The sequence below is a fragment of the Ceratotherium simum genome, chromosome 35 (genome assembly GCF_057802395.1).
Source record: "Ceratotherium simum simum isolate JZ-2026a chromosome 35, ASM5780239v1, whole genome shotgun sequence".
Lineage (NCBI taxonomy): Eukaryota > Metazoa > Chordata > Mammalia > Perissodactyla > Rhinocerotidae > Ceratotherium > Ceratotherium simum.
In genome coordinates this window covers 20,221,828-20,293,027 of record NC_141934.1, presented here as the reverse complement: position 1 = coordinate 20,293,027, position 71,200 = coordinate 20,221,828, and the positions used below count along the sequence as shown (strand labels likewise).

At 48.4% G+C, this 71,200-nt stretch overlaps 1 protein-coding gene across 3 annotated transcripts; it reads right to left on the bottom strand.

The window, feature by feature from the left end:
• Window positions 1-23,897: 23,897 nt before the first annotated feature.
• Window positions 23,898-68,007, bottom strand: TBX5 (T-box transcription factor 5). 3 transcript variants are annotated; one of them, XM_087423627.1, is made up of 9 exons: window positions 67,865-68,007; window positions 63,638-63,817; window positions 61,909-62,003; window positions 59,617-59,736; window positions 58,677-58,824; window positions 54,878-55,030; window positions 47,146-47,237; window positions 33,452-33,678; window positions 23,898-24,475 (listed from the first exon to the last, which is right to left on the bottom strand). In XM_087423627.1, exons 2-9 carry the CDS (start codon window positions 63,782-63,784, stop codon window positions 23,898-23,900), a joined length of 1,560 nt encoding a protein of 519 aa, XP_087279753.1. In that variant the 5' UTR covers window positions 63,785-63,817; window positions 67,865-68,007. The 3 variants fall into 3 exon arrangements, with proteins under 3 accessions (XP_087279753.1, XP_014642568.1, XP_087279751.1); XM_014787082.2 differs by lacking the exon at window positions 67,865-68,007 and adding an exon at window positions 66,352-66,361 and having other exon boundaries at window positions 63,638-63,822; XM_087423625.1 differs by lacking the exon at window positions 67,865-68,007 and having other exon boundaries at window positions 23,898-24,472; window positions 63,638-63,784.
• Between the last annotated feature and the right edge of the window lie 3,193 nt (window positions 68,008-71,200).

Here is a 71,200-nt window from a genome sequence, read left to right as displayed (position 1 = left end):
ATCCAAAAAGCCAGAGCAAGTGGATGTCCTCAGAACTTGGTATCTCTCTCTCGTTTGCTCAGCTCTGTTCTCTTCCCTAGCTTTATTGTCGGTCCACCCTTCTTCCCATGGTGGCCTCCTGGAACTCCAAGCCTACATCCACCCAACTTCAAGACCTGGGGAAAGACAGAGTCTCTTTCCCAACAGCATCAGCAAAAGTACCAAGGCTGGATCTCATTGGCCTGGTTTAAAGTCACATGACCATCCATAAACCAATCGCTGGGATGAGGGAATGGAACTGTCTGCCCGGCCAGGCTTGAGCCATGTCTACACTCTGGGAGCTAGAGAGCCTGGTCAAGTCCACCTAAACAACAGTGGGAGGAGAATAGGTGGTTACCCAAAGGAAAAATGGGGCAATTCTGCCAGAAAAAGAGGAAATGAAGGTGAGATAGCAAAAGCCACAAGAGGACCACTACAGAGAGTTTGTGCAAAACAAATCCAGCTCACCACTTCAGTTACTCAACCTTCTTTCCATCACCCACGCCTCCCAGCCCTTAGGTCTTTCTGGAAACCCTTCAGTCTTCTCTGAAGGTAGAAATGATGCTGTCAGCCAAGAAATTTTATATGCGTTCTATCCATCAACTGACAGAAAAGTTTCAATAAGCAGGAACCTAAAAAAGTGCCTGCCAAGCTCCTATTATCCTTGCAAACCCAACTCTAGTGCCACAACCTCCTGGAACTCTTTCCTGGATAATTCCAGAAAATGATTCTCTGATTACTGTCTTCAAGGTTTCCTCTGTCCCCCAGTGTACTGACTCATGAGGTGCCTTGATCAGACTATATTTCCATCCATTTGTTTGTTTAAATGTTTTCTCCACCGACCTATGAAGATATACACAATGGAGCTTTCCAAAGGAATATTCTCCAGACAATAGAAACTAAATATGAACTTATTCAGGCCCAGTTCTCCAACTGGTTAATAGGAGTTTGGCCGAGATGCGTGAAACCTGCTAAAGGAAGCCTTACAAACATTTGTGGGGTTCTAGAAGTTCTCTCTTTGACAGAGCTGGGCATGATCCCTGGGCATATAATCAATGGCGGGATAATTGCTTATGTTTGTAAACAATTTCTGGTGCATCCCCTTTCTCCACCATTAATATTTATATTATCAGTAGTCATTATTTTATGTCTCATTTGTTGAATTCATACTGTGTACCAGCCCCTGAGGTACGCACCTTACCTATATCATCATATTAATTCCTTATGACATTAAGAGGTAGCTATCATTTATTTAATAGGTGATTAAGCTGACACCTTCTCAGAGAGGTTAGGTAACTTGCTAGCCACACAGCTAGCAGGGAGTGGAGCCAGCACTCCATGCCATGTCTGTTTGGCTCTACACCCCTTGATCTTAAGCATTAAACTAGTATTATGATTGCATTCTTACAAGTGAGGCAAGCAAAGAAAACCTACTTCTTCCCACTTTACAAATGGGAATCTGAGGTATAGACAGTTAATGGGAAATTAACAAGAAGTCAGCAATCTGTCCAAAAGGGCATAAAGATCAGCCAAACTCCTGGAAGAGAGTGTCTTATTAATTCAGAAAAAGAGAGCGAGGTTCGGGGAGCAGCAAAGCCAAAGAAAACTCATTCTCCTAGAGATGTCTCGTTTCAGACACGTGTGTGAATTAAGCTCTTAGCACCAAGTAGACAGTGGATGGACATGAGCTGAAGCAGAAGCGATGGAGGCCTGCAAGTGCGGAGGGCTCCTGACACATGTGATCTCTCACGCGGGACCATTCATCCACATGATGGATGTGAGGCAGCGCGGCTGAGCCCTGGGTCCCACGGAAACCAGCATCCCTGGGAGAAGTGCTCCACATCCCACAGCCCCCTCCCCACCTGGATTCGGAGCCAGCGCTCCCAACACCGTCTGTCTGGCCCTTCCCCCTCCTCCCTCGGCAAGGAGCTCCGCTGTGGAAACTTATCAAGTGTTTCCTGACCCTGCAGTAAGTACCTAACATCGCTTGCTGCACTCAGCCTACCCCCTCCCCACCCCGCGCACCCTGGCTACAATATCTCCTCCTCATAAATCACACAGCCATATTAACTGTCTCTCAATCAATCTCTTCCAGGTGTTGGCTCAGACATGCTCTCAAGGCGAGTGTCTCTCCCCTCGAGGCTTAGGCGCTAAGAGCCCCATCGTCTGGGAACAGTTTAAAGCCAGATAGCTTCTCTCCCTTCTCAGGGTCTCTTGGTTCAGACTCAAGACCCCCAGGATCCACAGACTGCAGAGAGCTGTGAAAAACAAGGGAGAGGGTCAAATGGACTCAAGAGGCTTGAGACAATGGTCTTTATCAACGCGCGAAGGCTTGCTTGGTAAATACGATCCATTTGATTTTTCCACCAGCAAATATTCCACATGAGGGATGCAAACCCCAAAGCTGGGGCTTGAAGCTGAAAGTGTTGGGTCTTCCAAACCCAACTGTAGATATTAGTTAGTTTTAGAGAGCTGTCATTCCACATTGGCTGCCCTCATTTTGGACACATTGGTGGGTGTGGCAGAGATAATGCTACATGTTCACAAAATTCTATTTCAATCTCTTCTTTCCCAGGATCCCTTGTAAGGCTGAAGACATGTGATTAGGTCCTGTCCAATGGGAGGTGGATAGAAGTACATCCACTGGTTCCAGGTTCAGCCATGACACGCCCTGCACAGCATCTATCATCTTCTTCTGCTCTTTCCTCGATGACCTAGCAGGCTATTTGTTTCAGATGGAAGGATCCTGGATCCCTGAATCACCACCTGGAGGAGAACAGCCAAAGATGGCTGCCCAACTCATTTAAGACTGTGATGTAAGTAAGAGTGTTAACCAACTGAGTTTTGGGGATTCGTTACTGCAGCGTTGCCTACCCCCTCGACTAATACAATTAGATTCGGAAAAGTCTCGCAGCTTGCAAGACATGACCGCAACCCACTTATGTACCACCTTCTATAACCCGTCTTTACTTATAAATGCCACAGTGGCTGTGATTAGCAGTAATCTGGTAGCAAGGAGCATCGAAAATTGTTGGGATTATACTGGCTTGTTGCAAATCAGGCTATCAATGTGCCTCACAATTAGACTTTAAATTCCACCCAGGAATCATAAAGTAGTGGATAAGTATGTGGGTTCTGGAGTCAGGCAGACTTGGGTTAGAATTACCTACTAATGGTTTAATTACCTACTAATGTGTGGACTTGCACAAGGCTTAACTTTCGCTTCGTCATCTGTAAATAGGGATGACATTTGCAGCAGATCCTGTTGGCTGTGCACTGTTGTAGTCACTGTGGCTCCTAAATCCCCTTTCAGGACAGAAGGATTGACTCCATGCTGGAAAGCCCTCAGCTGTCAGAAATCACCTCACCAGCAAAAAACCACCTCATCCAAGGTCACAAGGCTTTCCTGGGACAGCCCACATCCAATGATGAGTCAGGGAGGCATAAAGACCTGACCCCCTTGACCCAACTCAGGACAACCCTGAAGGGCTATCCCAGCTTCAGAGTTTGTGGTGGACAGACTCTAAGATGACCCCCAATTATCCCTGCCTCTTGGTCCTCACATCTTATATAATCCCTCCCCATGAGTGTGGGGAGAACCTGTGATTTGCTTCTAAACTAGAACACGGCAAAGGTGACAGAATGTCACTTCTGTGATTACGTCACATGAGACTGTAATGTCTGTCTTGCCAGTGGAATCTCTTCCTTGTTGGCTTTGATGAAGCGAGTGGCCATGTTGGGGAGGCCCACATGGCAATGAACCAAAGGTGGCCTCCTGCCAACAGCCAATTAGAAACTTAGGCCATCAGTCCTACGACCTGCAAGAAAATGAATTCTGCTAACAGCCACGTGAGCTTAGAAATAGATCCTTCCCCAGTTGAGCCTTGAGATGAGACCCCAACCGTGTCCAGCACCTGATTGCAGCCGTGTGAGAGACCCTGAATCAGAGGACGAGTGAGGCTGTGCCTGGACTCCTGACCCACAGAAACTGTGAGATACTAAGTGTGCTACTGTAAGCTGCTAAGTTTGTGATTAATACAATGCTCTCCGTGGGGTCGGCTAAAACCCTCCTTAAGACTGCATCACAGCCCAGCTCCTCCCTCTGCCCATCCTGTTCCTCCCCTTCCCTCCCTAGTTGTTGATCCCAAGGTCACTCTGTAATAAACCTCTTGCACACTAAACTCCATCTCAGGTCTGCTTCTCAGAGAACCCAGCCTGTGACACCTATCCAATACCTGCTTGTTCCCTTTTCCACTTTGTTGACAAAATCCTGATTCTGTTGACTTGATCCTCTTCAATGTGACCCAATTCTTCCAGGGAGGCAGGCCCCAGCCCCTGGACTTCATCATGGTTAGAATAAGCCTATCGTGAAAATCTCATTTTTCTTGCCTGTGATCCTTTTAGGAAGAGGCCCCTGAGCCAATTCTGACCAATGAGATTTGAGAAGGTGTGTGTCAGGGGCTCCTTGGAAATAGACACAGGAGAGGTAGCCCCTCCTCTGCCCCTAGACATTGTTAGATCTTATTGTAGGAACTGGAACTGCTCAAGTCAGCTGACTTCCAGGCAAAGAGCTAATCAGAAGGCTCAGGAGAGCAGAGCAAGAAGACGGAAGGAGGCTGGGTCCTTGATTGGGTTGGCATCATGGATTTAATCAGCCCTGCCTTGAGACTGCTCTGGGACACAATATGTTTTCTTCAGGACAACCCTATGCATTCTAACTGAATGAATTTAAGTTGCTACTTCACTGGTTTGTAAACTGAATGAAATGATGCTGTGGAAGCCATGAAAATGTACCTGGCACTCCCCCAACTACAGGGGGGAAATTGCCCCGGCTGCTGCACCTTAAAATCCATCACCAGGTGTGCACCACATCCACACTTCCCTTGGGCTGCTTCCAGCCAAAGACTGGGCACAGCAGGGATACTAAGGCAGGTGTGTGCCTGGGAGACACGGGATCCCTCTGATGGATGACTGTGGCTCAAGAACTTCTCATTGGCCTTGCTGAAACTTCCTTAGAATTGCACTGTAGTCTGAGACTGCTCCTTCCAAACTTTCTTCCTTCCTTCCCCCTGTCCTTCCCAGGGGACAGACCTGCATCAGATTTGACAGCTCTCCAGCATCTTCTATCTCCCCCATGTTTGCCCTCCTGTGTGGTGTCCTCAGTAAACCTCCTGACGGTTCTGTCTCATTTTAGTGCCTGCTTCTCAAAGGATCAAAACCAACACAGTTGAGCTTATTGCAGAATCAGCACTCAGTAAATGGTGATCATAGCAGGGTAGTGTCTCACTCATCATTTACCTCTAGAGTCTAGTACAGTGCTGGACACAGAGTGACACTTGGTAAATATTTTTTGAATGAATGATTGGATGGATGGATGGATGGATGGGTGGGTGGGTGGATGGATGAGTGGGTGGATGGGTGGATGGATGGATGGATGGGTGGACGGATGGATGGATGGAAGGGGAGGGGAATGACAACACTTCCTTCTTTGTTGCCTGATGTCTTTACACTCAGGTCTGATGTTTCTCAAACCCTGGCCCATAGGCCTAGGCTAATATGCATGATTGTCTTAAGGACTTTTTATTTCCCCTATATCAATGGCAACAAGAAACTCAAGACCTCTTTGGCTTCTTCCCCAATGTACCTGATGTCTCTGTAAATGGGAAATGGAGTGAGAATGTACTTTTCCTGAATGTTTCTGTCATCCACTGAGACCTTTCCATGGAATCACAAATGAGAGTGCCAGGCTAGGATATCCTAGGTTCCATTAGACCAGTGAGGCAGAAGTTCCTGCCCTCCGCTCTATCAGTGATTTGCTGTGTGACCTTGAACCAGCCCCTTCCCCCCTCTGAGCCTTAGCTTTCTCCTCTGTCCAAGAGGGGAATTGAAGGAGATGGTCTCTGAGCCTCCCATTCACCCTGATATGCTCTGTCATCAGAATATGTTCAGCTGCAAGTAACAAACAAATAAACCATAACAATATTAAAATATACGTATATTAAAATATCACTTAACAAGAAATTTGAAGGTAAAAATTTCCAGAGCTGCTATAGCTACTCAACAATTTTATCAAAGGTGCAGACTTTTTCAATCCTTTCTTTTTACCATATTTAACACGGCTTGCAATCTCATCCTTGTTGTCTCATGGTCACAGGATAGCTGCCAGAGCACCAAATAGCACACTTCACTCCAGTATCCAAATCAGGGAGGAAAGGGCCAACAGGAAGGTGTTGCCTTTTAAAAAGAAAGAAAACTTTTCCTAGAAGCCCCCCAACAGGATCCTCCATTCTTCTTTGGCCAGAACTGAATCCCGTGGCCACTTCTTGCTGCAAGGGAAGCTGGGAAAGCAATTCCTTCACTAAAAACAAAGAACGGGATTGCCCTGGGTATATTGCTGCCTTGATCAGGGTAAGGGAAAAAGAGAAGCAACTGACAGCGTCTGCCTGAGAAACCTCAAAGGTGGGTATCCAGTCATCCATACCCCAATCTAGTCAGAGAGACATGGCAGCCACGCATGAAACAATGTGAGGCCGCATGTGGGCACGTATCAGAAAACAGAACACCTGAGTGCCGAGCGGATGTGGATACTCGGGCTGTGGTTGGGGGGTGTAGCAGGGAGGGATCAGGGGTGTCGATGGAAAGGGAAGGAGTATGAGGAGAAAGGAGATCCTGACCTGCTCTCCCTGGCTGGGTTAAGAGTCTCCTCCTTCTGTCCCCACCTTTGCATTTACTGTACCAAAATCCCCCACGTCCCCCCTCACTGTGGCCACAGTGAGCTTGTCACAATGCTCCCTTGCTGAAAACCCTGCCAGGTTTCTCCATGTTCTGTGGAGGAAAGACCAAATTCCTTACCCCCGTCTCCAAGGCCCCCTGTGACCTGGTCTCTGCCAATCCTCTGACCTTCTCCACCACCCCATCTCCAGGTCCCCTGTGCTCCAGCCACACTGACTTTTTCTTCCTGTTCCAAGAATTGATTAAACACAGTCCCACCTCAGGACCTTTGCACATGCTGTTCTCTCTGCCCAGAGAGCCACTGCCCCCTTACTTTTGCTAGTTAACTCCTACTTATCTTCCAGATTGCAGCTTAAAGAATTCTTCCTCGGAGCAGCCTTCACTGCTTCCCCACACCATGACATAAATCAACTGTATTTACAGGGAGTTAATCTGAGTCTGTCCCTACTCCCCTCACTTCCCAACACACGTGCACTTGCCTTTCAGCTCCAAGAGTGCAGGGATGGTGTCCACGTTCCTTACCAAGAACATAACGGCGTGATTAAAAGCAGAAGCTTTAGAGCAAACTGCATGGGTTTAAACGTCAGCTATGCCACCAGCTGGCTGTGTGACCTTGAGCAAGTTCCTTAGCCTCTCTGTGCCTCAATTTCTTCCTGCATATCAGGAAAAGAATAAAATCTGCTTCATAAGATTTTTTAAAGATTAAATGAGCTAATGTATGTTGAAAGCTTAGCACAGTGCCTGACCTAGTATGCGTTATATAAGTGTTTAATATACCAATAATAACAATAGTAATATATATTGTTATTATTGGTACCTCCACATTCCCAGAAGTACCTAGTAAATGTTGGCACATAGTAGGTGCACAACAAATACTTGTGGAATAGAGAAATGAATGTCTATCTGTCTTGCTGAGGGCAGAGATAATCAATGCCTTTTCACTTCTTTATCATCATCATCTGCACGGGACCTGGCACGCGGAGGTGTGCAATAAATGGGGATGACTGAATGCACGAAGGTGGGGATGACTCCACGGAGAATCCCCGGCCCCGGCCACCTCGACTCCCCGCCTCGCTGCCTGCCTCAAGACTTTCCGCTCTCCCTCCCCAGATCCAGGTGGGACTCCTCAGCGCCTGGCAGTGGGACCGCCTCCCCTGCTCCTCTGCTCCCCTCCGCCCTGCCCAGAGACGCAGGGCAGCTTTGATCACCGACAGGGGCCTTCCTGGAAGAAAGAGAGCGAGAGGGAGAAATCTGGCAGTTTAAGCTCCCTGGACGTGACACTTATTAATAAAAAGAGCGGCTGGCAGCCTCGGCTCCACTCAGCTGTCCATCGCTCGGGGCAGCCGCGGAGGCCTGGGGCAGCCGCAAAGCTGGGGGCTGGGAGGGGAGCGAGCGAGAAGTCACTGCCTCCAGATATCAAACACACAAATAAACCCAGCCTCAGCCGAGAAAGGCCTGGTGCCCCCCGCAATGTCGGACCTCACTGGATTTTAGCTGCGTGGACCCTGCTCCCATCTTGGTCCCTTCAACATCTCCCAGGAAGCAACCACTGACAGCATTTTGGAGTGCATGTATCTTTCCAGAATCTATTTTATGCTTGACATTCCCCGTACCTCCTCCTATAGGTAGTCTTGTTTTGTGTGTGTATATATTGTTATGAAGACTTTTCTGGTGGGACGGGTTGATTTGTTTTTGTTTGTTTGTTTCTGAATGGCACCACCTTGAGCATCTGACTCTGCACTTGGTCTCCTTCCTCAGTGAAGTGTCTGGGAATCTTGCCATATATGTGCTTACAGATCAGCCTCATTCTTTTTCACCGCTGCATAGCATTCCCGCTGGTAGAGAGAGCCTAGTTTATTCAACTCCAGCTGCATATTAAAACAGTAAAAGGTGTGTGTGTGGGGAGGAGTCCTTTATAAAATATGGATGCCTGGACCCCACCCCAAACAAACTGCGTGAGAATTCTAAGGGCAGGGCCTAGGTCTCAGGGTGTTATGATTCCTGGTGATTTTAATTTGCAGCCAGGGTCAAGACTTTTTCATTTAACCAGTCCCTTACTAGTGCGTATTTAAGCTGTTTCCAAATCTTTGCTATTAAAAGAAAAGAAGCCTGCGGGGCACCACTTTGTACATTCTTCCTTGTGCGTCTGTGCTGGTATTTCTCTAGGGTAGGATTTCTCCACCTCGGCACTGCTCACATTTGGGGCTGGATCATTCTTTGTTTGGGGGGCTGTCCTGTGCACTGTGGGAGCAGCATCCCTGGCCTCTATCCAGGAGAACCACACACACATCAAAAATGTCTCCAGGGGCTGGCCCGGTGGCATAGTGGGTGGGTTTCCGTGCTTCACTTTGGCGCCCGGGGTTCGCAGGTTCAGATCCCGGGCACAGATCTACACACCGCTCATCAAGCCACGTTGTGGTGGAGTCCCACATACAAAGTAGAGGACCATGGGCACAGATGTTAGCTCAGGGCCAATCTTCCTTAACAAAAAAAAAAAAAACAAAACAATGTCTCCAGACATTGCTAAATATCCCCTGAGGAGCAAATCACCCCTGGCAGAGAACGCTGCTCTGGAGCAGGAGCCCAGAAGGGAAGTGGCTTTTTTCTTGGAGTCAGTAGTGCCCCAAAGTGTTTGCACTAAATCATGATCTCTAATTTTCTAGAAATATCCTGCTGGCAAGCCTTCCATCCCTTTGTCCCTGTGAGTCTGGATTTAGGACTTGGGCTAGAATCCTCAGCCCGTCCACTTTCATGCTGCCTCCTGCAGCCCCAAAGCCCAGGAGTGTTTTCATGCTTTGGAAGACAATTCTAGATGCTAGATTATGAGCCCAGAGGTCTGGAGTAGAAGGGACCATCAAATAAAGGTGAGGAGGACCCAATTTCTTTCTTTTTTTCTTTATTTCTTTGTCTTTTTTTCTGCTGAGAGGAGGGGATCCTGCCCCCACCTCAAATTTCCAGAAGCTACTCTCAGTCTCTTTCAGGCCACAGTCTGTGTCCTGGCTGCTCTCTGGGTTTTATAAGTGATGAGAAGAGTAGACAAGAGGGAGGAAGACAAGGTAAGCTGTCTTGAGAAACAGAAAGAAGGTTCCTAAGGTCTGTGTGCATGAGTGTGTGCGTGTCTGAAAGAAAATTAAGCTCACAGGCTGGGAAGGCAGAGCAGGGGGAGAAGCCACAGGCCCAGCCGGCCGTGTCTCTTTAAGCAAGATAAGGGGCCTGTTCCATCCATCTCTTTGACACTATCGGCCTGTTGTCTAAAGTACTTACAGTCCCCTCCTTGAGAGGAGAAGGCCTGACATGGGATGCTGGGGGAGGGGAGGGAGCGAGGCATTCAGGACGGGCACCCTGGCTGGCCCGCCTCCCCACAGAGCAGGGACACAGCATGCAGAGTGAGGAGGTCACCCCCACCCCCGACCCCCGGCCTGGCCTGTTTTTAGCTCAGCCCTGAGTGCTGGGGAGATGGTCCCGCCCTGGCTCCCTACCTGGGGTCCCGTTCCCAGGGGAACCACTTGAAACCAAAGCTTGTCTTTCTCAAGTGGCTGGGGGGAGAGTGTGAAGCCCGGGAAAGAGAGAGTGAAAAAAAGAGAAAGGCCTCCTGTCGCTGCTCAACCTGACCTCAGCTCAGCCCTGGGATCTTTAAAAAGTCACCGTTGTTCGTACTGTGCATGAAATGGGTGCTAGTATTCTCTGTCTCAGCCATAAGGAAACCAGACCCAGAGAAGTTAAGTAACTCACCGAGGGTCACATAGCTCATCAGAGGTCTCGGTGGAATTTGAATCTGGATTTCTCTCAATTCCAAAGCTCGCTTCTTACCTCTTTAAACAGAGTATTTCTTGCCACTCCTCGGTTGTGGGAAACCACGTCGATGAAGGATTGTCTGAATTGATGTACAGCCTCTCATTCTTTATTCATTCATCAAATACTTTTGGAGCATCCCCTCAGTGCCAGGCTCTGCTCTGCACACTGGCGATAAAGACCTGGGCCCAATGGCTTACTGATTTCTACCTGCAGAGACCTTGGTAACCAGATTTTATCATTTTGGCCTCTGGACCACTTGATTTTGCCAAATTGTAGTTTGGGGTTTGCAGCACGTCAAGAGAACCCAGGAGAGATGGTCCTGTAATATCCGCCATTGAGCTTAACACGATGCTATCCTCAAGAACATCACCAAAAACTTATACAGCACTACATCATCTTTACAAGAACCCCAGGGAAAACTCCCTCCTGGTTTTTAGCAAACATGTCGATGTGTTTGTCTTTTACGAACTCTTCGGGCTCGTGTAACTAACTATAATTCTCCCCTTGTTTTGGCAGCTAGGGAGCTCAGAGCCAAATATATTTCTATGAGCTACACAGGATGTTCCAGTTCCGAAGGCCGAGAAGCAGAATATCCTAAAACCTAGCGGTGTCAAACAACCCTGTCCATGCTCCTGGATTCCATGCGTCAGTGATTCAGATGGCAAGGCAGGGGCAGCCAGTCTCTGTACCACGGTGTCGAGAGGAGGGGGCGGGATGATCGGAAGGCTCTTCACTCACATGTCTGGGGTGGATGCTGGCTTTAGGCTGGGGCATCAGCTCCTCTCCTCGTGGGATCCCCCCGTGGGCTCCCCCCGTGGGCTCATTTGAGCTTCCTCATGACATGGCGGCTGGGTTTCAAGAGTGAGTGTCCCAATGCAGGGGCAAGTTTGGAGGAAGTTGTATCACCTTTTATGATCTAGCCTTGGGAGGTTTGCAGACTGAGGAGGTCACCACGTGTCCCCACCCTGGGCCTGGCCTGTTTTTAGCTCAGCCCTTAGTGCTGGGGAGCATTACCCTCCACCACACCCTATTTGCCAGAACTAAGCCACTAGGTCCAGCACATAATCAAGGAGAGAATCAGACTCCACTTCTTGATGGGGGAAGCATCCTGGTTCTGGAAGACGATGTGCAACAAAAAAATTGCTGTGGCCACTTTTGGAAAATGCCGTCTGCCACACGAGACCTAATGGAATTCATTAATGGGTGCTCATCACTCTTGGCTTTATTGCTTTACTAACTGCCATCTGTGGATGGCATGCATTTCTGCAGCCAAAGATTCTTTAAAGAAACAGGCAGGAGACAGACAATGTCTGTAATCAATGTAGTTTTCTGAGTGTTTGTTATCTGCTTGGTGCCGTGCAAATAGATTCTTCCTTAAGCCTTCACCAGTTTAATTCACAAACAGTCCTCTTATCAACATTTTACAAGTAGAGAAACCGAAGGCCAGGAAGTTGAAGAATTTCACCAGACTCAGCATCGCGGAGAAGTGGCAGAGGTGGGGTTCCATTCTGGGCATCCCGATTCTGCTCTGCCGCAGGTAGAGCATTCAGCTCCCCCCCAACGCCCCTTTCTCGTCCTCTGAGCCTCACTCCACGGTGAGATTCCAACTGGATATGGTAACACAAAGGCTATACAAGACTTAGCCCTCTCCTCCCCCAGGTATCTCCTCTGACCACCGAGTGTTCTTACGTGCAACTTTCTCTGAGCAATACGGGTGTCTTCGTTGACCTGTACATATGTATCAAGACGAACATTCTCTCCAACTTAGGTCAGCCAGCCTGTTGGGAATTTGGGAATTTGGCAGAAAGCCCCTGAGCACCCTCTTCCTGCCAGGCCCGGAGCTAACTGTCAGGAAGCCAGACACAAGACATTTCATGTCACACTGGACTGAGAGCTATTTCAGGGTGGGGACCGTGTCACTGCGCTCTGTAGATGGTCACACTGCAAGGGCCCAGCGTCGTGAATGGAGAAAGGGAGAGTGTTTGTCTATTCCAGCAATGAGACCTTGCGCCAGTGACAGTTCCTCTAAGCCTCCATTTTCTCACCTGTAAAATGGGCATAAGAATAGTCCTGCACACCTCCCAGGGCTAGACTGGGAATCTTGCAACTGAGTCGGTCCCTTTTTTGGCTTTGACTTCTAAAAGGCTCAAAGGCAAGTTTGGGGCCTCTCCCTGACAATCACATAAAACGTTAGCATATAATCAGCCCTCAACAAACAGGGCTAGGAAGGCACTCTGGAGCTTCAGCTGAAGTTTGAACTTGTCTTCTCCCCTTCTCACCTCTGGAAGTGGCGGCCTGGATGCAATACGATGCAAGTTGGGGAGCCTGGTGTTTCAAGAACAAATGGAAATCTCCTAAAAACTTTTCTTGGAAACCCTTGATCCTCCAAGCCAAGGTTTTTGGCCAAATTCTCTGCTAGTGGATCTAACCACACACAGTCAACGACCCTCGGATATTCAACTTCATAGGTGTGTGCCTGCTTGAGGGGCGTCAGGGTGAGCCTGTTTGAGGGTACAAGAAATTAGCTCAAGCAACCAGCTGTTGCTTTCTCTCTGTTGGCCCGATTAGCACCGATATCTATTTTTATTTTCGATGTAGGATGTGGCTGGTGAGTCAGGAAGAAAAGAGAGCTGCATTATTTGCTCTTTGCTAGCTCTTGGAAATATCAAGAATACTTGGCCCTTAGGACAAACCCCAGCTCTGGGCCCAAAAGCTAAGTCCAGATATGTTATATATTTATTCAAGGCAGCAATTGGCCAGGAAACGACTATAAAACACACATTTTGAATAAAAGAGGGAGATTTATGGTGCATTTGCGAATCTGAGTCATATCTCTCTGCGTCCCCCAGGCCAGGATCCCTTAATCACTAACATACCCCCAGCTTGTATACTCGGTGGGCACAGAATTGCTTCCTTCTGGTCCCGTCCCAGTGAAAGACGTGATGGGGATCGTGCTACTTTATCTGACAGTCAGTAAATGAATTGCCAATTCATTCTGAGCTTAGATGGGGCTGGTTTTTTCCTTGGGAAGAAAAAAAAGTGGGGTCCTTTCATATGTATCTTTGATCAGTCAGGACTTGACAAATTATTTTCCCAGGAATTTCTCTATCCTTAATGCCACAGGGAAAAAACGGATTTACTAGAAAAGAAAAGCTTTTATGTTTCAGAAATTAAGCAACGTGAAAGCTTTCCTCGAGTTCCTTTATCTCTCTCTCTCCCTCTCTTTCTCTCTCTCTCCTCTTCTTTTCCTTTAACTGTGTTTTTCTCCAGGGAAAGGAGGTAGGTAGCAAATAGAGTTGAGAAAGGCCACTGGCAATGGCTGGGCTTCTGGCTGGTTAACTTATTTCAACTGGATAACGGTAACAGAAAAATGAGGCTCGCATCCTGTATATGCTTGGTATTGAGAAACCAAATTCAAATCTTTGCCCCAAGTTTCCCTTGTGATAGCTAGTTTTTCCTCCTCTGGACTTTTGTTTTAGGGACAAACTTGAACCTGAAGAATACCTGAATTGTGTTTCAGCAGGATTCAACTATGCTGCAACTTTCTCATGCCCGTGGTTTAGACATTCACTTACCTGAATGCAGAGGGCTGGAACAGCGGATCTCTAAGTTATTTCCATATCAAGCATTTTTATCAGCGAGGGGACAACCTTAAAGAAAAGAATGTTTTGAGAGTATCAATGGTACAAGGCTGCCATGAACAGTTGGGCAGGCTGTGTACTGCACAACTCCAAGAGGCACCATTCAGAGAGACTATCAATGTGAATGATATACTCTGAGTGTTGCGCCATGCTCAACCTTTATACGTGTGGGTGGCAGCTTGGAAAGGGAACTCACAGAGGTGAAAGGAAGACTGGAGAACCATCATAATAAAGGGACAATCTTGGGGCCGGTCTGGTGGCATAGTGATTAAGTGTGCGCACTCCGCTGCTGGCGGCCCAGGTTTGGATCCCGGGCGTGCACAGACGCACATCTTGTCAGGCCATGCTGTGGCAGCATCCCACATAAAGTGGAGGAAGATGGGCACGGATGTTAGCCCAGGGCCAGTCTTCCTCAGCAAAAAGAGGAGGATTGGCACGGATGTTAGCTCAGGGCTGATCCTTCTCACAAAAGAAATAAATAAATAAAGGGACAGTCTTAGGGATCTAGGTGGAAGGAACTAAAAAAGAGTTTATTAGGGACTAGACTGAATGAGTACTAGAAGTTTCAGTCTGTTTATTTCTCCACTCAATGTTCTCTCTCTAGGAGGAGAGAGAGACAGAGACAGAGAAAGAGTCAACAAGCATTTCTTGGGTCAAGCGCTCCCACCGTCTTGTCTAAGGAGAGGGAAGGCTCTTGGATGAACAGCTTTACTCTCTTAGTTTAGGTCCTAAAACAAGGATTTGGATGCAGCGTCTTATTTGGGTGAGGCAGCGGGAGGTGATTTGAGGAAGGGAGGGAAGCAGCGAGGGGTGTGGTGGTGAGACTGCTCCTGGGGACCCCGCAAGAGACTGTGTAGACCAGGAGGGGACAGGAAGCCGGGGTCTTTACAACCAACTCCAGACCCTCATGACTTAATTCCTTGGACAAGCACGTGCCTGAGGCCAGAGAAAGACCTCAAGCAGAGAGACACAGATGCTGGCAGCAGGAAGTCATCGGTGTCTGTGGGGACCATCCACCGAGCTGCAGGTGACCTGCAGGAGGGTCCAGGAGATAGGGCTGGGCACTGACAGTGTCTGCTGTGCCCACCGGGACCACACATTGAGGGAGAGATAACTCCCCCAAAATTGGGGTGCCATCTCCAAAAGAAGGAGGAACGGAATCAGGAAGGTCACAAGATACTGAGTACCCAACACACAAGGAATCCAGAACAAAGGCAGTTTTGTCCAGGTGTTTGCCCCATCTCTGTCACTAATTTAGCCCCTTGGCCTTGAGCAAGCCTCTGCCTCCACTTTATATTCACCCAGGCCTCAGTTTCCTCTTCTCGAAAGTCTGTAGAGTATTAATACCCATCATTTCCAGGGGCCTAGACCTCAGGGATACAAGTAGGGCTCCTCTCATAGTGGCCTGGGGCTGTAAACAAAGCACAAGATCAGCGAGCTGATCTTTGGTATGCCGCGTCCACGGAGTGTCTGATAAACCTTGTCAGAGGGAGGCTCCGAGTCCAGATCACAGTGGAGCTGAGAATTCACCTGCAAAGGAGCTGAGATGTGAGAGCTCATGGGCCATCAGGAGACACAGGTGTGCAAGGAATTAGTAGCTGGTACCATGATTGTCTATTCAACAAGCACTGTCCTCCCCTTCCCCATCCTCACTCTGCAAACAGAACTTGGATGGCATTGAGGGAGCAGGCACAGACGGTAGTCCCCACCCCACCCCTGCAGATGACCCTTGACTGGTCTAAGCGAGTCAAGCTTCTCCAGATCACCTTTGCCAGGTACCTCACTCACCCAGCCTCCCTTGCAGCTGGGACAGCCTTGTGATGCCATTGGGAACAGTGAGATGCGATGTCAGGGGAACCCAGCTGGCTGGCCTCATGGGAAAGGAGAGAGCCACCGTGAGAATCTGTTTGCTGCGTGGCTAGGCTACACCTCCAGTTATTCAATCAGGAACTAATCTAGGTGTTGCTTTGATGTGTTTTGTAGACATGATTAAAGTTTATAAACAGTTGACTTTAAGTAAGGGATATTATCCTAGATAATCTGGGTGGGCCTGGTTCAATCAGTTGAAAGGCCTTAAAAGCAGAGCTTCCTGAAAAGAAAGAAGAAATTCCACCTGTAGACAGCACTTTCAGCCATGCCTGAGAGTTCCAGCCTGCCTCCTAGGGCCTGAATTGTGCCCGTGACTCCCAAATTCTACGTTGAAGCCCTAACCCCCAACGCAACTATATTGAGGGAACAGAGCCTTTAAGGAGGTAACTAAGGTTACATGAGGTCATAAGGGTGGGGCCCTAATCCAATAGGACTGGTGTCCTGATAAGAAGAGGGACACCAATCAGAGCTCTCTCTCTCTCTTTCCCTCCCTTCCTCCCTCCCTCCCCCGTCCCTCCATGCACTCAGAGGAAAGGCCATGTGAGGACACAGTGAGAAGGTGGCCATCTACCAGCCAGGAAGAGAGGCCTCACCAGAAACCAACCCTGACAGATTGATCTTGGACTTCCAGCCTCCAGAACTGTGAGAAAACACATTTCTGTTGTTTAAGGCCCCCAGTCTGGGGTATTTTGTTATGGCAGCCCGAGCTGACTAATACACTGTCCTTCCTAATGGCCTGCCCTATGGGTTTCAGACTTACCCACCAGTCCTCACAATCATATAAGCCAATTCCTTGCAATAAATCTCTTCATATATATCTAGATGTCTCTCACTGGTTCTGCTTCTCTGGTGGAACCCTGACTGATAGAGCTCCTTCAGGGAAGGCTTGTATATGACGCATATACACACCATACGCGTCCTGGCTTTGAAGGTACATGTCATGTATGGGCCCATGGAGGATGAGAAGTCACATGAGGCAGAACCAAGTCATCGCATCCAAGGGCATCCTAGACCAACCTGCCCCCAGCTGACCCATCAGCTGATCACAAGCACATGAGCCCGGCCAAGACCAGCTGAACTCGGCCCCGATCAACAGAACTCCTCGGTTGATTCAATGAAACCACTTGGTTGAGGTGAAGGCTCAAGGGCAAAAAAAATGTTTATTGACATATGCTCTGAGGTTTTGTGGTTGATTGTTATGCAGCCCTTATGGTGGCTACAGATCGTGAGTGGATGCTTGAGGTGGCCTGTTGTCAGTCTGCACTGAGTAGTCCCCCTTAACTACGTCTGAAATTTGAGGTGGCCAAAGAGGGTGCGAGACCGGGCACCAGAGTCATCTTCTACTGAGGCTATGACTTGCTCGCAGAGTCCTGTCCTCCAATGGGCATGTCTGTTGAGTCATTTATTAATTCACTCAGGGCATCATCAGTGAACACCTTCTAAATGAAAATACAAGCAGACAAGACTGGAACATTCCTGCCCTCACAGAGGTCTCCTGACCCCAGGAGAGGAGACCTGCAGTTCACAAAGCAAGAAGAGTAAACTGTGATGGATGTTAAGAAGAAGGTTCTCCTAGCTTGTCTTAGGGGCAGCAAAGCCTCCTGAGGGAGGGTCATGGTGGAGGTGAGATATGTTTTTGAGCCTCTGTTTATTAAATGTGCAGAGGAGGCCAGGTGCCCTGTTGGGCACGTTCCATAAACTCTCTCATTTGATCTCTGCCCCTGGCCCGCGAGGCAGATCTCATTACCCTCATGTTGCAGAAGTGGACACTGAGGCTTGGAGACGTGAATAACTTGCCCACACACTAGAGAGTTAGCAGGGCATCTGAGACCATGCAGCCACAAGGCCTTGTCCCTCTGAGGCAGTCAGTCCTCAGCCACAAAGTCATGAAACCTCCTGCACTTCTCTGGAGGTGGAAGGCTCCAAGGATACCGCCCCCCAAAGGCACAGAACGCTGCTCGGGCGCATCCCAGCCCCCCAGCTCCCCCTGTTCCTCCTCCTTCTCCTGGGCCATGGGAAGGGCAGAGGTGGCATGGATTTGTCCATCACATACGGGAGTCCGGCAGCATGCAATGTTGGCCACGCCACTCATAAGCAGAGTGACCTTGGACATGTCACCTAAACTCTCTGCTTAAGTGCTTCTTTATATAAATAGGGATCAGATGGGTCCCTACCTCCCAGTAATGGGACCATATAGGTATGATGCTTGGTATAGGGACCAGCACATAGTGTGGTCAATAAATAAAAGCTATTCTTACTATTTCTGCTACTAACATCTATAGAAGGGGGGACAGCAGTCAAATATTAAAACTCACCCAGGAATAACTCTCAACCTGCACTCCAGGCTGTCCCACCTCCAACACTCACTGTTCTAGGAACAGGGACCAAGTATCTTTAAATTAGTATATTCAGTAGGATTAACATGCACAACTGCTTTTTAAAGAGGTATAAGAATGCATTCTGAGGTCAGAAAAGAAAAGGTGCTGCACTGTCAGCCTTTGGGGATGGAGAAACTTCTGTCCACTCTCTGTGGCCATAGAGGATCCGGGGTTGATAGTCACTTACAAAGCTGGCTATTTAAATCGTCTTTGGGATGGTGCCTGTGCGCAGAAGCTGGGTTTAATTATCATTGAAGGTGATGATGGTGGTGGTGATGTTTTCCTAACCCCTTCAGTCTATTATGAAAATAATAGAAGATCATGGGGCGAATTTTCCAACAAGAGGAGAAGGATGAAATGAAGAAATAATGATAATAATAATAATAGATGCTAATCAATCTTTTTATTAGCTGCCAGTACTGAGGATCTCCTCTGTTCCAGGCCCCATGCTCAGCACTGTACACTCATCGTCTCACAAATCCTCCCTAGAGCAGCTCTCTGGGTAAGTGCCTTTCTGATCCTTGTTAATGATTAATGATTAAACGGAAGGTGATCGAGGTGACGTGACTTGCCCAAGGTCACAGAAGCAGTGAGTGGCGAAGTGAATTTTATAAGCCAGGTCAGTTAGAGAACAAAGGCTACAACTTACAACTGCCTGATTCAACGTGTGTGTGTGTTTGTATATGTGTATATTGTATGTATGTGTGTGTATGTGCATGTGTATGTATGTGTGTTTCTATATGTGTGTACTGTATGTATGCGTGTTTGTATATGTGTGTGTGCCTATGTATGTGTATGTCTGTGTCTGTGTGTGTTTGTATATGTGTATATTGTACGTATGTGTGTATATGTGTGTTGGTACATGTGTGTGTGTGTGTGTGTGTGTGTATGTGTTGTGTTTGATAATGAGAGAATAAGAGTTCCCCTCAGGACAACAGCCTAACCCACCAAGAGGAGCAGGCCAGCACAGCGACCCCAGACAGTGGAGACAGAGAAGCATCAGGCGTCCTCGTTTCTGCAGTGGAACATTCCGTGATTAGCAGTCCCCTGACTGGTACTGGTACCCAGCTCTGTCACTGAGAAGGCCAATGCCACTCCTCATCGGATCTCCACCCTTTCATCCTCAAAGGAGACACAGATGCCCCACCTTCCTCACAAACTCGACTTGATCAACAACCAAAAAATAAACTAGATTTTATTTTACTAATTCTATTCCTAATTACAAAGATAATTCATCTCCATCACAAAAAACATGAGAAATATCCCAAAATGCAAGGAAAATTGAAACTCTCACAATCCCGCCACTGTTACTGTGTTGTTCATCCTAACTGGCTTTTTCCTCTAAGCGTGAATGAATGCAGGTGTATTTAATAAGATAGAGACGCTGTTGTGCATGTTGCTTGTAACTGGCTCCTTTCACTTACAGTGTATCTTACACATCTTCTTCAAATCCGCTTCACAATTGTGTTTTTAATGGCCACATGGTATTCCACTTTATGGGCGTACACTAATTCATTTAACCAACCCCATGCTAGTGGATAATAAGGCTGTCTCCAGTTTTGTATGATTAAAAAAATCATGATCAACTTCCCGGAAAATAAATATTTATACACAGCACTGATTATTACCTTAGGACAAATTCCTCAAAGCAGAATTACCAGATTAAATGATTAACACATTTTGAAGGCTTCTGATATATTTTGCCAAACTCTCCTCCCAAAAGGTTTACCTATTTTTATTCCAGCCAGCAGTTTACGAGATTTCCTCTTCTCTCATCAGCAACAGGTATCACTATTTTTTTAATATATATTTGCTAAGTCAATGAATGAAAATTATATTGAACTTGCATTTCATGGATAAAATCTTTCTTTTCAAACATTTATTGAGTATCTACTGTGTTAGGTGCTTTAGTGGATGCTGCCACAGAGATTATCTCACTTAAACCTCACCACAGTCCTTTGAAGCAGGTAGAATATCTCCTTTTAGTGAACAAGGAAGCTAAGGCTGGGACAAATGTGGTTTCTATGCTGAGCTCAGCCACACACCAGCTGTGTGATGTTGGGGGTGTTCCCAACCTCTCTGAGCTCAATAATACTAATGAACAGAGTTTCTGAAAGTTCTGCTTGTCCTTCTGCCTATAACTTTGAGTCCCACACTCCAGCGCTCAGTGTCGGACCAAGAAGCCAGGAGGATGCTGTAACACTCCTCTCCCGAGTACAAAGAAGCCTACCAACTCACAAATCCAGTGTGTCCTCTGCAGCTGTGGGAACCGACTGGAAAAGATCCTAACACAATTAGTAGGCCTTCAGCAAGTAAGGGTGTCACCCACACAGAGTGGGACCTTAACACATGCTTGTTGAATAAATGAATAAATGTAGACTTGGTGATTACTACCCACTGATGAATCTACATCTCATTCCTCCATCACAATTTCTGCCTCAGGACCCTTGCACAAGCTGTTCCCTCTGCCTGAAATGCTTTTCCTCCCAACTTTTCACCTGGCTAATTCCTACTTATGATTCAAGGCTCAGCTCAAAAGTCACCTCCTCCAGACTAGGTTAGGACTCCTTGTCTTATCCCTTTATGGCACTATGCATGCTGCCTTCGTAGTTCTTCCTGCCTTTGCCTTTGCAATCCACTGATTATGGAGACGATTACCTAAGGGCTGTTTCTCTCATTAAATCATAAGCTCCAGGAGGGCACAACCTCCATCGCCTTGTTCGCCACTGTGTCCTCAATACTTATCACATTTCCGGTCCGGAGCAAGCAGCCACTAAATATATTAGAGGAATATAGTAATTTGTGTTGACATGTCAACAATGATAAAACTACAAGAACATTCGGATATTCCTCCCTTAAACCTACCAATTCAATGAAAAGATCCTTTATAACCATTGTTTGGAACCCAAAGAGGTTAACCTACATCTGTTATGGAACGAGAGTGTCCCTCTTCCGATTTATGAAATTTGCTGTGAACAAGTTTTTAATGATTTTCCAATAGTGGCAACTGTTTGAGTGCTGAGGGTGGGGGGCGTTAATTCGGTATTTTTGTGAAAGAATAAGACTGACTGACTATCTTGTATAGTTGGTAAATTAGTTTGGAAGGTAATTTTTTCAAAGGCAACTTTTTCTTTTTTGAACCCAGCAGAATAAATATCTATTTAGAGTCAGAACTTATTCAGGGAAACTACTAATTCATTCTCTGTGGGTCCAGGAAGGCCATTGACCCAGTTTCTCCATTATACTTGAAAGAAGCTGAATTGTCATTTCTTTATAATTAATTCACACTTCTGGGAAGTTCTTTGCTTAGGAAAGGTTCCAGCGGAACTGATCAAATGAATGATTTGAAATCAACAAGCCAGTTGTTCCTGTCTCAAGATGTGACATATTTGATGGCTCTTGATAATTGGAAAGGTGTGGGCATTGAAATGATAAAAATAGAAAAAAAAATTGCAGCACTAACTTACCAATTTGCTGCTCTATTCTGCCCCATATGAGTTACATAGGACAAACTCACAGATCCTAAATGTGGGTTTTTAGTAAATATCCACTGATGGTCCATAAAGTTGCTTGCCAAGGACCTCCAAAATACTTGATTCCAACAATCAATTCAAAGAAAGAGATCCTTCAGAAAACCAAGTATGAGATGTTCCATAGAGTATAACCAATATCATTCTTTGATCAGTTGGGACTCCTGATTTTTCTTTTCCAATGCTGACACAAATTCAATGAAAACAAATGACTCCGTTCCAGGGATATAAGCCAGTGGATAAATATATTCAGCTCTATCACACTCAAATACAACGGATTCAAAATATCCATAACACCAGCGGCAGAAAGCAGAAGGTGTGAAAAATCCACATGCAAGACGATTCTTTCCTGTTTCCTCTGCCTGATTTCCCCTCTACTCAGTCAGTAGAAAGAACAGGAAAAAAATGGTGTTCAAGGCCCTCATGCTTTTTTAAGCAGATGGTATTTATTAGGCATTAATTGGCACACAATATACGGAGCGAGTACTTAATTCTTACCCTCCCCCCAGCAACATAAAAAGACATAATCGCATAAGGACGCACATAACCATACTCACACACTCGCACATACTGGGACATACTCAGCGTCACATATTACCCTGTTCTCTTTATTAGGGTCAGTTAAAAAAAAATTTTTTTAATCAAGAAAGCAAAGCAGATTCAAAAGAAAAAGAGAAAACGCAAACTTGGTTTTGAGTATCAATAAAATTAAAAAGCTCTTGGCCAGCCTCCATGCTGGATTTCATTTCATGTTATTACTTAATTAGAACTCCTATTTATAAATAAATAGTACCAGTAAAATATTACATCTGAAGAACCCTGCAATAACGTTTTACTTACACACTTTTTTCTAATACTGTTTTCTGCTTTCAATAACCACAGTTTTGTGTCGGCATTTGGTGTCGGCGTGGTTTCTTTGGAGAGACCTAATCGGTGAGCATGTCTTGCCTCTTCTTTAGGAATTGTGCATGTTTCTTTGCATCCAGATTGGGTCGTCAGCGATGGAGGTTTGGAAGCTGGGGGCTGGCGTTGTTTTTTATCGGGACCGATATTTATTTTGGCTTTGTCGCAACTCTTGTCAGCACAGAGCTTGCTCCTTGCTTATCACAGTTCTGCCCGCATGTAAACCAGGGCTTTTTAAGTTTTTCAAAGCAAGCTTTCCTGTCGGGAAGCTATAGGCCACGTTTTAGCGACAGACGGCTGGAAAGACAGGAGGGCTAAGATACGACGCCACATGGAGTCCAATGTTATCCTGACCCCACTGGGAAAGAGAGGGCAGAACTGGGCTCCATGATGATGGAGAAGGTGAGATAAAGCGGAGAAAAGCTGGGACGTAGGCAACCTGTTCAGAAGCATCACACGGCAGAGGTAGGTACTTTCTTAGTCAAGGGGAGGGTGGCGAATTTAGGTTTTAGGGGTGGTACATTCGAGGGGAACCCCACAAGTACATATTTTGAAACATACTTGCCTCAGACCTCCCCCAAAATAAGGGACTGGGTCCCATTAAGAAAATTGAAAGAAAAAATATATTAGTATTTATTATATAACAATGTCAACATTAACACCAAGACAGGAAAAGACTCCAACTACGCATCAGGATGGAACACTCGATGAGGCAAGACTTTCTGGAGACCAAAAGGAGGAAAATGGAGGACTTCTGGAGGTGGTGTGAACATGGCCCGTTGATGAGTGTGGCGGTCGTGTGGGTGGGACTCATCTTTTTTTTGTTTGTTAAGTTTTGAGACAAAACGACAGTTACATTTTTTGAACTGTGGTTTCAAGCTACTGATTAGATCAGCATCCAGGGGTCTCGAGAGCAGACGTGAACATGGGGTGAAAGGAAAGATCTTGTCCGTGGGGTTCTCTCTGCTACGGTCTCTCTCCCTCTCTCTCCTCTCTCTTGAGCAAATGTCTGTTACAAAGCTGGCCTCACTTTAGCTACTGTCACTCCACTCTGGCACCATGCCAACTCCGTGCACAGAGTGGTACTGATGGGGAGACAGAGTCCTTGGCACGCCATGAGAGTAAAGGAACTCAGAGGGTTGGAGGCCACCAGGGGACTGGAGGCCAGTCTGAGGTCCACACTGCCTGACCACAGGCTGGTGGGCCACAGAGGTCTGGTGCTGGAACATTCCCTCTCCGAGCTGTGGGGAGCCGTGGTTGGCCATGCCGGCCAGCCGGGGGACCAGGGGCCCCGAGGTGAAGTGAGCAGAGAAGTGCTGGTAGGGTAGCCTGTCCATGGGCTGCACAGTGGTGACCGTGCAGCTGCTGTAGGAGGGCATGCTGGGCCACGTGTTGCAGCTGATGTCTTCCAGGCTAGGCACTGGCTCGCTGGGCGGCGCGGAGCTGGCGTACATGCAGGCCTGCCGCTGGGCTGACTCTGTCCTGTAGGAGGCACTCAGGCCCTGCTGCTGGGGGTAGCTGGAGCGGTAGAAGGGGTCCTCTTCACTGGGTGACGTCTCCATGTAGGGCTTCTTATAGGGATGGTCTGTGGTGGAACATTCTTCATCTGCTAAGACAGGAGGAGAGAGACCCATGAGGCCAGGACCAGCCACCCCACAGCTAGAGGCAGGGACAGCCATCTGGCCAAAGGCCTGAAGAATCAAGTCTGGGAGACTGTTAGCTCCACTGCCACTCTGATAGAAAGGGGGTGGACCGTAAGGGTCAGACCTTGGGCTGTGGTGCTCTAGGCAAACAGGTTGACCTTTCTGAGCTCAGTTTCTTTGTCTATAGAATGGAAAGGCTAATAACAGCACTTTCTACAAAGGGAGGAGTTGAGAATGAGATGGGAAAATATAGATTAAGCACTTTGTCTAGAGCTTGGTACAAGGAAACACTCAATGAATCACAGTTATTATTATCTTCCTTCTTCCCTGGCACGTAAATTCCATGAAGGTCAAACATTGCATGACCCGTCATTACATTCCCAGAACCTGGTACGTGCCTAGTAACAAAAATAATAACAAGAGCATCAACACTAACCGTAAAAACAACTCATATAGTGTTTACTCTGCCTGGCACTGTTCGAAGAACTCTCCATAAAGTAACCCATCTCATCTTCACAACAACGCTAGGAGGTGGGTTCTATTATTATCTCATTTTATGGATGAGACAAAGGAGACACAGAGAGGTGAAGAAACTTGCCCAAGGTCTTACATGGCTGATAAACAGTGGAGCGAGGATTAGAATCCAAGAAACATAATTTCAAAGTCTGTTCTTCCATACTACGCTACGTGGAGAAGACGTACAAAAATATTTGTGCGGTGGATGGAAGGACGGATAGACAAATGGACAAATGGATGGGAGCTTAAATGAATCACCAGATCCTTTACTGATGCCTTGTGTAAGCAAGCCCCCAGTTAACATCTGTTGAGTCGGGACAAATTAACGTGTTGTTGTTTTCTTGCTGAGCAAGTCACTTCCCTTCTCCAGGCACTACTATTCCCTAGCGTAGGGCAGTGGAGATAGATCTGTCTCTGAAAGAGGGTCTTCCTGAACTGCCTTGTGGTCACTGACCCCTTTGGAAACTAACAAAAGTGCTGGGCTCTTTCCTAGAAAAATACACCAACACACAAAATTTTGAGAACTGCATGTGCATTCAAAGTTTTGCACACAACTTCAAGGGGCTCGAGGACTCCCTAAAATCCAGACCCCAGGTTAAGAAGCCTAGACATGTCTGGGTTTGAATCTGGCTCTTCTACTTAATATTTTGTGACCACAGCATCTGCCCTCTCAGAGACGCATTTTCATCATCTCTGAATCAGAGTTATAATACTTACCCCCCTGGGCAGCTAAGAATTAAATAAAATTGAGCATGCAAATCTCCTGATACCCATCATCAAAGGCAGCACAGGTTGAAGGGTAACACCACCAGTCAGTCTCACGGCAGACCGAATCTACAATAACACATCTACAGGTGTTTCCTCCAGGGGCAGCAATACTTGGGAATTTCTACCAAAGTGTAAACCTCAGAGCAGATTCATTCCTAAGCTGCAATTTTACCTCCCAAAGTAAAGACTTTCTTTGCTCATCTTCCAATCTCTTTTTAATCGATGAATGTTAAGAAATATATCTATCTTTGGGAAGAGTGAAGAAAAATGGAACACTGGACACTGGACATTGCTGCAACTCACTGTGACGGTCGATGGCCTGAGGGCAGGACATGGTACTAAATAAAGGGAACAAAGAATAGCTATTATTTATTGAGCACCTACTAAGTGACCTTCCTCTAATTTCTTAGTAATTCCTCAAGGTGGCTGCTCTCACTCCTGTCTCACAGAGGCAGAAACTGAGGCTCAGAGAAGTGACCTGCCCAAGGTCACACAGCTGGGAAGGAGCAGAGGCTGGAATCAAAGCCGGGTCTGACTTACGTTGCCTACCACACCTTGCCTCCAGCTCTCTAGATTTCCACTACCCAATGCCACTCACCCAGTCATCCAACATATATTGACTGAGCCCCTACCAGGTGCCAGGTTCTGCAGATGCTGGAGATGGACTGGTTAACGGGCAGTCATGGTCCTGCTCGGTGCACTTCCTCAGCCCCTCTCCATCCTACCCTGACAAGTGAGGGAGGGAGGCTGACACTCTGTGATTAGGAGGTGGTCCTCGATATAAAGTGCCAAGCGTCATTCGCCCCACAGTAAGTCCTTCAGCTTTGCACTGGATTATAAAACAGCTCCCCAACCCCGCTAGGGTAGCTTGGGTTTTGGTTCCACCAAACACTTCCATTTTCATCATTCTCTGAGTGACACTCACACGTAAGTCAAAAATCTCCCCAAACAAAACATATCTATGCTAGGGCTGTACCCACCTAATAGCTAGCAAATTTATTTTTAACTAGACTCTGGGACACATCTGGGACCCAGAAGATGCCCAAACATCTGTCCCAAAAAAAGTGAAAAATGCAGCCACTATTCCAGGTGTTCTATCTACATCATTCCAATCATCCAGATGTTTGAAAACATCCAGAGGAGTGAGTGGCCGCATTTTTCACCTTTTAACTGGCGTTTTTCGGTGTCTTGAAGACATTGCTGCACAACTTTTTTTGTCCTCGCCACCTCCTCCCTTGATTCCTTCCCTCCATGCTCCTTCCACCCCTTGGATCCATAAATTTGAATGTTTCCATTGTTGCTAGAATCATAACCTTTGGGTTTTCCATTTAACCAGGGCGTTCCCTTTTTCAATAATAGAAAGTACAGCTGCAGGGTACCCTTGGCAAGAGAAAAAAAAAAACAAGGCAAAGTAACCATTCCCAAGTTTCTGATCCCCTTCCAGATTTGTTACAAGTAAAAAAGGAAGAATAATATGAAAAAGGCTGGGGCACATTTTGGAAAATTGTAAAATTACACATTCCAGTCTTTAATACCCCAAAGATCTGATGCAGAAAGTCCTAAGAAAAGCCCACTGCTGGCTTATTCATGAAAGCAGGTCTTAAGCATTCTCAAATTCTTCTCAGACCTCATCACATTATAAAGAAATTCCAAAGCATGGATCCAAATTTCAGTTCAGTCATGATAAATGCTGGGGATGTAATCTCTGTGTTTATTTTGGTTACAGTTTGGTTTCTTTCTTTTATGGGGGAGCTCAATAACTGATCAACAGCAAAGACCTCTTTTCCAGCCAAGTCATGTTTACCTTCCACAGTTGGGGAAGGGTCTATGGTCAAGTGCCAAGTGTTTGATGAGCCCACAGCTCGGTTTCAGAAAGTTGTGCATTAACAGTGGTCAACTATATTCCAACTGTTCTGAACCCAACTGAGTTTCTTGGATAACAATAAAGCTCTTTCTGATTCTGACCACTGATCACCACATAACACTGTGAGAAACCCTGGTCCCTTGCATTTTTCTAGTTGCTTTTTATTCTGGATGAAGTGGCTTTAATGATGAATCCAGATTTTAGGACACAGAGTTATGTCTCTGACTCTCCCTGGCTATGTGACCTTGGGCAAAACACTGGGCCATTCCAATCTCGGTTCTTGACTGTATATGGGGATAATACCGAAACTTCTTGTAGGAATTGAGATAATAATAAGTGCAGTCTAGTTTCTATCTTCCTTGCACATAAAGTAAGTATTCAAATCTTATCTGTCCAAGTAATGTGGGTCTCCTCTTTTCCTCTTGGAAGGTTGGACAGATGGCTCTGTGAAGGTCGTCCAATACTTGAAGGTATCTGGGTAGATTCCAGAGCTGGAAGACTCGCAGAGCTGCTTTCAAATCACTAATCCCATTGAAAAAAATATTGTCACCATTCCCAAATAAGTCATTTCCTTTGCCGATTGAGTTCATTCAGATGAAAGACCTTTGTCAAGTCTTCACAGAGACCCTGGAGGCAGAGTAGTGAGCAGCTACTCCTTAGCTAAGTGACCCTCAGCAAGTCAGAAGTGGAACTATAATTCACGCCTCTGACTCGCAAAACAGTGCTCTTTCTGATAGACTGCCCCAGGCTTTCAGCTTTCATGAAACATGTTGTGTTCAGAGAATATGGAAAGGTGGTAACCTTGACCCTTATGGATGTATAGATGGATGGATGGGTGGGTGGATGGATGGGTGAGTGGGTGAGTGGGTGGATGGATGGATGGATGGATGGATGGATGGATGGATGGGTGAGTGGGTGGGTGGGTGGATGGATGGGTGGATGGATGGGTGGATGGATGGATTTTGCGCGCGTGTGTGTGTGTGTGTGTGTGTCTCCATGCTGTTAGCTCTCAGCTTAAAGTGTAAAGGAGTGGAACGGTATTGTAGGAAGACTCTTGATTGGGAATCAAAAGACTCCGGTTCAGCTCTCACTCAGCCACCATCTGAAATCATTAACTTCATTGACTCACTTATTATCTGTCTCCCCCAGTGAGAACACAAGTTTCAGGAGAGCAGGGACCTCTGTCATCTTGTCCTCCCCTTGTCCCACGCACCCAGCACAGAGCCCAGTACAGCGTGAGTGCTCAATCAATATACATTTGATGAATGCCTCCCAGATCTGCCACTCACCAGCCACACAACCTTGGGAATCTAACCCAACCTCTCAGTCTTCTGTTTCCCCCTGCAAAATAGGGATGGTGGGCATCTCCGCTGGCTCAAAGACTGCAGTCAGGATCCAGTGAGGTAAGTGATGCAAAATCATTCTAAATAGCACAAAGCACTGAGAAAATGCACCCTGCAAAGCCCTTTACTCTACCCATTTCCCCTTCTTCTCCTGCCTTGGACTTCCCTTTGAACACCCAATGCAGTAAATGGCTTTGCTAAAATCTTTATTTGGGTTGCTTCTGGTTTCTAGTGGGGAGGGGTGAGAGATGTCAGGGTAGGAGAGGGAAAGTAAGATAGACAAGTGCTCTCCCAGGCCCCGGGGTCCCGGATTTGATTGAGTGGCATTGATAAAAGACCTTCCCGGCTCTTTTGGCTCCATCCATCGGGAGAGATAGTTTGGAGACAGCTGGGTGCAAACACCAGGAGCCTCTGGCCTGCCTGGCCCTTTGACATTTCATTGGGCCTGCCTCCCAGGCTCGTTGGAAAGGAGACAGACAATGAGGGGAAGTCAGATAGTGGGGCAGGCAGGGGCCAGGGGGGAAAGCCACCCATGGAGTTATCACTTAACGGGAATCCCAAACTGGAAGGAAACCTCGGCTGATTCCTTATCACTTTACAATGGAGGCTGATGATGAATTGCCTTTTGTCCTCTCCAGGCACGCAGGACAGACAGAGCTGGGCTGGAATGTTCCTTGTCCCTGGGAGCTCCCTTTTGGGGGTGGAGGGAGGTGAGAAGGGCAGAGGTTTCTGCAAAGGTGAAAGGAGTCCTGCAGGGTGCACACCCCGTGCACCCCAGGTGCACAGACCACGGTGTGAATTTGGGGCCAGGCCACTCACTAGCTGGGTGACACTGGGCAAGCCACTTGATCTCTCTGAGCCTCAGTTTCCGCATCCGTGAAAAAGGGGTAATTCTTCACGCTGTTATCTCCAACTAGTCACTAAGTCCTGATTCCACCCACATCTCCAGCTCCTCTCCCCACACCCGGGGCTGAGCCACCATCATTTCACACCTCGGAGCCTGTAACAGCCTCTCCACAGAGCTCTGGCGTCAAGTCTAGTCCCCTCCTATCACAGAAAGTGATGGCTTCAAAACAAAACCTAATCACGTCCCTCATGGGTTTAAACCCCTCCAATGGTGGAGCGTCAGTTAGGATAAAATCTGAGGTTCTTAAAATGGCTTAGGAGGGCCAGCATTGGACTGGTCCCTGCCTTTCTCTGTAGCCTCGTCTCCCATCACTTCCCCTCGCTCTGTGCTCCAGCCACCCTGGCCTTCTGTTGACTCCCCAGCGGGGGTGGGCTCCCGTCTTCCGAGGGGCTGCACACACGCTCTTCTCTATGCCTGGACACCCACTCAGCTCCCCTCTTCTATCCAAATCCCACTCTCAGCTTCCATTCTTCCCCGACCCCCACTCAGGCTTCATATTCGTTAGCACTTCTCACAGCTCCTTTAGAGCAGTCGATCCCATTTTAATTAAACAACTATATCGTGAGTCGGATATTGTCTGACTTGCCTGCCACAAGGGCAGTATGATAGCCAACTCATGTCATGTTTATAGATCATTTATACACGCCAGGCACTGTTTTAGGTGCTTTCATCTGAAACAACATCATTTCATCTCCTAACAACCCTACAGGGTGGGTGCTGTTGTTATCCCCATTTTGCAGAAAAGGTAGTTGAGGCTCAGAAAGGTGAAGCAACTTCCCCGTGGCCACACCACTGGAAAGTGTCAGCTGCCCAACGGACCAGCCACCACCTTCAGCGTCCCCCACCAGAGGCTACCTCAAATTGATCTTGAATTCCTGCAAAGTACCCCCATGAAAGTTAACTGCTCACATAATCTACAGAGGTTCATCAGCCTTGCATTCAAAGCTCTCCCCCTGCATCCTGCGGGAATGCATTTACAAGGATGCTCCTGTAAATACTGAGCTGAAAGAAGCGCCCTGATTCTTTTTAACTTCTCCCTCCCCTTCTTTTGGTCTGGCATCAATTTAATCCACAGAGCTCCCTAATTCAAACCTGGTGAGCTCTTAATCAGCATGTTTGACCCAGTCTTGAGAGCAGACCTCTAGAGGAAGATGCAATTTTGAGACTGTAGCTGATAGGCAGAGGTAACGGAGGCAGGAGAGAGAGGTGCTTCAGGGCCCAGGCAGAGCTGTAGACCAGGCTCAGGTTCAAATTCTGCCTTCAAGAGCCACCAGCACGTGATTTTATCTTTCTGAGCCTCAGTTTCCCCATTTGTAAAGTAGGTTAATAATGGCACCTACTTAATAAGTGTTATTGAAAAGGCTTCAGTCTGGAACCGAGGCAGGGCACCCTGAAATATAATATAAAACAGGATCTCCATGCGGGGACCTGTGCTCCGTGGGACAGGCTTAACTCTCTGCTCATGCCTGAAGAGGCAGACATATCCGCAGGCATCTGATCTCCAGCCCATCCGGCAGCGGACGTGCTGGGAGTTGGGCCAGGGGGCCTGTTGGGTGATATTTTTCAGGCCTTCGAGATCCAAGAAGCTTGGATGGGCTTCAGGTAAGTCTGGAAACCTCAGTTTTACCCAGGCAGCTCCCCAGCCCCAGGCCTGGACCAATGACAAGCTCTTCCCTCCTTCAAAACCCGAGATTGGTAAATGTCAAATAGTCAAACTGTGTAACTTTCCTCACGTAACCCCAGCTCCAGAGAAAGCCACCGAAGCATCTGTTTCCATCGGTTCTTGTTAGTGAGTTTTTTTTGTTTAAGAAGCTCCAGACACCGGACACTGGACTTCCAAAGGCATCCTGTCACGTACTGAGGCACGACGGGTCACCTAAAGACCGAGATTTGGGCCTGCCAGAGCAAAATAGTGACTGCTTATTGAGTCAGCCCTGTGCTAAACACACGACAAGCATAATTTCAGGACATCGCCACATCAAGCCCGTGAGACAGGTGCCATCGTGAGCCCAAATTTACAGACTTAAAAAAATGAGGCTGGAGGCCAGCCCAGTGGTGTAATGGTTAAGTTTGGTGCACTCCACCTCAGCGGCCCGGGGTTCACGGGTTTGGATCCCAGGCATGGACCTACACCACTCATCAAGCCATGTTGTGGCAGCAACCAACATACAAAATAGAGGAAGATTGGCACAGATGTTAGCCTAGGGCCAATCTTCCTAACCAAAAAAAAAAAAAAAAAAAAAAAAAAGAAGAGGCTTAGAGACGTCAAGTAACTTGCTTCTAATCATAGAAATTTACAAATGGCAAAGGTAGGATTCATCCCAGTTGTCTGATTCTGAAGACCATGGGCAGAAGCACTAGGTTGCATGGTCCCCTCCCCCGTATCCACGTCTTCAAGCCTTCACCCAGATGAGAAGCTTTCTCTTCGTTTCCTCCTGGGACTCGCTTTCTCGAGCAATACCTGCCACTTATGCAATCACAGCTACCACTTACTGGGTGCTTACCAAGTATCAGGTGCTCTAGGGAACTTAGCACCATTTACAAAGTGGGAAACTGAGGCACAGAGAGGCTAGGACACCTGCCTGAGGTCCACCCAAGAACCTGGTGGCAGAGCTGAGACTCGAGCCTGTGTTCCCTGGCCCCACTGCCTACACTGGCCCCGCCTGTCTGCAGCTCACGCCAAGCAACCATTCTAGTAAACTGACCTCAACCACACCGTTCACGTCAACCACGTTGATTCTGGCTCAAAAAATGTGACACCAGAAATTTCCTTTTTTAATATAGCCCCTTTGGACACAGATGACTTAGGAAAAAGTCATCCATTTCTCATTTGGCAAATGGCAAATGAGAAACTACAGACTGTCTCAGACACCAGCCTAGTAGATTTAAAGAGAGAATGCAAAGGAGAAAAAAAAATCAATGGTAATTTTCTTTTTTTTTTTTGGTGTTGATCTTGATCTGGAAAGGAAAGACGAGCTCAGAATCCACCTGGGAGGAAATTCTAGCACATAAACCAAAGCCCATCCAGTAAGAAGGAGCATGGCTTGTAATACAACCACAAACGCTGGAAGCAAGCTCCCTGTCTACTAGTAGGGTGGCAAAAAACACTCCGCTTCATCCTTTTGAGGCAATACTTCCTCTTCAGCAGCTAAAAAGAAGGAGGCAGCTCTAGGTTCATGAAAAGATATCTACAACATATTCTAAAGTTAAAAAAAAATGCAAGTTGCAAAATACATACAGTATGATATCAACTGTTAAAAGTAAAAACACAACTAGTTTTATCTGCGTGTGCACGTGTGTAAATGAATAAAATATGTCTGGATATTTCAAATAAGTTTTCCCCAAAGAAGGGGCTAGAACTGGCAGGAGATACGTCAGGGTAGCCGTTAATATTACTGCTATGGTGTGAATTTCTTATAATCTCTACATATTTTTGTATTGCTTGCATTTATTTAAATAAATAAATGTAGTTATGTGTACTCCTTTTTCAAGGAAAGGAAGAGGTAGAGAAAGAGGCAAGCTGGGCAGGAGCTGTCACACTCACCTTTCCTCTTGGTGCAATGGTAAATTTGGCCGTGCTCCTGGGGCAGTGGGTATGGGTTGGGCGGGGGCAGAAGGTCCTGGGAGGAGCCGGACACGCCATTCTCACACTGGTACTGGGACCCCAAGTTGGATGAGGTGGAGAGAGCTCGAGGCTCACTGCCGAAAGGACTGTGGTTGGAGGCCACTTTTTGTCTCACTGTGCTCCTGGGAACCACAGGATATTCTTTACTGAAAGAGAAAAGATGGGAAATAACATCAATCAGCGCCCTGATACAGGTCCCCCCACTGGCTGAACCACAGGGTCACAGAATCCACCAGGAAAGTCACAGCATAAAAAATAAAGGGGTCTTTGATGAGCGAAGTGATCCAATTATACTCAAGTGCAGCATATGCCATGGACATATATATTTGGGAGCTAACTTTTCATGTCTTACACATTAGGCACACAGGTTTATGAATAGTTCTCTATGTATGCAGAAAGGTAAATGGGCCCCCCCCATTAAGAACCCCTCTCAACGATCAATAAACACACAGTGATTGGAAATATTTCAGCCTATTCTATATATCTTTGAATTCCCTAATTCAAAAGTTGGAAGAACTGAGCAGGCGTTCAGACTTAACATCTGAGTTTCCATCTTTAAAATGGGGCTGGCGTCTTTGTTTAACATTAGTCAAGAATGGTAGTTCACCACTTAGGATAGTCAGGTATGATCCTAGGTTACCCTAGTCTGGAGAGTTTGCTGCTTGTGCCTTAGAATTTCCTTTTGAGCTTCTGTACTTGTCACCACTGACATGATATTTGACTTCTCCTTGGTTTTCCCATCTGTAAAGCAGGGATAACAGAAATCCCCAGTTGAAAGAGGGCTGTTGAGAGAAGAAATGAGTTACTGCGTGTGAAAGACTGCACAGTACTTGGCACACGGTGAGTGCTCAGCAAATGGCAGCCGTCGTCATCACTGTCGTTAATACAACCGGTTTCCTTGGCAATCTATGAATTTTACTTTATGCATTTAATAATATTATTTTGAAGAGTGATCCACAGGCTTCGCCATATTGTGGCCCTAAACAGGTTAAGAATCCCTGCCCTGGAAGAAATATGTATCAGGAAATCCCAAACTTAGTCAGCTGTGATTTTTGCCGTGACCCAGAACCAACCATTCTTTAACTTATTGCATTTTTGAAACTAGGTTTTTATCCAAATAAGTTTAGCTTCACTCTAAGAAATAATATCTGTGAAATTATGGGCTTGTGGTACTAATTATAGTTCCTCTAATGCATTTAAATTAAATAAATACTTACCTATTAAAATCAAAGAGCACACCTGAAATCATCTCACGTACCAATAGCACCCTAGCTAACAAATTTTGAAGGATGCTGTGTTAACCCACGTCATCCTCTCCATGACCATATGAAGAAGGTACTGTTCTGTCCCCATTTTACTGATTAGGAAACTGAGTCCCAGGGAGATTAAGAAACTTGCCCATGGTCACAGAACTAGAAAGAGACACAACCAGAATTCTAACCCAACAGCCCCCTAATTACTTCTAGACAGACTCCTAATTACTTCTTTCAACCTCTAAAACACAATATGCTTTTAGGGGAGCAGGGGTTTGGGGCCCAAGATTCCTCTCCCACTTCTCCCACCCCTCAGGGGTGTAATGATTTCCACCCTGGGCCCCTGCCTTTGTTTGTCATGTGAAAGCACGTCAGAGTAGCCAGGCAGGGGACACAGTGTCTCTGCCAAGTTTCCATGACGCTACACACACCCTGACGACACCCAGGGGTCTCTTAGCCAAGCTTCCCCATGGCATGTGCCATCTTGGAACCACACCTGGAGCCATCCCGAGCAGCCACACCACTCAGAGTCTCCTCCTGGGGCCAGGAGGCTGAGAGGAATGAAATTAGTTTTATAGTTCTCGTTTTGCAGCTCAAGCTACGTAATGGAAAAAAAAAGAGGAAGAAAAATAATAATAATAATAAAACATTATAAAAGCTGTCAAATCTCACTGGCCATTCCATTTGAGTCTGCTTAGTTCAAGTACTGGGCTGTCAGAGTCCAATAGGAAGGAGAAATCTCTTTTAGGTTTATATTCTTAATGGGGACGGTTATTTTTTTTTAATTAAAGAAAATAACTCCCTAAAAACATTGGCTGAGGGAATTTACGAGAGAATGTATCAATGGACTCCATGGAATTCTCTATTCCAGCACTGCCAAATTGCAAAATTACTCTCTGGAAAGGCCAAATCCTGCTTTTGATTACTAACATTCACAGAAGTGGGAAAGTCATATTATCCCCCAAAACCACTTGGCCCTCACAGCTTGTTTCTCTCCAAGGAGCCTGAAACATCATCCCCACCGTCAATCATGCACATCTCTCTTGGTGCCTGAGATACAACATCCCGAAGCCCATGTGACAGGTGTCAAAATAGGGGCATGCAAGGATGAAGTGACCTCTCCATCGGGATGGGGTCATAGAGGCAAAGAAGAAAATGTCACGATCAAACAACACTGGGGTCATTTTCACTGGGCTCATGAAGGGATCAATCAAAGGAACACAGTTAGCAGCAAATACGACAAAAGTCTCTAACGTCTTTGTGATGAGAAGATCAACCATTTTTCTCTACAGCTTGAGAGCATCATCGAAGAATTCAGGGCACAACAGAATTAAAGCAAAAGTAGGGGGCCGGCCCGGTGGCGCAAGCGGTTAAGTGCGCGTGCTCTGCTGCGGCGGCCCGGGGTTTGCTGGTTTGGATCCCGGGCGTGCACCGATGCACTGCTTGTCAAGCCATGCTGTGGCGGCGTCCCACATAAGGTGGGGGAAGATGGGCACGGATGTTAGCCCAGGGCCAGTCTTCCTCAGCAAAAAGAGGAGGATTGGCAGATGTTAGCTCAGGGCTGATCTTCCTCACAAAAAAATAAATAAATAAATAAATAAGAATAAATAAATAAAGTGAAAGTGGAAAAGCCCTTGTGCGCCTGGGAAGAGGGGCAGCAATGGAGGGCTGGTTTTTCATCGTCATCATCATCACCATCCTCACCATCCTCATCCTCATCTTTCTCCTCAACAGCTGTGTTGCTTTTTTACGTGCCTCCTAATGTTCCAGCCACTGCCCTGGTTGACTTATATGCTTTCCCTCATTTGATCCTGGCAAGAACTCCATTTCATCAGTAGGATTAGATTTACTTTAGAGACAAAGAAATTGAGGCTCAGAGAGGTTAAGCGAGTTGCCCTAGATCACATAGCTAAGAAGAGGTAAAGCTAAACTTCACGCCGGGTCAGTTCCAAAACTGTTGAGCAACACAAGCATCCTTTTATAAAAAGCATCCTGGTGATAACAGAGTTGGATTTTGGCTACACCCAGCCAACATCAAGATCTACCGGTAGATCTTTCAATCCTGCTGTTTGCGGAACCTTCGTTTACTAAATGTCAAATCCCACTGCTCTCTGCTGAATCACAGCTGTACCCACATCCCTCGGACAGCTCTGCTCAGTCTGGGCTCACCCAACACCAGCCCGGGTCCCGAGTCCCTCAGCTCACCCTGGGTGTCAGAGCCCGCGGGCCAGCTTCTCCCCAGCTCGCCCCCCTCTCACATTATGTTCCACGTGAGCGAGTGCAATGAATGATGCCATTGTGGCAGGGGCTGGGTTGTAAAACATTACAAGGGAATATTGAAATCCAGGCAAACTGTATCCGCAGCCCGCCGCCAGCTAACAACGCCCCCCGAGAACGTCTTCCACTGCAGCCGACTGAATCAGCCTTTTCACGGGAGCAGGTGGCAGGGGAGCTGGTGTGCTGGGGTTTTTCTGTTGTTTTCCCCTGGCGATGCTTACTCCATTTCTGGCAGCCTTGCTCAAACAACGAAAGCAGTGCACGGGGGTGAGGCCAGGGACTGAAAAATCCCTCTTCTCGGGGAGAAAATTCCTCCCCTCGCTCGCACTTTAATCTGTGATTAAAATTTTCAAAAGGGCCCCACAATCCCACGAGAGCTTTCGCGATTTATTAACTTTCTAATACGCTTGGGGAAGTTATTCTGATCTAACACGCAGGGACACACGAGCGACCGGGGGCTGCTCACCCCGGGCGGCACTTAGCTCAGTGCAAATTAAAACTGCTCTCTGCTTCGTGTCTACAAGCGCTTTACAATCGTTTTATGACTCAGCTCACACCACACCAGCAAGCTGGAGAAGGGTATGGTGAATGCTGGCCATTCCTTCTCGCTGGGGAGAACAGAGGACACAAAGAAGTGACATAAATGTCCCATGGTCAATTCAATCAGGGCTGTATGATGTGAGGAGCACCGAGACACTCAAACACATCTCCCTCTCTGGCCCTGAGAACCCACTACTCATGGCTACTTTAGTTTGAGACCTGGGGGCTCCACTGTTAAGTCTCTGGAAAATCTAATTTCGAGGTGGTCATTTCAAGTTCAGGCTGTGTGGATGCGCCTTCCTTCAGGACTTGGCCACTGTGGCGCTGGCTAGGTTCCTCCTTTCTCCGAGCCTCAGTCTCCTGTCCATAAAATGGGAATAATATGTCTCACCACACCTTGGGGTTGTAAAATGATATGATGCATGGAAAGCTTCAGTATATATTTGGGACACATTGCTCAATAAACACCAGCTTATAAACCACACATTATTATATTTCGAAGCAGAACTTCTTACCTTGCAAGGGCTTCAAATGGTCAGCGAACCCCCCAAATATCAGCTATTTAGAGCCTGTCGGTTTTTCTAGGCAGAGGTCCCTACTTTCATCGGCTACTCAAAAGGGGTCTGTGATTCACAAAACAGTTTTGAGCAACACTCTGGAATCATGGGGAAAGTCCCGGACCAGCTGTGTGGACCATCCATGACATCTCTCTTTGCCTCAGTTTCTCCATTTGCAGAATGGGAATAACCAGACCCATGTCACAGGATATCTGCGAGCCCCCAAAGTAAAAGCCAGATGTGAAGTTACAGACAAAAAAAGGTCAACGCAAACTAAACTTTTGATGGGCTCATGGTAACAGTACATCAAATAGTGTCGCCAGGAATCTCGTACCAAACTGAAGGGCTCAAGATTTTAGTTCAGACTCATAAAATGAACAATTTTAAAAAGTTAAACCATGTCTTAGTTTTAGTAGTTTTTTTTTTTAATGATTTCAGAGATAAGGTGAGAAGGTGGAAAGAAGCATTCTGAGGCTGGGCCTTGGTCCTTCTGGAAGCTGGAAGGCCAGGGGGCCTAGGATTAAATGACCTTTCTCAAACTGCTTCCTGTCCTCAAAGGGATTGCCCTGAAGACTCCTCTGTTCTGAGGGGAATCACGTGGGGGCCCCTTGGTCATGCAGAAGTAAGTCAAGGACCTCTTAGTGACCTTCAGTTAAAGGACGACCTTGGCAAAGTCACCCAAAAGCAACCACTTCTGCAGGAATGCTAAATATTCTGTTTACTAATGAAAAAGTCTGCCTCTCCTCCTCAAAAACAAACAAACAAAATACGGAGGAATGAGTCTCTAGGAAAACAAACTTCTAATGCGAGAACATTAACTATTGGGATGGGGTAGTTGAGAGACAGGGCTCAGGGTGGGGATGGGCAGAGATGGAGAAATCTCTCTAGGGGTGTGGGTTTCAAACTTGGCTGCATACTGTAATCATTTGAGAAATTTTTCAAAAATACTGACACCTGGGACCATCCCCCAGGGCATCTGACACCATTGTTTTCAGTGCAGTCTGGACATTGGGAATTTTAAAAGCTCCACAGGACGTACTGTATGATTCCATTTATACTAAATTCTATCACAGAAAAAACTAACCTCTAGTAGAAAAAAAAGTCAGAACATAGATTGCTTCTGGGGGGAGATGGAGGCAAGAATTAACCTGGAAGGGGCATGAGGGAACTCTCTGGGGTGAGGGAATGTCCTACATTATGATAGGGGGCTGGGTTTCACAGGTATGTGCATTTGTCAAAAAGGGAATGGTGCACTTGAGATTTGTGCATTTCATTGTATGTAAATTTTACCTAAAACAAAGAATTGCGAACAAAAATTGAATTCCATGTAATGATATGCATGCTGAAGTATATTGGGGTAAAATGTACTCATGTCTGCAACTTAGTTTGAAATGCATCAAAAATATATAAGATAGATGCATGGACGCCTGGATTGGTGGATGGAGGGATGCATGTATGGATGCTTGGGTGGATGGATGGATGGATGGATACATGGATGCATGGATTGGTGGACGGATGCATGGACGCCTGGATTGGTGGATGGATGTGTGATAGAGCAAATATATAGCAAAAATATTAATTACAGAACCTAAGCAGTGGGTATATGGGTGCCCTCTGAGCAATTCTTCAATGCTTTCTATATGTCTTACATTTTTCATAAAAAAAACTTTGGGGAGCACTCCAAGTACTTCTAATGCTCAGCCAAAGTTGAGCACTGAGAAAAGGGTTCTTTTTTATAAAACAGCCCAGCATGTGGTTGCTATTTCCAAATAATAGGGTCACGCCTTTACCTGCATGTCCTTGCGCATTCTGTAGGGTCAAGGAGCTACCCAGGTGTGACCAGGGGCCCCTCCATCAGAGAACTTGTTAAAGGGCAGTTCTGACCCCTCCCTAGGGTCACTGATTCAGAACCTCTGAGAGTTGAAACCCAGAAATCTGCTTTTTTTAATAAGCCCTCCCACCCCAAAGTAACTGTGATGTTTTCCAAAAGTTTGAGAAATGCTGTTCTAACATGGATGAATGAGTGATGTGCCCACCAATACTGTCCCTGAAGAACAGGTACACTGGGGCAGGGGGTGAGGGAGGACAGGGGTGAGGATAGTGTTGCAGATGGACCAGGGGAGGGGTACTGTCCTGAGCATCCATATCCTCCATGGACAACCATGAGCCAACACGGCACCCTTGGCACCAACCTCAGTTTCACAACTTAGGCTGGCTGGGCTTGCAAACACAACCCCCCTCTTGTTTTACATAAATTCACTCTTCCCTAGGGGAAGCTGTGTGGCTAGCCAAAAGTATAGCCAGAAGCAGGGAGTTAATGCCATCTGCAGAATGTTGTCTTGGAAATCACCCCTCATTAACGGGGCATTCTGATTACTTTAACCACAAGCATGAGAATACAAGAGCGCTAAGCTTTCCGTTTGAAAAACGACCATTTGAGGTTAGGAGCTGAACATTACCTTAAAACCAGGAAGAAAGGGCTTGCGAAGGAGGGAAGGCTCCCATGGAAAGAATTTAACCTTTTAGGGGTCCCAGACCCCATGAATTCCTTGAAATGGTTTGAAATTTTTTTCTATTTATATATTGTGAGTGTTTCAGAGTCCCTTCCTTTACATGGATTTTCAAAAAGGGGTCTTAGACCCTGATTAAGAAGCCCCGCCCCAGAGGAAGGGGATGGAGGAGGTGAGTATAAGAACCACAGAGGCAGGTGAGGATGGTCGGTTTCCAATGTGGGTGTGTAGACATCCGTGGACTGAAACTGACAAAACTAACCTATCTCCTCTAACTGGGACGTCCTGGGCTCTAAGCTTTCCTATCTGCTCTCCAGTTGTGGGGCTCAAAATCCAGGCCAGCCAAACCAGAGCCTCAGGAAACCCCAGCTCCAGAGACCACATCCCCGCAGTGCCTCGGCAGCCTAGGACAAGACTGAGGAAGTAGAGGCAACCTCAGTCCTTCCATGAAGAGCTCTGAGGCCACCACAGCTCCCTGAGTGTGACATGGTCGCAATCTGCTAGCACCCAACCATGCTCCATAAATGCTGTGTATGCCGGAAAGACCGGGCACCGCTCATGGCCACTCTGTGCCACGTAAAGCAAGAAATGTCAGAGGGGGGGCCGGCCCCATGGCTTAGCGGTTAAGTGCGCGCGCTCCGCTACTGGCGGCCCGGGTTCGGATCCCGGGCGCGCACTGACGCACTGCTTCTCCAGCCATGCTGAGGCCTAGTCCCACGTGCAGCAACTAGAAGGATGTGCAACTGCGACATACAGCTATCTCCTGGGGCTTTGGGGAAAAAAAAAGAGGAGGAGGATTGGCAATAGACGTTAGCTCAGAGCAGGTCCTCCTCAGCAAAAAGAGGAGGATTAGCATGGATGTTAGCTCAGGGCTGATCTTCCTCACAAAAAAAAAAAAAAAAAAAAAGAAATGTCAGAGGGAAGCATTTTGCTGCTGCTTCTTCCTCTCCTGGGGTTTGTCTGTTGTTCCAAGAAGACAAGAGACAGCCTAATGGGGCGGGATGGGGATTCTCTCCACCCGGAAGAAACCAAGCTCCTGGCCAGGCCTCTGCACCTTAACTAGCTGTGTGACTCTGGGCAGGTCAGTCGGGCCTCTGGCTTCACGAGGACACAGATCCTGTCTCAACACCTAACACTGATTGACCCAGCGTCACTCTGGGCCAGATACGTGCCAAGTGCCTCCGCGCACGCTGGGGCAGTGTTGAAACATGTGGGCACAGTCTTTGACTCTCCTTCTATCTAGAGGAGGGATCCCTGCCCCTCTCCTTGAATCTGGGCCCGCCTTAGTCAGTCCTGTCAACCAGTCAAATGCAGCAGAAGAGACACTATATGCTTCCAAGGCATGGTAATCAAAGGCCCTGTGGCTTCTGCCTGGTTCTCTTAGGCGCAGCCAACCAGCCATGGAAGGAGTCGGGCTCCCCCAAGTCCGCCATGCTGGACAGGTGTGTGTACACGCTCTAGTGGACAGCCTTGCTGAGGTCCCAACTGAAGGCCAGCATCAACTGTGGGTCATGGGAGTGAACCACCTGGGGCATCAGCCTCGTCATGCCTTCAATACCTGCAGTCCCAGCCAACACTTGACTGCAAGCAAGAACTGCCCAGGTAAGTCCTTTCCAAACTCCCGACCCCCAAAATCATGAACAAAACAAAAGCATTTCCCTGCCACTGCTTGCTTTGTGTTGCCCACGGTGGCGATGTGCAGTGCCTGGTCTGTTCATAAGGAGTATTTATGGAGCATGACTGCGGGGTGCAGATTGCACCTGGACGAAATCTGGGGGACTCTGATGGCCTCAGAGCTCTTTCTGGAAGGATGGAGGTTGCCTGTACTTCCTCTCCCCTTCAGTGAGCCGTGGATGCACTGGAGGGAAAGAGGTCTCAGGAGCTTTGGCTGTGCTGGACTTAGAGTCACACACAGAGAACAGATGGCACAGCTTGGAGCCCAGGACTTCCCAGCCAATCCAAGGGAACTTCAGGAATAATTTGTTAGGTAGCAATAGTAATCAGGACACACCCATTGACTCATCTCACCTATGAAACAGCCCTGGAGGTAGGTTCTATAATTATCTCCCACTTTACAGATGAGGAAAAAGAGGCTGAGTGGAGTAGGGGAGCCCTGGAGCTACTCAGTTTGGGAGCCTGGACCCCAACTCCAGAGCCTGCTTTTCCATCAGTGGGCCTGCTCCTCTGTCTGTTGACTCATCTTTGCATGCCAAGGGCCTGGCATAGAGCAAGTACTTAATAAACGTGTGTAAGCTAAATAAGAAATCAACAGATCAAAAACTGAATAAATAAATAAGTCTCCGGGCCTCAGTTTCCTCTTCTGCAAAAGGGGAAAGGTTGGACCAGATACCGTCTCCTGGGGTCCCTTCTATCTCTAGAATCCCATGCTTCTAGTGCCGGCTCTCCTCACAGTGTCGCCCTGTCACAGCGCCACTCCAGCTGTCTTTCAGACATCTTCAGAAAATGACTCCTACTCTAGACCCCAAGACTTCTAGACTGCTGAACACTTCTTCCCTGATCTAACCCAGAAAACTCTTCTTCCCAATAGATTGAAATCCCCTTCTTCGTACAAGCCCAGCTCCCATCCTCTCCAGAAAGGTGTCCCCCATCCCTCATCTCCCTCACCTCTCCATCTCCACTGGCCCTGGCATCTCTGACCCCTAGGAAGTTCACAACTTGTCTGAACACACCTTAAGATTAAAGCAAAGTTCAAAGGAAGGAATGTTCTAAGAAAAACCAGGGCCCACATCATTTCAAACCCACACCTTTCTTATTAGCATGGGCATTTAGTGTATTTCCCAAATTTCTGTCATTTGCATATCACCTTGACAATGTTTGAAAAATCTTGATACCAGCTCTACTGCTATTTAGTTAATATTTTTCCTTAAATAATAAGGCTTAACTCTTTTTCCTTCCTCCCTCCCTCCCTTCCTTCCTTCCTTAGAACTTAATCTCATTCTAAGCAATAACATCTACGAAATCAGTCTGATGTGCCTGTGTGTCTGTGCCTCCTCTAACGTCATCTCATTTGTCACCAGAGTAGGGGCACTGCAATTTGGGAAATATTGGTTCTTAGGATAAGATGCTTTTTTAAGCCACAGATTAACCTTTCAAAATAACCTTGGCACATATTTTAATCAGTCTGCTGGAGACAAGATTTTCAAATGATTTTATGTTCCTCTTTGTGCTTTTCCATAGCTCTACCATACTTATAATAAGCAGTCATTGCTTCTGTAACTAGAAACCATAAATGAATGCCGGAAAATAACGAAGACACCATCTGATTTGCCAAACACGGAGAGTTGGGTGAAGAGAGACAGTGAGGTGAGAGCCCAGACATTTGCCAAGCTAATCCACAAGTTATTTATGTGGGATAACTGCGAGTTAATGCTCGAGCCCCCCATCACCCCACCCCTCTCCCTTCTTCCAACTGTTGGAATTAGAGGAAATTGCATCCCTCCTGCTTTTCTCTCTGAGCCAGCTGTCACCGGGTGTGCAGGGGACAGGAAACATGATTACAAGATTAACAGCGAGCCTGCTGTTCCAGCCTGGCTGTTATCACGCCAACTCCAGAGAGCCATCTTCCCCACTTGTCACTACCTATTGCAACCTGGGAGTTGGGGCCACAGCCCAGAATAAATTCTGAGCAAGGGCACCACTGGGAATAATGAGATTTCCTCCAAATAAGATACATTTTATTGAGGAGGGACTAGGAACCAAGCGCTCTACAGGCATTTTCTCATATAATTCTTACAAGAACCCTAGAAAGTGGAGGCTCTATTGATACCCATTTTACAGATGAGGACATTGAGACTTCACGGGGTTTAAACCCCTTGCCCAAAGTCACGTGCTGATACATGCGGAGCAAGGATTGAACCCAGGTTTGTCTGAGTCCAAAGCCTTCTGTTGGAGCCACTCTGCTTCACGCCCTCCCCCGCCCAGGGGCCACCTCCAGAGAACTGGGCAGATGGCCCTGTCCACACTCCCAAGGTCAGTGGTTAGTTCAGCCCTCTGGCTCCCCAGCACTACTTGTGACATGGCCACAAAGACATGTGGCTCTTAGGCTGAGAGTGTTGATCCAACAGGTCAATTACTGAGTGCCTACTGGTTACCAGCCAACCTTTCCTGCCTTCCATCTGCAAGTTCCTACCCAGGAAGGACACCTAGTCAAACCCTTGGGCAATCTGTAACAAGCAGTGGGTGGTTAGGATAGCCAATTCAGACCAAAGTAGGGTCATCTGCCTACATATCTAACCAGCTGTGCAGCTTAGAGCTATAGGAGGCTCCATGGGATCAGTGACAGCTGAGGTCTCAAACACCTGCACTTCCCCACCTGTCTCTCCCGCGATGTCTATCATCTGTCCAGCCAGCTTCCAAAGCGCAGGGCCCTGGCTTGATACAGGAAGCAGTGAGGGGTCCCGGGAATACACATACCCCAACTACACAGTCCAAGGGAAGCTTCTTGGAGGAAGGAATAGCTACAAGAAGACCTTAGTGGTGGGCAGGAAGGAGGAAGGGAGAAAGGCAGACAAATATGTTTTTCAAAGGTCCAACAGTCACGGAAAGAATCCAGGTTTGGAGCATCTCCTTCAGCATGATTGAAACAGAGAGGGGGCAGGGGTGAGGGGCAAAGCCAAGGGTAGTGGCCAGGCCAGATGGGAAGGGCGTGGTCAACCACGAGAAGGAGTCTGGGCCTTACGCAGAGGGCAACAGGAGGCCTGGGAGTGTTCTAGACTGTGGAATAACCTTGTGTGAATTTGTGTTTTACAAAGATGTCTTTGGCAGCTGCCTGGAGAATGTCCTGGAGGAGAACAGAACTGAAGTCAGGTCTAAATAAGTTAGGAGGCGGCAGGAGGCGAGGATGGTGGTGGCTGGAACAGGCAGCATGGAAAAGGAAAGAATTCTGAGATATGTTAAGAAGGCAGAATCAGCAGGACTCGGTGACGGGTTAAGTTTGGGGGGGGTGATGCGCAAAACCTCAAATCCATTATCCCATCTGCTCTTGACCTTGTGGGAAGGAGGGAGGAAGCGGGGATGAGAAAAACCCTTCAGTTGCAGGCTAGAACAGCGTGGCTTCCAGTCAGTCCCTACCTGCACAGCCTGGACCTTACCTGCACGAGGCCTGAGACGAGACTCTGTCTGCCAATGGCTAAGCTGCTCTAATGACACATAACCATCAGAATTGGATGGGAGTTCGAAAACTGTAGAAATAAAAATTGGCACTCTGAGCCTAGGGCCGCAAACAGTTTGACCCCTCAGCTTTATGTAATATCTGTTGTCAGCTTTTCCACTGACCATAGACTAAATCCAACTCCAATTTCAAAATGTAGATGCTGAAAGCCAAATTTTTTAAAAATAATAATATAAAAACTTGGTTATTTTAGCCACAAAAAGCATCTTGCTAATCCACGATCATGAAGGAAACCAACCATGAATGCAGGAATGCATACGAGTGTGGTGTACACCTGACGATACGGCATATTTATTTTTAAAAAGCATGCAAAATTAGATCTTGTAAGCCTGCTATCTAAAAACAATTTCCATGGCATGTGTTTCTGCATCCAATGTTAAAACCACAAAGGCCCAGCTTTTTTCTCTTTCTGGGGTCTCTTGTCTTCCTTTGAATGAGTATGTCTGTCTATCTGTCTGACTCTCCCTTTTCGTGTCTTCCAGAAAGGATAACGAAAAGCCTCCTCAATGACCTCATTTTATTTTGAAACATTAAACCCACCAAAAAAGAGAAGGAAAAAAAAAACTCTTGGTCAAAGGGATCAAGATGTATTTCTAATTTTCTCGCCATCTGGTAAGTTATTTTGGAAGCATATCAAGAGGTAGAGAGAATTTTTGACAAAATTGGCAATGCTCGCACAATCCTTTCAGATCAGACCAAATTCCCCTTATGTACATTTGCTACAGCCCCCTGTATTCATCATATCAACAACTGTGACCACAGGATATGTCAAAATACCGAGCAATTTTTATCACCAGCTTCCAATCCTCCCGTGCCTAAGACCACCACATGGTGTCAAGTCGGTCTCTGCTTCACCCCCAGGAAACCGAGTCATTTAACTTCCCTTTCATTTACCAAGAGCTGTTGCCAAAAAGAAAATCATTCATCTGCCATGACTTATGGGAAGAGAGAGAGACAGGGAGAGAGACAGCAAAGAAAGAGGAGAAAGTTGTAATTTTTGTTCCCTAGGCAGATGGGGAATGCCTAATTCCCTCGGACTTTCTCCCCCCAGAAGACACACTTTCCAGGTCGCCTGGTAGAGTCAACCACATGTGAGAGTTATCAGAAGGGAAGACTGAAGGAGGCTCATTCTTCTTTCTCTCGATGGCTAACAGGGTCCCATTCCCCATGCCTGGTCTTCTGTGGGCAGGAAGGCCGGCGGAGGGAGACACTACATTGCTACTGGCTCACCTGGGTTTCTGGTGGGTGTGTGGAGAAGAGGAACCCAAGGAATCCACTGTCTCACCTTTGCATTCTTGACATCCTGTGCAGCTCCATGTCATCGCTGCCCCGGAATCCTTTGGCAAAGGGATTATTCTCAATCTTTAATTGGGTGATCTGAAGGAAGGAGAGCGAAAGAGAGAGCTGGGTTTCACTTGATTGCTTCAAGACGACCTTGGGACATGAGCTAATAAGTGTCATGGAAACACAGCTTCTGGCAACCAAAAGAAGCAAATTAAGCCAGTAACGTCAACAGGACCCACCACTTCATTTGCGAGAAGGCTTTGAAAAATATCCTAGATCAGACTGCTTTTAAAAGGGGAAAAAACCTGGTTTTGGTTTGCCCATTAATTGGAGTCATACTCTGCATCACTCAGGCTGGGTTGTTTTTTTCTTTAATTTTAGCATATTGCGTTTCAAACACAATCTAGGCCTCAACACTTGGTCCTCCTCTCCCTTTTGGAAAGCTGTGCATGTTGACATGGTGTCACACATCTTGCCATGTGGCAATCTCCATTTGGAAGAACTTGATGATTCCTTTCAAAATCCCACTCTGCTTCATTTCGTGTTCATTTCATAGCTTCACAGATAGAGTTTGCTAGCTTGGGGGAAAATGATGTCTAATTAAATAAACACCAACATATAGAATTATAACATCCACGATAGCTATTGAACAGCTCCAAACCTCTTTCATTTTCTAGGCAAGGAAGAGAAAGACCTCTTCTTGGAAATTTTTGTTGCAATGTACAAAACTTAGTAATAGAACAGGGTCTTTGCTTCGAGGCCCAGAATTTTCATGTAAACCATCAACACAAATCTATTCGCACGAGTGTACAGTATCAGATCCACGTGAAAGGGTGCATCCATATGGAGCTGCTAGAAGTATTTCCTAAAAACCGTGTGTGAAGTGAATTTTTTTATATCAAACCAGTTTATAGACATCAGGGCAGCATTACTCAAAGTTCAGTCTTTCGAGGTTCACCTTCACCATCATTATCGTGTCCATGTAGCACCTGTATGCTGGTCCGCTTAATATTTTTATTTAAATCAAACCACTTTTTATTTAAATTTATTTTATAAAAAGTATTATGGGGGGGCTGACCCGGTGGCGCAAGCGGTTAAGTGTGCGCACTCCGCTGCAGCGGCCCGGGGTTCGCCGGTTCGGATCCCGGGCGTGCACCAATGCACTGCTTGGCAAGCCATGCTGTGGCGGCGTCCCATATAAAGTGGAGGAAGATGGACACCGACGTTCGCCCAGGGCCAGTCTTCCTCAGCAAAAAAAGAGGAAGATTGGCAGATGTTAGCACAGGGCTGATCTCCTCACAAAAAAAAAAAAAAAAAAAAAAAAAAAAAAGCGTATTATAGGGGCTGGCCTGGTGGCATAGTGGTTAAGTTTGCGCACTCTGTTTCAGCAGCCCAGGGTTCGCAGGTTTGGATTCCTGGCTCGGACCTACACACCACTCATCAAGCCATGCTGTGGCAGCATCCCATATACCAAGTAGAGGAAGACTGGCACAGATGTTAGCTCAGGGACAATGTTCCTCAGAAAAAAGAAGAGGGTTGGCAACAGATGTTAGCTCAGGACCAATCTTCCTCATCACAAAAAAAAAAAAAGTTTGACATCACTTCTCTATATGTCAAAACAGAATCACTTGGTATTCAATAAAAATGTACTGTTACATCAGATTCTCTCTACTGGTACCCACAGAAAGCTCTAAACTCAAGGCCTGCCCTCTCTCTATTGCAAGAGGAAATAAGACACTTTGAGAGAAGTATTTAACACAAACTGCTACCTAACTAAGACTCTCCCTGACAGATGAATAGAAAGATCACCAAAACGAGATCAATTTTCTCTCTGTGACTCCATTACATTCAAGTACCCACAAAAACCATCTCACCTACCCCCAGTAGTAGAGTCACATACTTTGAGAAATGAGTAGTTTCTTTGAGAAACTCGGAGGAATTAATGAATGCACCCATACTTTGTCCATTTGGGGGCAGGCATTCTGGTATGTTCTGTTTTCTGGAAGAGACGGCCGTATCAGGTTTCCTTCTAACCCCAAGACTCTATCAATACATATGTATATGTGTGTGTATTCACAATAAAAATACATGTGAAATTAACATTTTAAAATATGTTATATGATTCCAAACACATGAAATTTTGGAAAAGGCAAATCTATGGAGACAGTAAAAGATCAGTGGTTGCCAGGGGTTGGGGGAGAGAGAGGGATGCATAGGTAGAGCACAGAGGATTTTTAGGGCAGTGAAACTATTCTGCATGACACTACAATGACAGATATATGTCTGTTATTATACATTTGTCCCAACTCATTAAATCAAACCCCAAGAGTGAACCCGAATATAAAATATGGACTCTGGGTGATAATGACATGTCAATGTAGGTTCATGGATTAGAAAAAGTGTACCACTCTCGTGGGGGATATTGATAATGGGGGAGGCAGGGGAGGAGGGGCAGAGGGTATATAGGGACTCTCTGTACGTTCCACTCAACTTTGCTGTGAACCTAAAACTGCTCTAAAGAATAAAATCTATTTTAAAACTTTTTAAATAGTTATTTATGTATAAACACATTCCCTCGTCCTTTTTTTTTTTTTTTTTGGTGAGGAAGATTAGCCCTGAGCTAACATCCACTGCCAATCCTCCTCGTTTTGCTGAGGAAGATGGGCCCTGGGCTAACAACCGTGCCCATCGTCCTCTATTTTACATGTGGGATGGCTGCCACAGCATGGCTTGATAAGTGGTGCATAGGTCTGCATCCGGGATCTGAACCCGTGAACCCTGGGCTGCTGAAGTGGAATGCACACACTTAACCACTATACCACCGGGCCAGCCCCATCCTTCATTTTTCTAACTGTATCCATTCCTGCAACTTTCTGATTTTGACTTGACTCTTCAGAATGAATAGAAAAACCTATAAAATCCCTTTGGAAAACAGTCTTTAAAGTGTGCATGCCTGAATCCAATTCATTTTAAGTCCAGAAGTCTGTCACCTAAGGGGGCTTTCTTTCCCACCCAGGTTTTGTCACAATAAAACGAAACCCAATTGACCATAAGTTATTTTTTTAAAAAGGAGGGATTCTCAAAAAGTTAAGTAAAAATCAGATAATTTAAAAAGGAACGGAGGGAATCCTTGCCTCAGTCCCTACACCCCACCCCCAACCTCAGTCACTGAAGCCAGCCCCTGAAAGAATTGAAGACAATGAGCGTGTGGCATCAGGGCTGAATTAATGCCTGGTCCATGACGTCACTGCTCCACCAAGAGCGCAGGACCCGAGAAAAAAAAGAAAAGGGTGGGTTTTGGTATTTTATCAGCAAAAACCTTTTGCTCGAATCCATTCTTTGCACCTCAAACAGGTTTACTACAACCTAATTCTTTGCTTATCATTGTGGCTTTGAAAAATACGATCGCACAGGATAAGCACAACTTGCTATGTATACACTTAAGTGCGTTGAGCTTACCTAGCTCAACTGGCTGTGTAGACTGAGCATAGATGCCCATAGGAGATGAGAATTACCCTTGAGAAATGGTATCACACAAGCTTAGCTGCAGGTGAAAATGTCCATCGTATTTGGTATATGTCCCCTCACATACTATAACCCTGTCTATGACGTTCCCTTCTAATATGCTGCATGTCAGCCAGCCCATTCACAGGCTCACTAACTGATACACTTGCACGTCTGAGTTCTACCAAAAGGCTCGACTGAAACTGATTTCCATTTGTCATACAAATGTATTCCCTCCAAAATCCGCATAAAACCGGATATCCGGGGGAGGGTGGAGGTGGGGGAAAAACAAATATAAATGCCAGCTCCAACCAGGGAGACAGAGGTTGTAAAAATTAATGAGAATAATTGTTGTGAATTCTTGCTTTTGAAAAAAAAAAAACAAAAAACCTCACGAGGGCCAAAAATCTTAATTATGTCTCTCTATTAGGGGTTCATTTCCTGGTCCCAACCAGAGAGCTCGTACCTCATAAATACAGGCTCCTTACACAATGATTTAAGCAGGAGGAAAATGCCTTTTAATGGCAAAGTAAGTTAATATCGGGGGATAGACATGCTTGCATACACAGCCATTGTTGCAAGAGCAGGGAAATGAAATGCCCACATGACCTTTTTTTTAACACCTAAATATTTCTAGGATTGCTCTGGGAGCTGCTGACAACCGCAGTGAAAACCTTACAAAAACGTGTTTCACAGAGTGAATGTCGCTGGGGAAGATTCGAGTTTTTAAATATCTTTTTCAAGCTGTCAACCATCTGGGGAAATAACTCTCAAATCCAGCTTGGGATCACAGCTGGGCTGAGGAAATATGTCGTGTTATTAGGAGCCCTCTGGTATACAGGCGTGTGACTGCAGCGTAAATGAACTCTGCCACATACCTGCCTCCACCTGGTACCTGCAGCCAAGGGGAGAGAGATCATTCTGAAGGCACTTAGCCCTTTTGACCAAAAATTGGTAGCTCGTATTTTCCCAAATTGTCCTGGCAATTTAATACACGGATTTGCTTTCTTTCCCTGCCCGTTTATCCAAACCATAAGGCTGGGCAAACAGTCCTTAAATTGACGCCATGATCAGGGAATGAATTAAACTAAACCACAAAGACTAACATTTGTCATTATTTTGCAACCACGGTAATACGAACTTATTTAAAATCTCAGTCTTTCGGATTCTAAAATAGTCAGGGCAGGCAAAGAGTTTTCCAGAGCCTGCGTTTTGGATGGAGGTGCCCTGTTAATAAACGGATCCCTTAAGTAGTCAATCAGTGGAATCATCATTAACGCTCTGTGCTTGCTCTGTGCCGGCCTCTGTGCTACGCACTTTCCCAGGATTATCTCATTTAGCCCTCATCATGATAACAACAAATCGTTCTCTTAGTATCCCCATTTTGCAGATGGGGAAAACTGAGTTAAGTCACTCGCCCAAGTCAAATGGAATTGAACCCCAGCAGTCTGCCTCCAGACTCTCCGTGTCACCCTACGTGATGGTGAGTAAGAGCCCAGGTGGCTTCCACCCCTGAAGTTAGGCGTCTCAACACTTGGTCCAGGTGGGACAATAAAGTAACAAGACAGAGTCCACAAATCACACTCAGCCTGGTCTGCGTAGTTAAATCACACATCATATATCCATGCGGGGAATGTCAGCGGGGACCCTAGACTTGACTAGAAAAGTGTACTGCTTGGGACTCACTCCTGACAAACAAAATGGGTGTCTTTGGTGGTCTACAACTAAAAAGGGGAGAAAATATAATATGGGAGAGAGTGACCAAAAGTTGTCTCCTATGAAATCCCTCTTCTGGATAGCAGGCTGGCTAAAAAGACCTTCAGGTACAGCTCAGCTGGGCTGCCTGGCCCAACCAATAAAGAAAAAAGCAATTCCTGGGCGTGAACCCTTTGCGTGGTCACCAAATACCTGTAGATCCAAATGCGTATTTGGAGACGCACGTTTTTAGACACACGAGCATTCAGACGCACGATCTCCTAGATCCTGCTCAAAACCCACACGTACACACCCCATTGGACAGACACTCCTTCATGCACGTAGATCACTAAATATATTCATTGGGAAAGACATCGTTTAAAAAAATGTAAGGATTTTGGGGGGTGTTGGGTATTTTCACACATGGTCGTGGCGATAGTTTCGCGGAGACATAAGTCAAACTTATAAAATTGTATATTTCAAATATTGCAGTTTATGGTCTATGCCTCAATAAAGCTATAAACAAAGAGACAGAATGTGCGTTCCCCCAGCTCCACCCACGCCTGATGGACTCTAAGACCACAACTACATGGAGCTTAGGAATTACCCCCAAAGGACCTGAGCACCCACATCTTTCTTTAGCAGGTCACTTTCAGGTGTCTAGCACTTCCTATCCTTTCTGGATGAACCTGGGCTTTCGCGGCAAAAAAAAAAAAAAAAAGATCCCACATATTTTTGGAGGCTCTGTCAGGTCTGGGAGCCTCTAAGCATATATATGGGACACTGAGCATCCTTGCTGCTATTTTTTCCAGTTTTTTCCCTGTGACTGTCACCACAAAGTTAAACACAGGTTTACAGCAGCCATAGAGGAAACAGGTTTCTAGCAGCCAGACTCAAATTAGCCTGAAAGTTTTGCAACCTTCAAAGCATTTGACCTGAATGTTTCTGCTCTTATTGGTTCAACAAGTGGGGGGAACTCAGAAAAATCCTTCTGCCCCTTTACAGAGTAACGGCATTTTACAAGGATTGAGCTCTCTTCTGGAGGGAAGCTCTCTCAAGACCTGGGTTCCCAGACAGGCCTTGTGACCTGGAAGGGACCATCCATCACAGCTTGGCCCGGTCACTGACAATCTGAATTTGGAGATTACTCACAGCCCTGGCTTCACCGGCAGGATTATCTGACCCCCAGCGTGTACTGGAATGACCTTCATCGGGTGATTGGAGCCTTTAGGGTGCTAAACCCACCTCTCACCCCACCCTGGCCCCTCCTGCCTGACTCCACAGCCTCTGTAACTTTCCCCAATGCCCTTATCTTGCAGGTGGGGATAGGGGCTGGGGAGGGGGAGAGGCGTCACCATCCCCACGTCCATCTCTGTAAGTTGTCCACCTGACCCACCCTCACTGATCCCATACGGAACCCCCTAAGTCCCCCCAACGACAGCCTTCTAACCCCAAAGCATTCCTTAATTCTCCTAACAGTCTACAACCTCACAGCGGCAGTGGCCCCTCCCCAGCCCCTATATCTTGCCTTTCCAGACTCCGGATCTTTTCACAACAAGGCTTAGGAATCATTAAATCCTGCACCCACCCCCCAAATAAAATGAATCCACACACCCTCAAGTTTCTAAAGAACGGAAGTGAACCATGACAAGTCAAGACAAGCCCTTTATCCTGAGGACAAATAGATAATACTCCCCAAACTTGGGGTTGTGGGGAGCTCTGTTCCAGTATCAATGTCAAGCTTAGAAATGCCCAAATTAGAGCTTGGATTTTGAACAGCGTGCGGCCTGACCCACGATTGCTGATGCAATTGATCTGCACCATCTCACTTCTGCACCACACTGCAGTTACTTCTCCTGAACAACGCACTGGCTGTGTGCACGTCTCTCCTCACCAAGCTGTGGTTTTACAGGATCTTATCCAAGTCCTGGGAGTGACGGTCCAGGCTGCTGGTGGCACAGGTTGCTCAATTTCTGTTTCTCTTTTAACAATGCACACTTTGCTTTAGAATGTGGTCTGCGATCATTAATCACCAAAACAATCGCCCAAGGTTTCCAGCAACTCTGCTACCTGCCCTGATTTGCACTGAAATGCATCCAAGGGGCAGAGGAAGAGAGAAGGAGCCTGACCCCAACAGAAAAGGTGTCCCCAGGCAGAGGGGCACCAGGTCCCCACCCAAGAGCATGGAGCCATGCAATACAGTGACCTTTCTTCTCACTGATCATTTCATGAGTGCAGTGGGATGCCTTCTTGTGGCACTTAAATGCGTGGTCATCTGTGCTTTGACAAATTCATTTCTAACTGGTGTATGCGTGTGCATGAGACAGTCAGGCCAAGCCCCTGAATACAGTACAGACTGCTGCAATCCTTAGCCAGCAGCTCTGTCCCTGCCCCAGCCCCTGGGGTAGAAGTTGGTCCCCGCTGTGCAGAGGAATGAAGCTGCCCTTTAAGTAAGGTTTCAGAGGAGACCCCTGCAGATTCATGCAAATGAGCAGGCTGCCCCAGGCTCGCTGGTTCCTGGGTATTGGGCTTACCTTGTGGTTCTGGTAGGAAGTCACCGCGATAAACGCTGTCTCAGGAAAGACGTGGGTACAGAACGCAGTATTTTTTGAGCCAAATCCATTATTTTCGTCTGCTTTCACGATGTGTAATCTGGGCTGGTATTTGTGCATGGAATTTAGAATAATCTAAAAATAATAAAGAAAACGAGATTGCAAGAAAAATCAAAACCCCTTTGTTTCCAGATACAACCCCGCTCCCCACCCCCCAAATTAGCCTCTTTATATAGGCTCTCGAAAAATAGTCTGATTTTTTTCTCCTGTTTTGAAAAGGGGCCAGTGATTTCATTAAAAAGAAACATTTCAAAAATGACAATTTCCAACACAAAAAGGCAGGGTAATATTCCAAGAATCTACCCAAAGCACACATGGCAGTAAATCAGAATTCTTAATAAAGTTTGCTTAATAAATTAACTCCCTGCGTAGGGCACTTCCCGCCCCCAAGGAGAGCAAAGCAAGTCCGGAGAAAGAAACTGGCGCCCCCAGGAAGCCTGGGCGACAATTTTGGAATGAAAGAGAAGAAACAAACAAACAAACACATATACAAATAATCCCCCCCTCCAAAAAAAAAAAAAAGAAAGAAACTCTACGAGATGCAAAAGAAGAGACCGAGAGTTTGCAGAACTGGAATGAAAATCATAGGCTTGGCCTTGTGTTTGGAGAATGTGCAAAGTGGAGTCAAGGAAAAAAGAGGAAAATGAGGGGGGGCTCTCAGGATGGCGAGATGGGAGAGGAAGCGCCCCCAGCGCCACCATCCAACCAGGGCCTGGGGGCTCTTGAGCTTCCCTTTCTCCAGCGTCACCGACATCTCAGGATCCACAACTGGAATTATCTCCAGACTTGGCCCCAGACAGAACTGCTGCATTTGCTTTCCTGGGAATATTCTCTTTCTCCTTCCTTTCTATCCTCTCCACGTTTAGGGTGGTCCCTCGGACAAGAGGGGTCTGATGGCTGTCGCTGGACTGTGTTTACAGCCACTATAATCAATATTAGGAGGGGGCTCTCCAGGGCCGCCGGCTCTGCTGGAGCAGACCCCATAGGAGATGAGCATCCCTACTAATAAAACTGGGTTTGTTCTGATGACACTGCGTTTCGATGCTTCCGGGACGCTGCTGACGCTAATATTTATCAAAGCGTTCTGATAGGGACCCACCGAATGGGCGATTCGCCGCGTTTAACCGAAAATCTGGCCTGCTTTTTCCCCAGGACGGCAAACTGGAGCGGCGAGGTTGCCTCGGTGGTTTTGATTATTTGCATTGATGACCCTGGGGCAGGGTTCTTGGGCCAACCCTAGGGACCGGCCTGGAGGCGGGGGAGGGGCGCGAAGCTCGGGGCCCCGCGGCTCCCCGACCCCGGCCGCGCGGCTCTAATCTCCGGCCGCCGTGGCCTGGCCGCCTCCCTGGCCGATAGCGACGCCGGCCGGGGCGGCGTGGCGACAGAGAGACGCAGCAGGGCCCCGCGAGCCGCCGCAGCCCCCAGCCGGCGCGGCCATCCTCCCGGCTTAGCCAAATTGCTTTGACGGCCGGGGACAGTGTGGAGACATCAGCGCGAGGGCGATCTAATGGCTCCTAATTTCATTAGGGCGGCTCTGGACTCAGAGTCCGGAGATTGGGGTGGGAAAGCGCGGCGGCCGGGGAGTCTGGAGCAGCTCGGAGCTCCGCTCCCTCCTCCGTGGGCTCGGGAGGACCTGAAACTCGCAGGGGTGCCCGGAACTTGGTGGCGGGGCCGTGCGCCTTCCCCAGGCGTGCACCCTGCTGCGACCCCAAAGGCCCACCGAGAGCCGCAGAGGGAAACCTAAGAGCCAACATGGGGCTGGGGCACAGTCCCACTTCGCGGCACCAAGCTTCCACCGAGGCCCCCACAAAAGGGTCCAGCCTCCAAAAGGACGCCAGCCAGCCGGGAGATGTACGCAGGACCTTTATAAAACGGCCCCATCTCTCCCCAGCGCACTTAACCTAAAGCATCCGTTCGGTACCAGCAGGTACATACCCCTCGCCGGCCAGCCAACACCCACGCAAGCTCGAGGGCATTTCTGCGCTGGGATGCACCAGCAAGGAGGCCACTGCTGGCAAAACACCCTGGTTTAAGCAGAAAGGGGGCCCGCATCTTGCCTAGAAATGCCTCTCTATGCTCTTCTGCTCCTTCCCAACAGCTCAGAAAGGGAATGGGCCTTCCTTCTCTCTTCCCCACTGGCCAGCAGTTCAATCTCACACCAACCACATGTAGAGAGCAAAGCACATTAGTGGGGGGCCCTGTGGTCCCCTTCCCACCACCCACCCTTAGGAGAGTCCTAACGCCCCCACAGGAGCAGATTTCTCATTCGGACATTTACAAACTGTCCTTCCCCCCATCGAATCATTTGCACCCAGTCCTGTCATGTCCCCAAATTGGGGACCATACGTTTTTCGGTTCTCTCTAAAGAGACAACATGGCAGGACAGAGACCACTTTTGGAATTAGGGAGACCTAGCCTCAAATCCCTGTCCCCAAATACAAGCTGTATGACCTTGGGCAAGTCCCCTCCCCTCCCCTGGACTCCCATTTACAAAAGCTGCACGCATATTTCCGTCCTCCTCTCCAGGCAGCTACGAGGATTAAATGTCCTAAGACCAACGAGTCCCCTTGTTTGGTGGAATCCTCATACAAGTGTTCTAAACACTGAATTCAGAGACTGTGTTCTGTCCTGGTGATTAATTATTTCCAACGAAGAGGTTTAGGGACAATTTTCCAAAAATCGGTGTTTTGGTCTTCATTTGGTTTTCTTTGGGAAAGAGAGAGTGATGCCCTATGGAGAATCTGCTAAAAGCTACACATTCTCTTGGGGGTTGGGGGGCTGCATACACTCACTCTTCTGCGTGCAGTTTTGAGGGGTTCACCAGGCCTCCTTCTCCAGGTTTGGGACTCTGGTCTAGGTTTGCCTGCTCTGGGCATGGTGTGGGGAGGGGAAAGCTGCAAGTTGGGAAAAACAGATAAACCCAAGAGTATCAAGCTAAAAGGGGGCAGGGGTACCGGAATTTGCCTCTGGTGGGTTGGTTTCTCCATCTGTAAAAGAGGGGCAGGTGGCCTGGGGTCTCCCTCTCAGCTGCAACATCCCAATAATAAGGCAAGACTTGGAAAGAAGTAGGGAAGGTATGTATGGCTCCCACGTGCTCCAGCCTCTGTGCGGTCTGGGCTGAGTACCCGCTGGGCTGGAGGGACCACGTTTTCTGCAGGACCAAAACACACCCCCCACCCTTAATCACAGATGGGACTGAGACGCAGACCCAGTTTGCCGGCCCCAGCATCCAGGCCCAGAATGAGGAGCTGTAGTCACCCCACTAAGTCAGCCCACCCCAGCAAAGGCAGAGAGCTGGATGCTAGCGGCAGGGATGCAGCATGAGTCCCCGGCCAAGAGAACCAGGCCGATCTCCAGCAACTTGGGAAAGACAGACCCAGAGTGCAGGATGGTGGGCCACAGGGAGGACTGCAGAAGTGCACATGAATGAGTGAGAGGTAGAGACAGAGAGCAAGAAGAAGAAATGGAAAACTGAATTAGAATGTGAGAGAAAGAAGAGAAAAGGAAAGAGAGATGAGAAGGGGGGGAAAGAGAAGAGAAAGGAAGGCCAGATCAAGAAGCAGAGGGAGGAAAAGACCAAGGGAGGGAATTTGGAGTTAGGAAAGGAGAAACATTAGCTGAAGGAGCCAAGACAAACTCAGAGAGCAGAAGGGAGAGGGGAGAGGGCAAGGAAGACAGAGAGGGTATGGACCCGAGATCTTGGGCTGCACAAGCTACTTACATGCCCAAACGGGTCCAGGTGGTTGTTGGTGAGCTTGAGTTTCTGGAAGGAGACGAGCTGCCGCATCCAATGCGCCCCGGTGGCTGGTGAGTCTGGGTGCACGTAGAGGCGGCCCGGCATGGCGGGCTCTGCTTTGCCTGTCACAGACCTACACCAAGGAGAGGTGAAACCCGCCCAGAGTTAGCGGACCGTGGTGCCCACCAGTTCTTGGCTGGGCGAGGGCTGCTTAATATGAGAATGATCTGGAAATGGCCTGACCCTCAGGTGCCACTTGGGCATCTGCAATTCCAGGTGCCCAGAACGCCTGGCGCCGGTGTCCAGGCGAGCCCCACCGGCCGGCTCTTTCTTCTTCCACCTCATTCCTCCCCCAGCCTCCAGAGCCTCTCCCTGCCCACAAACAATAGGCAGGTTCTGGAAGCCTGAACTTGCAAAAAAAATCCTGGAAAATTCCTTGAGGGCTTTCAGAGGGGGCTTCCTCTTCAAGCCTCTGCACTCTCGGCAGCATGGGAGCAATCTACCGAAGGAATGGGCCTCTCCTCTCTTGCCTGTTTAACTCAAATACCACGGCTGATTTTGCAATTTCATAAAAAGGCATGTTCAAAGCAGGTAACTCATAAAAAATAACTGTAAATGGTTTTATGCCCCCAGAAATACCTCCAGCGCTTGGTAACAATACCCTTTTTAAAAATCTGCAACCCAGGCGTGCAGCAATAGATATAGGAGCTTTACTTCCTCTGAGCCTCAGTTTTCTCGCTATAAAATGGGGGCTAATGGCTGCTCTTTCTTCCTCTACAGGGTTGTCAAGAGGATGCACAGGAATTGGCAGTAAAAGCCTCTAGTGCACAGTAGGAGCTCAAAAATGTTTATTGGTTCAGTGTGGGGAGGAGACTCGGTTTCCACTTTCCTCCCCATCCTCCTTACTTGCCACCTTGGTGCCTACCATTTATTATCTGCAAACTTGTATCTGTGGTCATCAGCGGGAACGATGTCCATCAGGAGGATGTACTTCGTTTTGGGATTAAGGCCTGTCACCTTTACTTTGTAACTGGGAAACATCCGCCTAGGAGAGATGGGGAGGAAGGAGGAGAGAGAGGAAGAGAGGAAGAGTGGCAGAGGGAGAGAGACAGAGGGAATTAATGCAATATTCTGAGGGGGGCATCCACAAAATTAATGCAAGCGAATCCTCGAGAATCGTGGAAGAGAAAAGTGGCCCCTGCTCCGCTCTTGCCAAGATCCATCCCGGGTTTCCCTTAAAATTATGGAGAGGAGAGAGGCGAGGAGATGAGAAAGGAGGCTGGCAACTATATGTATCTAGAAGGAAAACAGAAACCAGGAGGCAGGGCTTCTAGAGAACTAGTTTTGAAGAAGGTCTGAAAGGGACCCCCATGTCAACTCCTGCAAAATGCTCTTTTCAGAGCCAGACACCTACTTTTTAATTTGGGGGCAGGAGGAAGCTTATTAGGTAAAAAGCTGGCCTCCTCCGCCCAGCCAGGTGCTTTGGCCCACCTGCGCATCGCTGCCGTGTCACGTGGACACCAAAGTGTGTGCGCCCTAGGGATGCACACGCGTGGGTGCCCGCACACCTCCGGTCCTGGCCTCAGTCCTCCGCCCCCAGAGTACAACTCGGTTGGTGACCTCTGACACGAGTCTCTAGAAGGAATTTATTCCTAAATGCACCCACAGCTTCTCCAAGGCGCCTGGCACTCTTCCTTGGAGGATCTAAACTCTTTGGCCCTCGGCAAAGAAACTCAAAACCCATCCGGATTTCGTTTCATAAAGAGCCGGGGCCTGAAAGAGGATCGGGTCGTTGGAAAGCCGGTGCTGCGGGGCTGCACGCGCTGTGCCCGCTCCCTCTCCGCGCCCAGGCGCGCTCCAAATCCCCGTCCGCCTTGGGAGGAGTGCGCCCCGGGAAGCGGGCATCCTCAAGGCTGGCCTGGGCGACTGGACAAGCTGCTGGATCCTGGCTCGCTCAGGGATGGCGGGCAGGGGTGAGTGGAGGCCTCTCCTTCAAGCCTTGGAACCGAAGCCTCGCAGTGTTTATCTGGCCAGCCGAGCGAGCGCGCCTGGAGGCGGAGGCGCGGGAGGCTTCGGAGGCCTTTTATAGTTAAATCCTCTCGGCTCAGGCTGGTGGGGGGGAAGGAGGCCCCGGCCGGCCGCGTCTTTCCTTCCTCTGCGGAATGGGAAGACCTTAGTTCCTTGCTATAAACAGAACGCGCCTCCTAGTTCACTCAGGCCGAGCGGGGGAGCAGACGTTGTTTAATTTCAAATAATAATAAATGTCACTGTTGTCAGTTTATTGCGGGAGACTTCGGCTGGGGAACCGGGGGCGGCTGGCCAGGAGGCTCCACCCTCCCCTTCACACACTCAGTGGCTTGGGCCTACCGGCCTCTCTGGCTTCACACGCCTGCTCTGGGCAGACTGCGGCTTTCTGCCCTTTGGGCCGCGGAGGGCTACTCCGGCACCGGTAGGGATGTGGCGAGGACGTCCCCGGGTCTGGGCGAGGGCGCACGCACACACTTCAGTCCAGCGCTGCACGACTCTCCCACCCCCTCCCCCAGAAGTCTAGCATTTCTAGCTCTGAGCTTTTAAGAGGAACTCCGGGGTGAGTGTCTCGGCGAAACTGCCGTGTTTATCGGTGTCTGTATATAAAGGCCGGCCGAGCCCCCGTTCAATTTCAAAGGCTTCGCCTGCTTTCTATAAACAATGAAGGAGGTAGCAAATACACTCAACGATTCGGACTTTGGCAATTGGCTGGGACTCTGGAACCACTCCGAGGTCAGGGAGGGTGAGGAGGAGGCTGGGGGCGAGGAATCAAGTGTGAGACCCGGTCTCATCCTTGTGTCTTCTCTGCACCTCCCTTTTCCCGCTCGCTCCCTCCTCGTCCCTCTGTCTCTCATTACTAATCCGTCCCGAGAGCACAATCCCAAATTCTTGATTCTTCTTATATACGAGGTGGATGAAAGGCCCAGTTGGAAGAAATGCCCTGTTTCCACCTTTGAAACTGGCAGATATGTCCTCCACCCTGATGGAGATCAGTGGAGGAATTCCCTGTGCCTCTTTAACCAGAATCGGGTCAAACAAAATATATCCATTCTCTCTCTCTTCTCTTCTATGCTCTCCCTTCTGTCTCCTCTCCTTTCTCCTCTTCTCCTATCTTGTCTCTCAAGCCACCTTTTCTTCTCGCTCTCCCCCACAATTTCCCTGGGCCCCTTCACAGAGGTGACTGGCTCACCTTCCAGCTTTGGTTATGATCATTTCTGTGCCCACTTCGTGGAATTTCAGCCACAGTTCTCTTTCATGGAGAAACACCTTGATCCCTTCCATGCCCTACAGGAAGGAGAGAAAAGTCACACAGACTAGCCAGGCACCGGCAGTGAGCCTTTCCTCCCCAAACTCCTCCCAAGCACAGAGACTTCTCCTCCTTCCCTCCGGAGCTTGTGGGCTCAGAGGCTGGAAACTGGCCCCAGCCCACAGAACTGTCTGCAGGGAATCCCTGTGTGTGCTCCGTCCAGGGGAGGTTTGATCCCCACAGCGCAGTGCTGTCTCCTTCATCTGCTACCATCACAAGGCTAGAGAAAAGTCCCTAACCATCAGGGTGCTCCAGAGTGTCGGTGGGGAGGACGGGGCTGAGTAAAAAATTGGACCAATCTCAATCCGCATTAGCCAAAATGCACCTAAGCAAAAAAAAAATTACTCAATCTCGAAAAACCCACTCAGGATATTCTGATGTAGACACCCAGATGTCCACAAGCAAACATACAGATGGGCAAATACTGTATATATGTTTATTCTCACCACGGCGGTGCAAACATCAACAGAGGAGAAATTTAAAATTTAAAATGTCTGTATATTGGAAGAGGTTCTGCAGTCCGAAAAAAAATTAATTCTCAAATGTCTATATTAATAAACCTTCTAGGCTCTCGTCACACCCAGTTTCGTTCACTTCAAGTTGTTTTGATTATGGGCACAGCTGAAGCCATTTAACATTTCCGCTTTCAACTAAAAGTTATTTTACAAAACCGATGCCAAAAAAAAATATGCAAAGTCTTAGTTTTGCAATAATCCATAAGCATCTAATAAGCGGATTTGCTTTTCCATAAAAGAAAAAAATCTAAGTTTCCAAAACTGCGTGCCCACTGCTCTCTGCTTCTCTACAAATATACACACATTTTCATGACACGTGAAGGGCAAAATAGAGAGGCGAGGAAAGACATCGAAATGCCAAAGAAGGGTTTTAGCTATGTACATGTATCTCTTCTGGTCAAGTCACCCCGCGTCCAGCCAGCTGACACCCTGTTTAAAAGCATCTAAGTCTACAACGGCCGCCTTGAGCGCCCAGTGCGCCAGGGTGTAGGAGGCAGAGCGACAGGCGAGGGTTCATGCTCCGCTCGGGCCCAGCTTCCAGCCAGGCGAGCCCGCGGCTCGGTGCGCCCTCCCGGCACAGCCCTGCGCGCTCCCCGCCGCCGGCCAGGGCGCGTCAGCCCGCCAGGCCCTGGCCGCAAGACAAATGGTGCGGCGCGTGGGTCTCGGCGGCGGCGCGGAGGAGGCGGGCAGAGGCGAAGGCTAAGGAAGATCTAAGGAGGGGTCAAGCCATCGCTCATGCGAGCCTGAAGCGGCCGCTGACCCGGCCCTTAATGAGGCGCTTAGGGCCGAGTCCACACCTAGCGCAGCAGGAAAGGAATGATCTGGGCCATTGTTAGCTGGCCCCAAATAGCCAGAAAATTAAGGCTTCTCTAGCAACTTAAATGTATTTCAAAAATTCTCTGGCCATAAAGATAATCGTCACAATAAAGTGGATTGGAATATACTGGTTTTGGGGGAGGCAGGGCAGAGAAAAGTGAAATTGAGTGGGGATGAGGAGGTAAGGGGACAATAAACAGCAATAGATTTCCCGCCCCCTCCTCCCCCGCAAGACCGGCTTTGGTTTCTGCAAAGGGTGCCTAGGCTCGAGGTCTTCTTACCTGCTGGGTGAATGCGGCCTGCGGGGATGAGGGGGACTTGCTGGGGGCTCCTAGGGCGCTCTCGGCTTTTGAGTCGCAGGGTAAATCCTTTGAGTCAGGTTCCAGGGGTGTGTGGGCCAGGCCGAAGCCCTCGTCTGCGTCGGCCATGGTGTGCCCGTGGCCCTGTGCCCGCGCGGGGTCCTGCTCTGAGGACGGGAAGCAGAGAGAGAGAGAGGTGCAGAGAGAGAAAAGAGAAGGTTGGAATCGCAGTTTTAGTGATAGGAAGGAGCAGTTGGGCCCCCAGTGGCCAGCTACCAGCACCTCTCCGTTCCCAGCTGAAAGACGCTGCAGCAAGTCGTGTTATTATTATCATTACTATTACTTTATGACCACGCACAATCTCTTGCGAAAGACCCCGGTCAGACCCAGAGCGGGCGAGGCCCGCATCTCCCCTGCGCAGGCTCCCCGCGATAAGCGAGCTGCCCGTCAAATTTGTCTGGACTTCTGGAAGAGCCAATAAAGATAAGGCCTGGGTATTTTTGGAAGCCATTGGGTATGAACCAAAAACAAAACAAAAACCTAGTGTCCTTCTGAGAATTTTTTTTTTCTTCGTCAAAATGACAGGCGGTCATCAGAGCTCTTTTGATTAAAACTCGCAATAGGAATATTTTTCTGCAGCAGGCAAAATGCCTAAAATAACCCGCCTCTTGCAAAACCAAAAACACAGGCGGGAAAGATTTGCAGATCGAGAGACCAGGTCCGAAAGAGAATTCATGTTCGTCTTTTATCAGTTACAGGCCTTAAAATTAAGTCTTTTAACATTAAGACTTTTCCCCAACCTTAAGCAACGTTAAAAATAAAAAGGAGCCAAACAGACCGCCAGGCAGGAAAGCGAAGCGGCCGCGCGGCCGTTCGGAGGGAGGCGCGGAGGGAGGCGCGCTGGGGGTGCCGGTGGCCAGCGTTCTGTCGCCCGCCGGGGGGGTGCGCATTCTCCTCGCGCGTCTGTCGCCCGCCGGGGGGTGCGCATTCTCCTCGCTTTCTTGGCTCTCTAGCCCGGGTCGGGCATTGTGTCGAGCAGCCAGGCCGAGGGGAGCTTCTCCGAGCTTCGGCCAGGCATGGCTTCCTGGAGCTGCAGGCCCAAGCTCGGGGTTGGCGAGAGCAAAATGGGTCCCAGATAAATCCTGGGCTTCTGGCGTTGCATTGGCCGCCTATGTTCGACGCAGCGCGTAGAATGGCCCGGGTTTGCAGGCATATTGAGGTTGCAACACCAGAAATAACAGCTGCAGAACTGTTCAAACCCGGATGAGCCTGCCTCCTGCTCTGATCTCCTCCCAATCTCCTCTACGTTCTCAAGTAGGGATTGCCTCCCTCAAAACCCGGGAAGACTGGGGAGGGGGCGCAAGGGACGGCCCCCAAGATCTTAGCAGCTGCTTAATTAAGCAAAAGGCTGAATCCCACCCTGGTCTGCAGTGGCCAGAGACGCAGAAATGGGGCCAAGGAGAAGGACAGTTTCTGAGGCCGGATTCCCAAGCAGCTTCGCTCACCACGCCCTTGGGGTTTGGGGAAGCGGTGATGGGAGCCCCGCAGCCTGCTCACAACAAAAGAAAGCGGGGCTGGCGTCCCCCACGTGTGCTCCCATTCCCCGCCGGCCACGGGGACAATCCCACCCCGCGCCCTCGCCAGGGTCCCGGGGAGCTCGGGGCTGGCAGGGGCGAACAAGATGCGGTTTGACAGAACCAGGCCGCGCGTCTTGCAAACCTCAACGCCGCTCCCCCAGCCACGGCCGCCTCTCAGGCTGGCTCCACGCGCCGGGGAGCTCCTGGCTGCTCAAAATCTCTGCCAGCCAGCCGGGCCCTGCAGAAGCCAAGGCCAAGGCTGGAGTCCCGCCATTCATGCCTCCCGGAGCCGACGCGGCCGGCCGGCTTCCTCCCGAGACTCCCGGGCCAGCTGCGGAGACGGTTACCTCGCTCGGTGAAGCCGGTGCATTCACCACATCCCTCCTTGCTCCTAGCAGGGAAGCTGGCGGCGAGGCGGGGGCGCGGGCATGGTGGCTCCGGGGCTTATGCGGGGAACTGCTTGCCCAGACTAGCGGCTACTGCTGCCTACAAAGGAGCACCCACTGCTGGAGCCTCGGCGGCGACTGCCCACCAACACACACCTCCTCCTCCGCTTTGCTCTCGCTCTCCCTACAGACTTCCGAGTTGTCAGGCGCCAGAAGGGCTCCAAAGAACGCAAACCAGCAGCCTCCGCAAGCACCCTCAATAGTATAACCTCAGTGCCCTGCAGCTCCCTTGCACCCCAGGGAGGGAAAGCTGGGGGACCAGAGGGAGCCGTGGGAATGGTCGAGTCCTTTCTGAGCACCGCTTTCAGGGTTAAAGTTCCGGAATCCGAGGTAAGAGTCTCTCTCTCTCTCCCTCTCTCCCTCTCCCTCTCCCTCTCCCTCTCTGTCTCTCTCTCTCTCTCTGTCTCTCTCTCTCTCTCTCTGAGAAATACAAGCTGAGCTCAGTGACGTTGGGCTGCCTTGATGCTTACAAAGTACTGAAATTGCCTATCCAACTAGCTCCCACTGCGCACTGCCTGCCTCTGCCTCTCTCTCCCTCTCTCCCTCCCTCCCTCTCCCTTCCCACTCCTCCCCCAACCACTTTTTCCATTAGATTTCTCGAACACTCAAATCACAACACGACTCTCAAACCCAGACCTGGAGATCATCCCCTCCTCTCCACCCCCTTCCCAACCTCCATCCATCTCTGCTGCTCTAAACGCGGCTCGGTGGCTGCAAAAAATCCTGCACAAATCATCGCAAACCCGATCGGCTTCTGCCCGGGAAGTAATCTCGGTGACGCGGGCTGTGCAGAGAACGGAGTCTGAACGCACTACGCGTGCACACACTCGCCGCGCGCCGCCTCTGCAGCCTCGCCCGCGTTCTCTCTCCAAGGCTGACCTCAGGACGAAAGCTGCCTGACCCCGCCTGGCCCAGCCGGCCGCCGCTAGCCGCCCTGACATCTCTCCCCCTCCCCACTCATCACCCCGACTCTTAGCGACTCCAGGGTGAAGGCAGGGTGAAGGTGCGTTGGGATGCAGGCCGAGATCAAAGATGCCAAGAAATCGCCGTTGGGCCCCCACCCCCCAGAGCCACCAGACCTCCCTGGCTGGAGGTGTACACAAGGCAGTGCCCAGTTTTATTAAAATAATCAAACAGTCATTGGGGACGGGCTGGGGTTTTCATCTCCACTGGCTCCTCTCCCTGCCCTCCCCCTCTCTGAAATGTATTATTTTGAGGGTCGAGTTGAAGAGGTCAATAGAAGGGTAAACACAGTCACTAGGTCAGCCTGAGCAGACCCAGATTGGAGCATTGGTGCTGGGAATAAATGTCAGGGGTCCCATTCTGTTTCCCACCCTCGTCTCCTGTACCCCCTTCACCCTCTTCTTTTCTAGAGCTCTGATTAGAGACTTAGGCCTGCCAGGCCAAGGTCTGGGGAGAGGGATGGAGGAAGGAGAAATGCTCTGGAGGTCAGCAGCCACCACGATGTAACCCTCTGTGGATCCTGGTCTAAAATCCCAGGGCAGGCCTGACACACTGTTGCAAAATTCCAAAGTGGATTGTCCAGCCCTAAAAGTGGGGCAAGCAGGGAGAAAACTGACCCAAGCATTTGCCACAGTTCTCACTCCACCTTCCAGGTTTGTTTGCAAGCAGCCTTTCGCCGAGGCAGTTTATTTATTTGTGAAAACACCCTCACTCTTCCAAGATGTCAGCCCAGAGGACTTTGGGCTTGCTAAGAAGGCGACCCCGGCCAAAGACGGAACACAAACACGGCTTCAGGATGCGCCTGAATCTCCGCATCTCTAGCAAAAGGAGGGGAAATCCAGAAAGACCACTTCAATCCTTCTAAATTCTCAGAGATTTGCGGATAAAATAAATTCCTGTAAAGAAGCTGCAGCCCCCTCCCGAGAGGGAAAATCTGGACTCTCCCAAGTAATTGCCCAGCCAGATTCACTTAGTCTGCAGACCGCCGGCCACCAAGAGAAATTGGGATTTTGAAACCTCAAGGGAGAATCTGTTCTCTCCAGGTGACACTCGAAGGCAAAATGCAGGGGAGTGCATTCTTATTTGGATGGTGGAAAGGAGCCAGGCTGGGAGGAAAGATTCAGCAGGGCTGTGGCGGGAAGCTAGGAGGCTGTGAGCAGGCGAAGTGTTGAGAGAAACCTATCCCTCCCCCCACCCCAACAGCTCTCCAGGGCGACACTCACCTCCAAAAATGCCACCTCTTCTTTCCAGCGCAGAAGCCAGGAGTAGCGCCGCGCTGGGGAGAGGGGTTCAGGTGAAGAGTTTGGAAAGGACCCTCAAAAGAGACCCCGTTTAGGCCAAGCCTTCTTCCAGCGTCTGTCAAGAGTAGTATGTACCTCCCAGCTCGAAGTTGGTTTGTGGTCTTCGACAAATTAAATATTACTGTTTATTACCAGGCATACCCCAATAAAATAAAGAGGCAACCAGGCGATACCGACTATCTCACCAGCCGCTGCACCTATAAGACTTGGAGACGTCACGAGTCACGCAACCGGCCCGCGCGCTGTCACGCTCGACTGGGGGGCAGCGGCGCGAGGTTAATTTCTCTCCGTCCTCGCCTCTCAGTGCCGGGTCTGCACAGCCACCAGTCTCAGGCGCCTCGGCCACGGGAATAAATAAAAGAAATAAACAAACCCAGAGTCCTCTGGGGAAATGGGGTGGCAAACATCGGACACAGAGCCAAGATCGATTTTCTTGGGGGGGGGCTCTTAACGAAGGGGGATTGGGAGCTCTTAACGATGGGGAGTGGGAGCCCACCTCAGCCCCCGATTGGAAAGAAATCAAGTTGTTACAGGTGGAATGAGGTCTCTTAGAGGAGGCAAGACAATCTTATTATTTAAAAATTATTTTTTTTCAAGGAGGAGCCCTCGGTAAATGAATATTGAGGCGCCTCTAGAGAGGCGCTAGGCTAGCTGGCTAGGTTTGGGACGCGATAACTCGGTGCCCGCTCCCAGACCTGCACAGAAGTAATTACTGGGTTATCGCGGAGGGGAAATAAGACAGAGACGTTAAGACGTTAAGACGAAGAGAGTAGTCCGCAATCTTTCTTGCTGAGAAAAAGTCCATTCGCAAGCTAGGTCCGGGGATGCAGCTGGTCCCAGCGTGGCCCAGCGGGGGCGGGGTGCGAGTGGGTGGTGGAGTGGGGGTAGAGAGGAGTGATTCCTGCGGAGAAAAATTATAGCGCCGGGGCCTGCAGAGGGACGAGGCGCTCTATTTTGTTTTGTAATAACGATTATTATTTTTTGTCTCATCAATGGACATGATTTCTAAGCAGCCTCCTGGCGGATGCCCGCAAGCTTTTGCGCGCAACTGGAAATGCTATAGGTTCAGTTGCGAAACGTACTGCGTAGACGCCCCCGGCGGCACCGAGAGAAGAGCTAGGTCTGCCTAGCACAGAGCGAGCGAGCGCCGGGCCTTCTGGAAGGGTAAGTTCCCCGCCAAGAGGCCCCGAGGGAGCCAGACGTCGGAATCTGGACTCGCCCCCAGCTTCGGGGTTTGATCCCGGGTTTCACGCGCTCCCAGCCCCCAGGGCTTTCCGAAGCACGGCCTGGCTCCAGGCCCGGTCCGTCTGGGGCTGGAGCGGCAGCGAAAAGTGCAGGAACGCAGCCGACCGAGCAGCCCCAGGAGCTAAGGTCAGGCCCGCGGGGAGAGCGGGCAGTGGTTTCCAGCACTGGACGCGAGCGCCGGGGCCAGCGGGACTGCAGACTCTGCCGCTTCGAGCAGGCAGAACCAGCGTCCCTCCTCTCGGCCAGGCTGCAGGGGCTTCCCCGAGCTTGGGTTTCGTTTCCCAAGTTATTAATAATTATCTTTTCCCCAATCTGAGGTCCGTTGGGTGCAGCGTTTGCTCCCAGATGCCAAGAGAGCAACGCGAAATCCTTCGCCCAAAGCCTCCAGACGAGTTCCTATTTGACATCTCGGCCAAAGTGGGCCAGAAACGGAGGCCTGGGCTCCACTGGGGCTAGAAGGGTAAGGCGAAACTCCGAGAGGGGCGAGTTCCTTTCCGTTTGGCTCCCTTCTCTCGCATCCCTTGGGCAGGCCCGGCAACCACCCTGACTGGCTCACAAAGAATTCTGCAAACTCAGCTTCCTGGACCCGCTTTCCCAGGCGCTCCGGAGGGCGCACCACGGATAGAATAAACCAAAGACCTCAACTAGATTTGAGAAGCTCCGTTCTTTTCCCCAATCATTGGGCAGTGAACCCGAGAGAGAGGCTGCAACACGCAGCCACCCTTCCTTCTTTCGCAGGACCAATGCTTTCCCCGACCTGCTCCCAGCTCGATTTTCTCACGAAATGTATTTTCCTCGTTTTGCCAAATTCCTGCCCTGATTTTAATACTGCCATGGATAGTAGAGCAGAGGTTCCTATTTTAAAGTCAAAAACAAAACAAAAGCCAGGGCCAACCGCTGTCGATCATTTTTCTTCACTCTTTCTGTTTTTAAGAAAGTCACCTCCAAAACCACCATATTTCTTTGCTCTCAAAAGAGAACTCGCTTAAGAATCTACCCCCTTTCCAAATTTTCCCCCAACGTATTTGCCCCTGACTCGGGTCTCTACTGAAGGCAGAAAGTAGGGGAAAGTTTGGATAGGACTGGGAAAACTAATAACAATTATAACAGTAGAAATGATGACAAAACTAAACTTTGACCAACTCATTTTGTGAAAGCGAGGGTCAGACTGAGGGTGGGAAGTTCCCTCATTTCTTAGGGGGTCACTTTCCCTCCTGCCTAGTTAAATCTGGCTCTATTATATTTTTTCCAGGACTGCAGTATCTCCCTTCCCAATGTTTTATTGGGTTGCTAGCCACCCCCCCTCTGACCGGAAGGATCTGGGAAGAATACTAGCTGTTGTTATTTTAATATACAATATTCCCCAATATTTGCACTAATAATTATTACTCCTTATTGTACTTATTATTATTCATGTTGGTGCTGTTTCCTGTGCTTTGGAAATATTCCTCCCCACTTCCCCAAGTTTGGTGGATGAAATATTTTTCCCCTGGTCAGGGTAGTGAAATGAGAAATGGCAGTGGAAACATCCTTCTGGAGGCCCAGCTGAGACATGAACGCTGGAGATTTGCACACTCCAAAAGAGCAGAGAAGGCAGTAATAAGTTGCTCGTGGGATGCAAAGGAGCTCTGTTCTTGCCCCCTCGGATATGAGGAGTCCCCAGTGGAGAAGAAGGGTGAGGGTCTTGAGCTGGGAGAACCCTGAGCCGCCTCCTATCCTGTGGGCTGCACTGAGCATGAGAACTCCAACCATAACTGCAGCCCAGAACACGTAGAAAGGCCTCGGGGTATAGACACCATGTCTGCATAGTCAGCATGTCCCCATAGCCCCAAAAGATGTGGGGAGAAATATACTGAATTCCAGGGCTCTGATCCGTTAAGATAGAGACTCAGGCTAATACCTCCAGGTCTGGGGTGCAGGCGGGGGCCTGTCTGGATACCCCTCCCTCAACTGGAGGGTGCGATGGAAACTTGGGAGCCCACTGCTCTCTGGGGCTCGGGAAAGACAAATTTT

What these genes read in the sequence shown, in the direction of transcription:
- TBX5 (XM_014787082.2), bottom strand. An exon ending in AGGCCGCATTCACCCAGCAG is followed by an intron (nt 62,004 to 63,637) that starts GTAAGAAGACCT and finishes TCCTTCCTGTAG; the next exon opens with GGCATGGAAGGGATCAAGGT. An exon ending in ACCTGGACCCGTTTGGGCAT is followed by an intron (nt 55,031 to 58,676) that starts GTAAGTAGCTTG and finishes TATTATTTTTAG; the next exon opens with ATTATTCTAAATTCCATGCA.